This window comes from Gymnoscopelus microlampas (genome assembly GCF_963454915.1).
Source record: "Gymnoscopelus microlampas genome assembly, chromosome: 17".
Taxonomy (NCBI): domain Eukaryota; kingdom Metazoa; phylum Chordata; class Actinopteri; order Myctophiformes; family Myctophidae; genus Gymnoscopelus; species Gymnoscopelus microlampas.
This window is the reverse complement of record NC_139954.1, coordinates 37277609-37349697: the sequence shown is the minus strand read 5'-3', so window position 1 is coordinate 37349697 and position 72089 is coordinate 37277609. Positions and strand designations below refer to the sequence as shown.

Genomic DNA, 72089 nt, shown 5'->3' with positions numbered 1-72089 from the left:
TCACAACGTGTCGTAATGCATTGTGACCTTGTAGTTCGGCTGTTTTTGTCCCGTTTAGTCACCAACTTTGAATGAGAATAAATTAGCTACATTTTTTGGACAAAAGGACCAGTATTTGTAACTATAGTATGCGATTGAATTGTTTTATTCTCAGGGCACTATCTTCCTTCCATGTTGTCAGGGCCATCACTCACTCACTCACTCATTTGCAGTGGTGGAGTAGCTAAGTAACTAAGTACATTTACTTAAGTAAGTTTTACTTTACAGGAGTATTTCATTTTTTTATACTTTTACTTTTATTCCACTACATCTCTTCTCAGAGTCAAATAGTGTACTCTTTACTCCACTACAATTATTTAAAAAAAAACTTAATTTACTAGTTACTTTGTAGATTTGTATTATTATTACAAAACATACATTAACCACTTCAGCCCTATTTCAACTTTGGCTATTTGAAAATAGACGATCTACAAGCATATACAAGTATATTTTGTATATATTTTTTGTACCAATACTTTTCTACTTTTACTCGAGTAAATGATTATTTTCTGGACTTTTGCTTGTAACTACATTGCAGTATTGATACTTTTATTTAAGTAAAAAAGGTGAGTACTTTTACCACCACTGCTCACTCACATACATTATGAGCAACCGGAGCCCCTTCATTCATAATGTATGCTGATAATGTGAGTGGAAACCTGGATCTATGACAGGAAGAGATGGGTTGCACACGATGCCTCGTGGACAGCCTTGTCAGCTAGGCCCATCTTAAAACCCACCCTGACCCAGCCCTGCTTGGCACACAGGCAGAAGACATGTCATTTCATATTCATTTAACACTCGAAAAGTTCCACCGTACCGTGTGAATCATTAACTAGCCCAGCTCCATTTCACAAACTGGATTTAAATGAGATGGGACGTTCTAGGACAGGTGATCTTTTTTTCTTCCTTTGAAATGCAGTACAATTATTTGGGCATGGCAAGGAAAGGCAGGGCAAGTTTATTTGCAAACAGAAAAGCAAGAGAATAAAATTACAGTGCAGAAGAAATGATTAATGGGGGGGGGGGACTTAATAATTTCAGCGGCAAACTGAAATTTCTTCAGCTTTGATTTGTGGCAGACCTGCTGTTTGAGAGTTTGTTCCAGATACTGTACAATTATGCATACAAACTGAACTCTGCTTCTCCAGTAGTTTTGACTCTGGGTTCAGAAAGCAGACTTGTCCCAGACGACCTGAGAAGTGCGGATGGTTCATGACCCTCAGCTGCACCAGCTGCTCAATAGAGATGTTAGATTACAAAGACCTTGGGGAGGTTGTACACACAGAATCACTATCTTGCAATGGAGATAAAGAGTAGTTTGATACTTCATCTAGTATATAGAGTGCTCCAGTTTATTCCTGTATGCCTCACAAAATGGTACTTCCCATTATAGACACAATACACAGTACATCATGTCCATCACAAAGACAGACACCCTTCATCGCAGTTCCTCTGGAATGCTTTGTTTCTAACTCATAAATAAAATATCAAAGCCTTCTCTGGATGATTTGTAATAATGTCACATCACATTTCTTCCTGTGTGGAGGGAAGGCGGGTCGACTGCCTGCAGAACTGGGGACATGAGAAGCATTGTTTGTGGCATCACCCAAGCCAGCTTTCTTTACCTCCCACTCACTCTCCCATTCCGGAGGCTTCTGGCTGTCTGCCTCCATTTGAAATGCTAATAGACTAATCTTTACATCTCTGACAGAATGGTTCTCTCAACCTACTCTGCCCTTTTCTCATCTTCTCCCTTAATTAACCGCAAAACCAGCTCATTAGCAAGGTGCTGTAGTGGTGACATGTGAACACCATACAAATGTGATTTAAATTAATTCTGAAAGTGTAAGAATTGGCTATGAATCCCTCCTCATATCTGATGAGAGTCTGTCATTTTCCTGTGTAGTTGGCTCAAAAATGTCACACTGGGACATAAGGGATTCAGAATTGTTGACGGGAATCATGCTGGCTTACTGTGTTAAGCTCCTTACACACCGGGGCGATTTTTTTCATGCGAATAATACGTTTTTTTTTTTAAACTTCAACCTGTCAATGCCAGCTTACATGGAGCGAAAAAGCGAAGCGAAAAAGCGTCTTTTAATTATTCGGAACAAGTCCGAATTTTGCGTATATTCGCATATTCGCCGGTGTGTAATGACCTTTACCGTGTGAGAATAATGTAGAAATTATACTTATGAAAAAAACAGCCCTGACACTTTCTATGATGCCAATTCCTATAATGCATTATAAATATACTTATCTGTTTATGACATTGTAATAATTACAGTTATAGGCACTCATACGTAGTCATAATGCTTTATAACAATAATCATAACACATTACAAAGCCTTTTGTAATGAATTATCAGGTCAAGTCTCATAATATTTCATAATTTAACACAAAAATGCATTAAGTGAATATAATGCATTATAACATTATTATAATGTATTGCAACTATGAAAATCATAATACACTATGATCATTGCAAAATGTTTGTGAGTGTGCTGCAATTATGAAGCATTATGACATGCACATACACACATGCACATACACAAACGTACCTTGCCCTACAGTGATTTATTCTACTTTGACTAAAGGAAAATCCATTGACTTTTGGCATTTCAGAGGCAAAATGGGCTTTACTCACTTCCATTTATGACCTAGCTGTATTTTGTTACTGGGAGAAGGTCAAGTCCCATCTGGTTGACAAATGGCATGGGGATGAAATACAAAACTTTAACTACACTGGCAACTAAATTAACTTAAAATCTATTTAATTTGATTAGGAAAAAGAGGTCAAAACTAAATTATATGGTTGTCAATGTGTGTACCACACTGTGGAAATTACAGATCCCTCCCATACACTGTGTACACAAGACAAGCATACATAATTCTTTTTTTTGTTTTTTCATTTAAGGCCCAATATTTCTACAAATACTACAAATTGTTGCTAAACCTGTGTCATTTTGGGAATAAACAAGAAGTGTTGTTGAAGGGTAAATTTAGGTCTGATAATGATATACCGTGCATGGTAAAATGATGTATACTTAACATTATTTTCGACCATTTTCCAAAGCATACATTTTTTTTTCCCCATTTGATAAAATACAGCCAATTTAACGTTGAGGTGCCCACAAGATTTAGGTGCCCACTGGACCTGTATCCAACACAACCATTCACATGCATTCACACTCTCTCTGCACTTAAACCAGTGGTTCCCAAATGGTGTGCTGAGGCACACTGGTGAGACAAGTTCAGGTGTGAAATACGCATTTCAAATACTTTTGTATTTTATGTCATTTGTATTTGGTTGGGACGGAAAAAAATAGATGTAATTTTTATCACTTTCAGAATATTTGGCAAAAATTGCCGATCTACAAGCTCACAATACAGCATGTTGTTATGCGTTGTAAGCTTAGATCAGCAATTGTTTGCGTAGAGGTAAAAAAAAAAAAAAAAAAGGAGGAGGGCCAAGTATAGACCCCTGGAGGACCCAGTCAACCAAGTATATAGGGTTTAGGCTCCCATCACAGTAGACTGGTAACAATGGAATTTTCCATTTAATTTCCCACATAGCAATACACGATCCTGGCACAGATTGCCATGTTTCTACCATGCAATTTAGCAATTTATTAACATTTGATGATAAGCTGGTATCATAGAAAAGCCCATCACACGTGGGTCTCTCAATAATTCAAACAAATAACTGATTCAGAAATAAAAGGAGAGGGAACAAACAGACATTCATCTTTCACTCATCAAAGGTTATCCACCCTCAAAGATCCACCCTCTCCATCTGAAAACCCTGGAGCTGGCAAAGCTAAAGCAGCCATTTAATTGGAGTGGAAACAAAGAGCAGAAAATCCTCATAGATTATTATGTATAATTGTTTTTTCAATATCAATCTCCAATCTTCAATGTTTTCTTGTTTTTATTTCTTCAGGAGCCCAAACTGAAAGCCAAAAGAAGCTTATTGTGTGACAGAGGCAATAACCCTCCCTCTTTCAATCCATCCATCCCAGTCCATCCTCTCAGCACCGGTTGGACATGGAATTCCCAGAAGACCCTGAGCTTTCTCCATTGCCCCCGTCCCCTTTGCCATGCTGGGCCACTCAGGCGTTGTGCGACCTGGCCCGGGCAGAGACAGAGCTCCGTCGCCAGCGGGAGCGGCAGGTGGTTGAAACGGAGGTTGTGAAGAGGGGCGTGGATCGTGCCGTCCTTGGAGCGCACCGAGAGGAGTGCCGCCTGCTAGAGAGGGTGGAGCAGGATCATCGGGACGCCCAGCAGCAGCTGGAGCAGCTGCTGAAGGAGAATGCCGCGGCAGCACGGGTCAGTCAATCTCTGCTGAATCAGCGGCTCAGCAAACTGGCCCACCTGCGAGAGCAGATCCAGAGGAGTGGTCAGCACCTGGGTCAGGACCACGGCGGGCCCGAGCAAGATCTGTTGGTGAAGGGCGTGACAGATCTCCTGCAACCTTGGGAGATATCCCTCTCTTTGAAGAAGGTGAGCTTCAAGCCCAGCTCCCAACCCAATGCTGTTAATTTCGGGGATATCCGTGTGCAGGAACATAATCTGTCCCTGCCTGGTGGAGGCTGCGGGCCCCAGGGCCAGCTTTGTCCTCTCCATGCCGGAGAGATGCAATGTGGCGGGGGGGACGCAAGTCACGGAGGTCCCGGGGAAGGTAGGAGCACCCCAGACGGAGCCGGGCCAGGGCAGACGCTGACCTCGCCGACGGGCAGAGTAGTGAGGAAGATCCGGCTCTCTGCGCGGAGCGATGAGGAGTCAGGAGAGGAGCAGAAGCTGTCCTTGCCAAAGATGCAACAGTGGCCTCCCAGGCAGGAGCAGTTTGACCGGGAGTCATCCCAGGATGAAGAGGCGGAGTCGCCCACATCCGAACCACGAGGGGAGGATGTGTTTCTGTCTGTCCCTGCGGCATTTAACAACGCCGATTCTGAGGGCGAGGAGCACTTGTATAGGATGAATAGTGATGGCAGACACTACTCCCCTAGGAACCCCAGGAAACCACGTACTATGGCCCTAGTCTCTGACCGCGAGCCTTCCCCCTCACCTGAACGAGGAAGACAGCGCTGGAGCAGTCAGGATGGAGAAAGAGTGAGAGCAAGACAGGATTCAAACAGGGGTATTTCAAGGCACAGCTATGCTTCCATGACCTCCCCCAAGACGACCCACAGAGAACCTCTGGCCAGCCAAAGCTGCCTGGATCTGACCTCTAGGGCCCGGCCCCACTCTCGCTTGAGCCAGTCCTCCGATGACAACACGCACGGGACCTCTGGGGACTCTGGACGGGCGCCCTCCCCGGCGGATAGTCTCGATTCCTGCTACACGTTCATTGTCAGCTCCCCTCGCGACTGCAGCAGCAGCAGCAGAGGATCTCTGAACAACAACCCCCGTCTATCCAAGTCTACAGCTGACCTGACTCGCAGGATACGTCCATTAGTCAGCGGTGGGAGTAACGACTGTGTGGGTGTGTGGAAGGTCAACCGCAGCAACCACAAGTCCTCCTCCAGCTCCACTCTCACATCTCCGACTCTCTGCAAGAAGCCCGGGGTGTCGAACCCTTGCCCTGGACACAGAGGTGCCAGTGTTCAACACCATCAACAGAGGGGAAACACAGCGGGGGGACTCGTGCCAGTCGCTCGCTCTATCTCCATGTCCGTCATAGACGGCTCCTCTCCGGATCAAAACAGAGGGAGAAGAGACAGAGGAGAGCCAGCCTTAGTGGAGATGGAGGAGGAAGGAGACCTCTTCCAGCAGCTCCACACCGGCGGAAGCCATCAGGTCAGGCAGTTTGGGAAGCAGGGCTCTGGTCGCGCTGAGCTCACCCTCCCCAGTGGTGTCCATGTCACGCCACAGGGCCAACTCTTCATAGTGGACTGTGGAAATGCACGTGTGCAGGTGTGTACATTTAATATGCACACATTTCTTGCATTTGCAGACAGTTTTTAAACACTTAAACCCTTGTGTCTTGCTTCGGTGCATGTCGTGATAGGTGGAACATTCAGTGAAAATAGATGATAAATCTCAGAATGAGAGCTTATAGATTGAGGCTATTTTCGCAATTTGCCGTACAGGTCCCCTTACCGCTCCCCACACCCATTTAAACTTTATTTTTATTGTGTATTGCTTATATAATTTAGAAAACATCTCTCATTGATTTCCAAATATCAGATTTTACATTAAACTGGACTGTTAGCCTACTTCCCCCAGGGAGAGAAAAAAAAGGCCCGGTCACATCAGGCTCCTCTCACAGCACTGAATAACAGGGCTGTCATGGCAGGGCCTGACATGCCCTGTCATGCCCTGGCTGTCACAGCAACAGAAAAACTAGTTTAAGTTATTAATATTGGCATAATGAATTTTGTTGCATGCAGCAACATAGAAAAGCAATAACATATCTAAAAAAGAAAAACATATTTTTCATTCTTATTCCAGGTGACTGACCCTCAGGGGAACATCATGCAGCAAGTGACCTCACCAACTTCTGACAGCTCTGCGAGGCGCTGCCGAAACTACTTTGACATCGCTGTGAACGCAAAGGGCCTGATTGCACTGAGCTGCGCGGCAGAGCGTGCCCTGCTTGTATTCAACCGCCACGGTCGTCTGCTACAGACCTTCGGAGGGTCAGGGATGGGCTCTGCCAAAGATGATCTGGAGGCGCCGAGGGGTGTGACGGTAACCAGACTGGATGAGTTCTTGGTGGCTGATATCCGAAAAGGCACACTCGTTGCCCTTAAGCTGGACACTAAGACCGGCACTCGTCTGGAGCGCACAGTGGTGACAGGTTTCCACCGACCCTACTTGGTGGCAGCTTGCCTGAACACGGGCATGGTGGCTGTGTCAGAGAGGGGCAGCGAAACTGGCCGCGAGCCCTGCGTTAAAGTGCTGGAGCCAGGGTGGAACACTGTGAGGATCCTGGGCGTGTGCTCTGGCATGGGGCCCGTCCTGGCCTCTCCTTGGGGAATCTGCATAGATGGAGACGGTAACGTGCTGGTGGCAGACTGGGGGGAGCAGCATAAGATCGTTTTATACCCTGCCCAGGGGGTGGGCTGGCCCATAATCACCCAGGGTCTCAGCAGCCCACGTGGTCTCGCCCTGTTACCAGAGGGCCACCTGGTTGTATCTGACAGCATGCACCACTGCATCAAGATGTATCAGTACAAATGAACTAGACCGACAGGTCAGTTATTATGTACAGTACAGTTAGACACAAACCTATTTTGGATCTTGAGTAGGAGCCATAACCGTGTCTAAATCTGTACACTTCACTGACCCACTTCTACTAAGGAGACATACTGTACATAACACCATCCTATTCTTGTTCCCATGCTTACACTGCAACATGACACAGCTTACAGTATGTAAGACTAATAGAGAATAACAAAGGATGAGATAGTTTTCATGGTTTCCACATTTTCATGTTGTCAAATGTTTTAATTTAATCACAAGCCCTTTCGCCAGGCCATCGTCATATTGTGTTCTCATAATATGATTTTGCTGTCGGTTGGCCTGTTTGGATAAATTACAGTTTGCATGAATAATTGAACACTGTCTGACTCTGAAATAACAGTGAGTTCCCTTGCTGATTTATTTATTTATTTTCAAAACAGTACGTGTTGTACAAACAATGCTGTATCTCTACATAATATCATTATGAATCTCTCTGTGAAAAGAATGCACTGTATTGTATTCTTATATGTTTGTTTTTACCTTGGGCTGACAGCCTGCAAAGGTCAGCGTGTACCAGCTCTCAAAAAAGTGTCTGCAAAGTGTTTGGAATGTACTTATTATACAAGTTAGATCCAAGTTAGATCCAAGACACCAAAACATTTGTTCAGTACACATGCAGAAGCAAATGTTCGTCATGTTTGTGGCTCTGAGACAGTTCACTTGTGTAATATGAGTTTGAAAAAATAAAGCTCAAATCAACTGGAAACTTGTCTCCATTACCCACAGCAATTATTGGAATCTTAGAGACAGTTCTTGAATTTCCTTCACTGTCATAGTTCTGTGCAGACCTTTTCAGTGGAGTTGTGTTGCTGTCAGCTACTGGTATTCACAAATTCACTGCAACAGGAAATAAACTTGGTTTGTTGTCAAGCGTACAAAGGTCTATTGACAATGAGAGCTGATGACACGGGGAAACAGTGCTGAAAGGATGTACACAATAAGGGAATATTTGACAATTACAACGTACTGCTCTCCAGTTTGTCTTCATGTCTGCCATTTGTTGCAATGTGTCTTAACACAATTCATGGTTATGAATTGAAACCTAGAATAAACTGTGGTGCAGGCCCAGGGGCATGACATCCAGGGGTGGATGTCATCATGTGCAGCTGTATACCGTTCTTTCTGAGAAGGTGCTTGTGTTTACCTTTTTTTCCTTTCCTCTGGATGTCTGTTTTCAAGATTAGGATACCCTAGGGTTTAGCAAGGATGCAGTGTCTATGTTCTGACTGTAGTAGATTTCGCACCTGACTTTGCTTCCCCCTCTAAATGTCTGAGGGACAAACAGAAACAAATGGGACATGTACAGTAGGGGGAAACTCTATTAGTGTAGCATTATCATGAAATTCTGAATCAATGTCGTGATTCATGTCTCGCAATATTGAAATGAGATTAAAGGATTTACTCATAATGCCACCCAAAAAAACCAAAACATATTTACAAAAAAAGAAAACTCACCAAATACTTGCAGAAAATCATGTTGTTTTTGGTGGACTGTGCCTTTAAGGAAACTATATATCTGCAGGGTGACCTTTTCAGCCAAACAATGGGACCCAGCTGTCATGAGTCACCTTTCAGTTTTGGTGATGCAGGTTCGTTGAGTCCGAGGAGATTGGGGTGTTACGATGTGAGAGAGGGTAAAAAAACAACAATCGTCAAACATCATAGAGGTGTTGGCTTGGTGTTGCTAGGCAGACCAGGAAAGAAAAACCAGTTCCACCTGTCGCAACATGTATAGGCTTTTTTCATAAATGTACGCTTGAGAGGTTGTTCTGATAGACATTTATCTATTCATTGTGTGGATTATCTGGAATAACGTGTACTGTAGTATGCCCCACCTGCAGCTACTGTATATGGTAAATAAAATGTCTTCTCACTCAAACTGTCTAATTAGTGACTTTATAAATGGGCCTGTGGGATGAAAGAGATGTCAAACGGACAGTACTGTACCTACTTTATGAGATGTGTGGGATATAATTTTTTCACATACCCAGACTTTATTTGTCTTGGGTGAGAGGAATTATGAAAAGGACTGCGAGGGTGATAAGCTTGCAGTGATTGCCGTATAACCTCTAGGTAAGATACATAATCAGTGCAAGCTAAATTTCCTCCATTCTGAACTGCAGTGGTGGAAAAAGTACTCAAATGCTTTACTTAAGTAAAAGTATCGATACTGCAAGTAAGAGGACTTCTAAATGTACTTGAGTAAAAGTACAAAAGTATTGGTATCAAAATGTACTTAAAGTACTAAAAGTAAAAGTACTAAATGTTTGACAGTAGCAGATCTACAGGCTCACAATGCGTCGCGATGTGACGCGTTGTGAGCTTGTAGATCGGCTATTTTCAAATAGCCTAGGTATAAAACAGGTCTGAAGTGGATAATGTATGTTTTATAATGTAATGGTTTATATCTGCAAAGTAACAAGTAACTAAAGTTTTCAAATAATTGTATTGGAGTAAAAGTACAACATTTGCCTCTGAGATGTAGTGGAGTAGAAGTAAAAGTACTGAAAATTGGAAACACTCCAGTAAAGTAAAAAATACCTCAAAATTGTACAGTACTTGAGTAAATGTATTGAGTTACTTTACACCACTGCTGAACTGGCACTGCCAGCGACCTCACTGAACTCACCATGTCAAACATGCTTTGGATAGTGTGGTAGAATTCTTGGCAGAGGAGGCGGAAAAGAACCAAATCAGAGTGGCGAACATAAACGGTTTGCAGAACGGCTGCATACCAACAATGGGGAGGCATGCCAGCAACACACCTTGCATGCCAACTGTATGAGCCAACTCTCTCTCCACGCTGTTGGAAAATGCCAGCGGGACAATACCGTTTCATTCACTGGGGCAGTTACTCGTAAAGTATTGATTAAAGCTGCACTACGTAACTTTCCTCTTCTACCCCGGATTTGAACCTGGTTTCCTGCGCAAGTTTTCTGATATTAGACCCTGCCTGCTTGCTCAGGGGATAAATTGAATCTTGACCAGACCATCAGGTCAAAATTCGTGTCAGATCCTGTGTCTGGGTGAGACATGACCTTTGACACGATCTAAATGTCTCAATAGAAGAGCAGGGAGACAAAAATACAAGCACCCCAATTGTATAAGTTATATTATATTAACATACTGTACTCTATCATACATATTGTACAAAATTTAATTTTATTCATTACAAGAAAGTTACATAGTGCCGCTTTAAATGGCATTTTCTTGTTGTCTAGGTGAATAAATAAGGCTATGTGATAATTATTGTCGTTGCACTTGTATTCAACAGGGCAGGGGGTTGCATCAGCTTGAGCTATAAAAACAGCACATTTCCTATTAATATAAATGATGTTTTGACGTTAATCAAGTATCAATGATTGTCTATATACTCTAGTGTACTGTACTGTATGTTTGATGGATCACACACCCCACACAAGGTCACCTTAAATGCTACAGTTTGCATTTTGATCCGTCAATGATCCTGACATAATTTAACACTGACACAAAGATAATAAATGATCTTTCATCTATCTATCAACATCCACTTCTATCTGCTGCCCTCTGAAGTATATCACATGACCCCATCTGCAATGCTCTGAGCAAGGCTTCGGCACATCAGTGATTCACATGTGATTTTTGCGGGTTAAGAGTGATTCACCCTATAACCAGCCAGCTATAGATCAAACAACAGAGGCCTCCCACTTAGAAACCCCCTGCCGTAAACAGTTCAGCACTCCCTTCTCTATTCTGTCTTTATGGCCAAGAAGCTGGAGTGCAATGATTGCAGGCTTAGCAAACCGCAGCAATGATTCCCCATGCTGCATTTGTGCAGGGAAGGTAGAAATGGGTTTAAGGTAAATCTACCAGACATGATGTGGCCAATTAACCCAGTGGGGAGCTGCCGGTACATGTGAGAGGATTGTAAGGTGGCTGGGAGTCGCTGCAGGCTGCCTCATCAGCCAACCCACAGCCTTTGGGCTCCTGTGGGGCTTAACCACATAAACCCTATATATACTTAGTTGACCGGAGTCCCCCAGGGCTCTACGCTAGGCGCCCTCCTGTTTCTACTCTACACTAAATATCCTTGCCTCGCGTTGCGAGCTTGCAGATGTGCTAGTTTTGCTGAATGTTCACCCCCAGAATAGAGACGCTAGTCTTCATGTGGTTAAATAATGGTATTCACACAGGTAACACTTGCACCTTCACATTGAGGAAACAAGCCGTTGTCAAGATTTGAGGTAAAATGGCACACAATAAAATATGACAAATGAAAACACACCTAACAATATCCTCATTGTGAACATAATTAACCACTTTCAACCTGGCTTCCCTATTTTGTGTATGTCATTATAGGCGAAAAGGTTAAAGAATTTGTGATGCGTTCAAGCTATACGACAAAGTATATAGGGCATAAGTGATGGTTAAACCTAATTGGCACACTGGCGTTTGTTCGCAAATCTCACAAAGAGCATGTTTGCTTGTGTTTGCATTATGTACAGTGTGTGTGGGGGTGGCATTTCTGAGCAGATACCACATCCATAAACATGGCAGGGAACTGCTGCCAGACTCTCTGGGTTGTGTTAATAAAGGCAGGAGGAACACAAAGAACTGTGACTGTAGGGCCCCAAACGGCTGGACTTGTTCACGTGTACACAAATAGAACAGGCTCGTTCGTTCTCTGCCACCTCAGCGTGATGCCACCCTGGGCACTGTGCACACAGTGGCTTGATGCAAGGTAGTGAAATGGAAGCCAACATCAAGGTTAAAATAAAATGTTCCACTTTGATTTGACATTTACTCTTTCCAGTGTTGCTTTTTTCCTTTTTTTTTAGCTTCTCAAGCAGTCACTCAGCATTGCAAAATTAGCTGCTTTGGTAATTCTAATTAATTGCTAACTTTTGTTGTACACTGTTTGTTTTGTTCTTATTTTGGTTTTACAATCCTTATGTCATATGGATGTGCATTTATATCTTTACTCAACTGTACAGAAGGTTTTGCTCTAGTCCTAGTCTATCAGAAGGAGATCCCTTATCTAGTAATTGAAAAATGATGCCCATTTGTACTGCATCATATACCTTAATAACATACAGATTCTAAAAATGTATAAAAAGCTTCAGAATTGCTATTCTTTTCTATGGGTGTTTATATTAAGTTTAGTTCATATGTGGATGGTCTATTCAAGAAGGAGATGGCATATCTATTCAGCTATTATACAAATAATGTGGTTGATCATAACTAATCTGCATGGTGCTGTAACAGACAGTGAGCTACTGCCTGGCTGAGGTAGAGTATAGTGTAACAGACAGTGTATAGTACACTGTAGCACAGCTGGTCTCTGCAAAGCACCATCCCTCTTTTATCTCTGCCTGCATGACGCAGACACAGCAGCATCTATCTATGGCATACTGTATCACCCTTCTTACACAGGTGCAGGCAGCAGAAAACACACACACACACACACACACACACACACACACACACACACACACAGTTTTGCAAACATTTGGGGACATTGCATTGACTTATTCATGCCATATCTCCTTACCCTAACTCTATCCTTACCCATGAAAATGTTGTCCCCAATTCCACAGGATTCCTGATATACGGTGCACATTTGTGTCTCCAAATGTGTTAGGAAGAGGAACTTGCACATGCAGTATACAAAAATGAGCCAACATTGCATCTCACAGTGTCTGACATTAATTATGGCACAGCCTGTAATTTTTAATTAAAGAAGGTCATTAAATATTAAACAAATAAAAAATGATAACGAAACACAATTTGGGCCAGACATGACGATGTGAATTAGTGGTAGTGTTCCCACATCTATCTTCAGTTTTTATGGTCCAAAGGTTCCAAAGACTAGTTTTCCTGTCCAGTACAGTCACACTGTTAGTGAGCAGAGCTGGTGAAATAAGCTTGGTTGTCCTTTATATTTTGTTACCAAAAGCTGAAAACATATAAGCTGACAGTTAGTCAGGCTTTGACAGGCAGACTTTTCCCGCTGACAGTTTTTGGTTAGCAGCCCCCATAGGTCCATGTTGACTGACAGTTAATGCAGCAGACTGCTATGTTCAGGCTTTACAAGGTAAACATCGAGACCACTAAACGAAACAAAAAACAAGGCTGATAATTGCTTCTTTTTTTTTTTAAAGAGAGAGCAACAACTTATAACTTCAAAAAGAGCTTCACTGATAAAGAAAACAACTTGAAGTATCATGGTCGCATTCAAGTGAGCTTGATTCAGTCTGATTCCAATTCGGTCTGCGTGTTGAGAGCCCTTAAAGTACTGTAGACTCCATCATAAGAAAAAATAATGGTTCTACGCTTCTAGAGAATTGATCAGCGTAGCATCAAACTCAATGTGAAGGCCGGCTGAGGCGCGGTAGTAGACTCCCTTTTCTTCTCAATGCAAAACCCTTTTTTCCTCGAAAAGAAAAACAATGAAAAACGCAAACAACAGAGATGACACCACAATGGCTCTCTATAACAGGAGACAACGGAGTATCTAAGGGCTATTGTTACTCTGTCTGGCCAAACACTGTTCTGAGACCAGCAGGAAAGGAGATGGGGGAGGGGGGGGGGGGTTGAGGTACAACACAATCATGTCATTTTTCAGCACAAGATGTGCATAAACTGTCTTGTTGAAAAATAACAAATGTGCATTAGCCCCAAAGTACATGCATGGATGTAATTGAGCGTAATGTTGATTCTGTGATGTACTGTATGGGTGTTCGCAAACTTAGCATTTGAGGAGAGAATGACTGACAGCGATACAAACAGATAGAGGTAGAGTGCGTGTGTCTCTGTGTGCGTGGATGGACCAAGTCACTGAACTCCAGTTGCCGCACAGAACAGGCAATGGGAAGGCTGGAATGTTAACAGCTTTCATGTCTTTCAACTCTGTCTTCCTCTGGTCCTCTGAAGGGGGACGCGGAGTGGGTGTGGGTCACACAAAGGGTGGAGAGCGATCCCTTCCTCTCTCTCTCTCTCATCTGACCCCAAAACAGCCATTATCAACGCCGCAAATTCCACCTTGTACTGCACAGAAGTCCACCTCCTAAACCTAAAACAGAAGAAATGCTGTTATTAAAATTCCAGGAATTCCTCCAGATGAACAGCTCCCAAAAAAAGAAAAAAAAAGACAATTGGTAGTTTACGGCTTACGGCATGCAGTCCTCTGGAAGTTCAAACTGTCACGGTCTGATGCCATTATGTGTCAACTGAGAGTCAACACTAATATGCAGTACTTGTTAACTTTAAAGCGATGACTACAATGCAGTAATGTTGACTTAACCTGCTTGCCCTCACATAGCACACAACTGTGTTTGAAAAAAAACAGTAGACGTTTGAACTAAGGCTGTTAGATTATGGCAAAAATCATAATCACGATTATCTGGGTCAATACTGAAATCATTATTATATTATTTAACACGCTTGCTCACTGAGTTTGGAAACATCATGCATTTATTGATCTTAAAAGAATTAACATTTGTGTCATGGAGAAACAGCATACTGTATGTCCCCTTTTTTCTTTTTACCTCGTATTAGTACCTTTCATAGCGATATTAAACTTGCTTTGAAGCTTTTACAGAGGCATGGCTTTCATCCATTAGAGATTAAAAAGATTAATGGAAGTCAGTGCAGACTAAAACAAAAATAACTGGCACAGAGGGAACATATGACTAATCTTGTTTTGATCTGCTGTTCAGACAAGACTCCTTTCAGTAGGTGAAATTATTATTTCATATTGTATACTCGCTCGTCGTTGTTGGGGTGAGTGCTCTCTCCCTCCCACTTGCATTTTAAAGCTAGGAAATTCAGCTTATTATGCGAATGCATTAAAATCATAGCTTAACAAAAAGCCTCAAAATCATAGCTTAACAAAAAGCCTCAAGTGCCAATTCTCATGTTTTGTGTCATATCATGACATGACATCTTATGCATTGAAAATAAAATAAAAACATCTAATCATGCATATCTTCTTCAGTTACTGTACTACTTCAAGACAGGTGTCCTTTATGTTCCTTCAGTAAAGACTAGATGACTAGATGATGATTATCCATGGTATAATCGTAATCTCTGTATTCCAAGAAGTCCAGGACATGGACATGTGAAAACACAGAAAACTAAACTATTTGAGGGGTGAATGACATCAGGTCAGGACAGTCTTACTGAAATGAATGCCTTTTAAATCAGTTTTTCTCACTCGTGTGTCGCTGTATGCCCCATGTCAGGAACGGAGTGAGTGAGTTTGGACTTTGAGGGAGGGGCGAAAGTGCACAGCTGTGGAAGGGGTGTGCTGGATCGAGTGCCATTGCGCTGTGGCAGCAGCACAATAATAAATTATACTGTATATATTTTTAAAATCAATAATAATTTCCCCATCTACACCAAATTGCCTCATGTAAAATAGCTCATCCACAAGCTCATAGTCATACTTGAGCATGTACATCTGCTATTTTCACCATGTTCACCTCTTTTCCCCATGAAATAAATGAATCACTTACTATGGCACCGATCACAGGGGTGTTTCTCTCTTGTATAAGGCTGCACTGGTCGGACCTTCAAACTGCAATTTGATGGCCTGTTTTAGGTTGAGCTGGGGGTCTGCGGTTGTCATAGCAACCACGGAGCCCTCTGGCAAGGCACTAGAAGGAGAAACTGGGTTGTAGCACGGAACGGGCAGAATGTTCTTTTTGTGTCCAGGATCCCAGCTCTCTCCCTGCGCTGGGTTTTGGAGTTGATAAGGATAACCTAAAGGTGGACTCTCCCTGTTCTTAGGGACTCTCGAGGGCCCATCGTGCCCAGGCATCACCCCAAGGGAAGCCATGACGGAATTCCATTTACCTCCTCCGTACGGAGGGCGGTCCGCTTTGATCAGGTTTGCATTGTGGGCCTTCAGGTTGCTGGGATAGTCAAAGCCAGGGGAGAAGCCTTTCTGTGGCAGTTCACAGTTGTGCACCATGGCTGTGACGGTGCAAATGATCGGGGGAGGGCTGCCCTTGGGGTACCTCCGAATGCTTCCATGGAGGCTGCCCGCCGCCGAGCTCCCTGGCGGAGGAAGAGTGGAATGTCGGCTCCGGCTGCGGGGCAGCGAGTGCTGCTGGATCTGCTGGGTGAAGCTCAGGCTATCGGCTGGCACCGTCTGAACGGTGGCCAGGGAGTGGCAGGTGGACGAGTTCTGAGAGCTCTGCATAGAGTGGAAGCGCTCCGCCGTGGAGCCCGGGGACGAGGTGGAGGAGGTGGGGGTGCCAGCTACCCCTGTAGACAGAGATACTGCTGTGGTGCCACCTTCACCTCTATTACTCCCTGAGCTGGCAGAAGAGGGGCTCTTCATGCCGGTCCTCATAGGAGACAGGGGGTTGGAGGGGGGCAGCAGCCCAGGGTATGGCTTGGCTCCATAGCTCTCTAAGAGCCTGACAATGGTAAAGTGCCTACGCTTTGCAGCTACTTTGACTGGGCTGCGCCCGTATTTGTCCATGTGGTCAGGGTTTGCGCCTCTTTCTAGCAGCATGGCAACTATGTTAGCATGGCCCTCCTGAGCGGCGATGCTCAGGGCTGTGGCCCCCTGCTGACGGCAGGCTTGGTCTACATCGATACCCTGGGTCTCTAGGAGCAGCCGTCCAACCTCAATATGACCCCTCCATGCGACCGAGTGTAAAGGTGGCCTCCCCTCTGCGTCCTTTGCGTTGGGGTCAGACCCTTGCCTTAGAAGCAGCTCCACTGCCTCCACATTCCCCTGCCAGGATGCCACATGAAGTGCTGTGCGCCCCTCACAGTCCCGCGACTCCAGGGGCACCCCGCCTTTCTCCACGAGGAGAACAGCCATTTCCATGTGACTCTCCAGCACCAGGAGGTAAAGCAAAGGCCGTCCTTCTGCGTCACGGACATCAGTGTCTGTGCCTCTCCTCATCAGCAGCTCTGCCACTTCTTTATGACCCTCCAGGAGGGCAGCGCTCAGGGCAGAGTGTCCGTCATAGGCCCGGTGATCAATCGGAGAGCGTCTGTCCAGCAGTAGCCTGGCTGTGCTGCAGTGGCCCTCCTGGGCGGACAGAATAAGAGGAGTCCGTCCTTCAATGTCCATCTCTCCCACTCGAGCCATGCTTCCCCGCTCCGTCAAGGCACCACACACAGCCTTGTGGCCCTCACAGGCGGCAGCATGCAGTGGCGTCCAGCCGAGGTCGTCTTTATGGTTCTCATCCAGGCCTCTGTCCAGCAGCGCACGCACCACCTCCACGCTGCCTCTGGCAGCTGCCAGGCTCAGTGCTGTCCTGCCTTCGGCGTCAATGGCGTCCACGGCTGCTCCCCAGAACAGCACGCGCCCTACCGTCCCAATGTGACCCATAGCTGCAGCGGCCAGTAATGGAGTGACGGCCGCTGCAGCAGGGGCATCAGCGTCTGGGCCAGCAGTCTCGTCTACATCGGCCCCAGCTTCCAACAGCAGCTCCACGACATCCTCGTGGCCCTCATAGGCTGCCAGAAGCAGGGGGGTCATCCCATCACAGTCTCTGTGCCCTGGATCGGCACCGCGCTCCAGTAGCAGGCTGACCACCTCCCCGTATCCTTTGAAGCCAGCTGCAGTAGGCACACAGAGCGCAGCCACTGACAGAGCGGTGCGTCCGTCTCCGTCCGCGAGGTCTGCCTCTGCGCTGTGGTCCAGCAGGATCTCAACGGCCTCGCGGTGCCCCATGTAGGCGGCTGCAATCAGCGGTGTGCGGCCCTCGCGGTCGGCCTTATCAACCTGCGCCCCGTAGTCCAGCAGCGTCAAGAGGATCTCCTCATGGCCCCCCCAGGCTGCGGCCCTCAGAGCAGTCCGGCCGTCACCATCGCATCCGTCCACGTCCGCTCCGGCATCCAACAGGAGATGCACTGCTTCGCTGTGCCCCCCCCACGCCGCTGAGCGCAACGCGGTCCAGCCCTCACTGTCCGCATGCTCTATCAGCTTCACTGCCAGTTCAGGTTCCTGGCACTTGGCCCAGTCCAGGAGCACCGACAGAACCTTGATGTGACCCTGCCTAGAAGCAAGAGTCAACGGTGTTTGACCCTGATGGTCGCTAACCAGTGGATCGGCTCCACGGCTCAGGAGGAAGCTGGCGACGTCTGCCGAACCCACGTGGGCAGCACTGGCCAGCAATGTCCGTCCATCTGTGGAGTCAATTCGATTTACGGAAACCCCGCTGTCTAGGAGCATCCTTATAGAGTCCTGCCTCTCCAAGGCCCGTCGCATGATGGTTCCTCCACCGCTGATGCAATGCACCCCCACACTGGGGCCTCCGTCTGGGCAGCAGGTTGGAGGAAAGACCCCACTCCTCATCAGCAGCTGAAGGACATCCTGACTGACCAGAACAGGAGGCTGAGCAGAGGGGGCGTGGACACTAGAAGTGAGCCTGGGCACCCTGTTATTGAAGCTGGGTGTAAGAGTTGGCACCCCTGTCCACAGCATCCACAGGGCCAATAGCGACGGATTGTCCTTGTGTAGGCCAGAGGAGATCAGATGAGTGGCTAGCTGGCACGTTTCCTCTGTGTCCAAGTGAGAGCCCTGCAGAGTTAGAGCCATGGCCAGCATGCCGTGACCCTCCGCCATGCTACACAGGTACTTCTGCGTGCAATACTTGACGTCCATCAGCCACTCTGCAAAACTGGCGTGGAAAAGCAGCTTGCTACCCCCGGGGCCATCGATGAGGAGGGGGTTGAGGGTTTGGAGCTTACTCTGGAAGTCCTGGGGTCTCAGAGAGGTGTCCTGGGTCCACATGGCCGTGAAGAGCTGATGGGGGGTGAGGGGCTTGGGCGCGGCCAGAAGGGCGTTGAGGAGGGGCCTGACGTGGAGGAAGAGCCCCCGGGGAAAGAGTCTCTGGCACAGCCACAGGTAGAGGCCGTTGAGGGTCCCGGGGATGTCGCGGATCTCCCGAAGGCCCACCAGGGCGGCGGCCACGCCGTCCAGCACGCGCTCCAGGAACAGGAAGCAGCCGCCGCTTTTGATGTGCAGCAGGTTGAGCATGTCGGCCGTCTCGGGCGTCAGCTGGCGCCGGAGACCGCCCTCCTCGTCCAGGCGGCGGAGGATGTACTGCTGCACGTCACGGACCGGAGCGGGCTTCCGCAGGTCATCCAAACACAGCTTACGAAAACCTACAACCAAGAAAGAGAGGTGGAGAAAGTTATCACACTTTTAACCCATATAGTTTGCAATATTAACTGCCTGTTATGGGGTATTCAGTCCAAAGTCCTGTTGATGTCAAGTTCTCTACCGAGGTTCCAGAGGTAAGGAGACAAAAGATAACCCATAAAATATGGAAACTGGGAAAATAGATTGTCAGGTGAGACGTTAGAAGTCTCTCTGCACAACACTACAGAAGCTTTCAGATGTCACACTGTGATAATGAAAATGTATTCTTACTAGCAAAAGATTTACACAGCAGACAGACACACATAATTGAGTATCATTATACATTTTAATTGTTGGCTGATTATTAAAATGTTATTAACTACTTAAACTCTACATACTTCCTCCCCCACTGGGGTCTATACTAAGCTCCCTTCTGTCCCTCTACACCAAATCTCTTCATCAATCTCTTCACCAAAAATAACCAACCTACAAGCTCACAATGCATCGCAAGCTTGTAGATCTGTAATTTTTGCCGAATGTTTGGCCCATAAAAGGGAAGCCAGAGTTCATGTAGTTAACACTTTAAACAATGTTCTAGTCAGACTAGGAAGAGAAATTATGATTAAGAAATGATGCACTACACTTCACATTATTGCCTGTAGCTTCCAAGAACAAAGTGCTACCATAGTCTTATACCTTCCTGCTCATTGTGAGGTGACATTTCAAGCGCTGACATGCCATTCTTACATTATAATCAGATCAGAAAATGGCATGGTGCCTGACAACATTTGACACTCCATCTGGTTTGAATGTTTCAAGATGGGTGACTGACTACAGGTTTTCAACCCCTTAGTTTTTGTACACTATATCGCCTAATATTATACAGTATGTTATTGCTGTCGGGTGAAAACCTTGTATGTGCAAAACCTTTTTATCATAATTCTTTGGTGAAAATAGCTGATATTTTCAATAATTTTATGTGACACTCTTGTGTGATGAAGTAGAGCATTCATTTACCAAAAAACACAAAGTTGAAATATGGAGATACAAGGTGTCTGTCCGACAGCCATGAATTATTGTCTGTCTTGTAATGCCTTATTATGCATGATGAGCAATTAGCGTCTCTCATCACTGTCAGACAACAGAAAAGAATGCCACTAGTGTGCAAATGAGTCTGCTGAGCATCATGAGACACCATTAAGCTAAATCAAAAGAATTAACCATGCTCAGCACGTTCCCTCTGGACATTTTATACAATGCTGCATGCGTTCACATTTACAGTGTACAATAAAGCAGTGTTTCCTAAATAATATTACCAGTTTTTAAAGGCTGCATGTTTATGTATTCTTATTTTTACTTTTCCTGCAATTGTATTCTCCAAAACGCTTCTCTGAATACATTTTTTAAAAACGGGGGAGAATTATAATAATTATATATACAGAAATGAATTATAATAATGAAAGAAAACGTTTAAAAAAAAATGTGAAAAACACGCATTGAGAGCTTGTCCGGCCGGCGGATATATTGGTCGGATCGGCGGTGCAACATACTGTAGGTGTGAAGGCTGTGTAGCGGCCCGACCTCTAGCCCTTAAAAGGGGTGGGAGTAACTGATAGCATTATGTATACATTGAAAGGGTGGAAAAAACTACTAACATTTGAGTATACATTAAATTAAAGGGTGGTTTTAACTAATAGCATTTGAGTATACATTTAATTAAAGGGTAGTATTAACTAATATCATTGGAGTATACATTAAAGGGTGGTATTAACGAATAACATTTAAGTATACATTAAAGAGTGGAAGGAACTATAGCATTTGAGTATACATTAAAGGGCGGCAGTAACTAATAACATTTGATTATACATTAAAGGGTGGTAGTAACTAATAACATTTAAGTTTACATTAAAGAGTGGAAGTAACCATAGCATTTGAGTATACACTAAAGGGCTGCAGTAACTAATAACATTTGATTATACATTAAAGAGTGGAAGTAACTAATAGCATCTTGAAACTGCAGCTTATATCCCTCAATGCGAGTGACAACTTTGAAGTGTTCAATATCAAAAATCTGCACAAACCTTACAATATGCTAAGTACATTTTCAGAACAAAATATTATAGAAATATTTATTATGAGAATGCGTCCTGACATAATTTCCGATGTTACTTGTTCTTGCCTAATTAAAGGATTAATTTAGATCCCCTCTCTGAATTTAAAACGTTGTAAATGTCAATCATTGTGCTTATCATAGGCCTCAACACATATAATATAATATTGTATACATGTAACATGTGTGCTTTAAGGTTATGATGAATCAATTAAAGTGCATTTAACTGATATGGATAGACATGCATTGTTCAAATGTAAAAGAAAAAAAAGTAAAATGATTATGTCATTGGGTATAATCTTTGAAAAGAAAGTTTTAGTGAGTTATTTGGCAAGTAACTTAGATATTCATATTTATTCATATTAATCATTTAAATATGGCACTCTCTACACTTGTGCTGGAAGCTGGCAGCGGCCACTCATGATCCTCAAGCCCCCAGAACCGGGGGGAATAAATGAAGCGGCTATCGTGGTGGCCTACTCTGGTACTGCAACTTGACAACAGCTGGGGCCCTCTACATCAGTGGTTCTCAACCTGTGGGTCGGGACCCAGGGGGGTCCCCAAATGATTTTGGGGATGTTCTTAATGTGCAAATTGTTTTCTCACTCAACAGTAAACAAACCAACATACAGTACAAGTATACAGGGTATCTGCACATTTCTAAAGTTACAATTTAATGACTTTTAAGATCTTTTTAAAACCAATTTAGCCAAATTGTCAAATATCATGCAAGAAAGAGGCAAACATTGTGAAAATAGCCGATCTACAAGCTCACAACGCCTCGCACTGCTTGTAGTTCGGCTATTTTCACAATATTGATCTGTGGAACCGAGTCAAACTAAATGGAATGCCTATAATTCCAAGTGCTTGTCAGGGTGGGGGGTCCCAAGTTCAAATATTATTTTGGGGGGTCGCGGCCTGAAAAGGTTGAGAAGAACTGCTCTACATGAACGAGCAAAATTGCGTTGCAGCGCATTGTGAGCTTGTAGATCGTCTATACTTCGTTTTTTAAAGACTGAATCATTCTGATATCACCAAGACCTTTGTGTTATGCCATCTTTGCTGTACCACTGTCTATAGACTGTTACGCGTTTCTTCTTTATGATTAACTTTATATTTTGGCTTTTCTATCTTCTTTATGATTAACTTTATATTTTTAGTAAATAATGTGGATCTCAGACGTCATGTTGATGTTGTCATATTGACACTGACGCCATATCATTGTGATGTCATATTGATTTCTTAAGGAGTTATTTGCCTCACCATTGACTTGACCAGTATAAAATGTACTTTTTAAAGTTGTAATTTTCTAAAAGTGTATTATTTGACTTTTTCCGGATTTGGCAATTATGCAGCTGATGTGTCCCGATTTTTCATTCAACCTGGCATCCATATTTTGGACATATATACATGTATCATCATTATAAGCAAAATATTTCAAAAAAATCTCACAACACATCACATTGCAACAGGCAGACAACATTTGGTAATTGAGAGTCAGGACTCTCCAAAATCTCCAAAATCTGGATTGGCAGACCCAAGAATCTGGCTTTGTTTGGATTCTAGCATACAGTACCTGAGAACATCCTGCACACTGCCTTGTTCTGCCGTCGCACAGAGCAGAGGAGCAGGAGCCAGCTGGGCAGAAGGTGCTGGTGGTTGGCCAAGAGCTCAGCGATGGAACTGCTCCTCTTTGCGGATCCTTCCGCCCCAGCGGCCCCATCCCCTGCCCCGAAACCACAGCCTGTGTCCAAGGAGTCCACCACCAGCATCAGACTCTGGCCAGGAGGGGGGAGATCCAGCAAGGGCAACAACACAGCCCTGGTGGTGAGAGAGAGAGCGAGAGAGAGAGACAGACAGACAGAGAGAACAGGGCGTGTGGATTAGTGTCATCAATATGTTCTTATCTTTATTTGTTTATGATGACTTCCCATTGCATCAAGAGGCTTTGGCAAATATTGCTCATATAACATTCATGCCAATAAAGCCCACTGAAATGAAACAGGGGTGTGGCGTGGAGAGAGAGAGAGAGAGAGAGGGGGAGAGAGAGAGAGAGAGAGAGAGAGAGAGAGAGAGAGAGAGATGTAGTTACAGTATTATTTAGGCACAAGGTCTTTCATTGGTTAAATATGTATAAACCCCACAGACAGTCTTAAAGGACAACTTTAGTTTTTTACAACCAAGCTGGTTTATGTTTTAGATTGTAATTAAAGTAAATAAAATATGAGTGTTAAAATGTTTAAATGTACTGCTTTCTATAGTTTTAGCAATTTTCGCGATCTTTTTTTACAGTGGGCGGGGGCATTCTGTCCGGTGGCTAAATATGTCTTTTTTTACACAATAACCCGGTGTTTTCTTTGTTATTATTTACAGTAGCTCTTCTAGCCCCCAATAACTCATATCTGGCCATCAAAGACCACAGGACCTTTTTTATTGTGTAAAAAAAAGACATATTTAGCCACCGGACAGAATGCCCCCGCCCACTGTAAAAAATATCGCAAAAATTGCCAAAACTGTAGAAAGCAGTAAATTAAAAAAAAATAACACTCATCATTTATTTACTTTAATTACAAGCTAAAATATAAACCTTGGTTGTAAAAAACACTTTCTGGAGTCTCTATATTGGGCATGTCGGGCAGCTCAGAAATGTTTCAAACTTTTTCAAAAGTAGCTAAAATAGCTGATCTATAGGCTCACAACAAGTCAAGATGTGTCTTTAAGATCTGCTATGTAAGCTACTTTTGTGCTGCATTGTCATTCATAGTCAGTATAAATAGGCAGGGCATTCATTTATGGAAAAACATGAAATATGAAGATACAAGGTTTCTCCCTGACAGCGACGCTATATTACAGAAAGGCAGCTGGGTGCCAAGACAGAATACCAAAAGAAAGTGCAATGAGAATTAAAGAAAAAGTGCAGGAGTCATTTTAAGTCGAGTGGGAAGATGTTATTGCATCACATTATAAAGTAGGCAGCAGAGCAGATTCTAACAACTCCACCGAGAGGCAGTGAGACTAAATGAAAGCCATTCCATCATTGGGTTGGCAGTACAGACTGACAGGGCAGTGATAAAAACAGCAGAGCAATGAAAGCAGTGCCATTTATGCAGCACAAAATGTGTCAGAATTTGGAGAAATGCTTGAGCGACAATGGTGATTTCTTCTTCCAGCGGCACATGAGGTGATGTTTCGGGAGCCAGATCGCTCCTGTTCAGGCAGGCCTTTCATTCAACTTCCCATGGCCTTCTTCCTAATAATCCCTGACCCAACCTGCCTGTCTGCCTCCCTCCCTCCCTCTGCCTCAGCGCTCTCTCCTTCACTCCCCAGGAGCCTCTGTCTCCTGAGGCTTGGTACTGGAGCGCAGCGATCCGCTGATGACTCAGGCCGATGGAACCTCTGGGATGCGATTCTCCGCCCTGGGCACACACTCATGGGTGTACGTATGCTGGCATTTGCGATGGATTTTTCATACAGAAAGTCTCCCACACACACAGTACACAGCTTTTTTTCTCACATGGCAGAGTGTGAGTCTGCCCCCTGTTCTGTCCACTGACTCTGACCGGCAGAAGGTTCCTCCTGCTGCAGTCTGATGACTTCCACTCTTATCACGTGCCAGTAGGCACAGTTTGCAGAGCTCATGCACTTTAAGTTCTCTCGCATGGCTTATGGGCACCCAAAAATAGGTAGTCCACTTCTGCAGCCCCTCAAAGATTTATGCTTCATGGAGAACGTATGGCTTTTAACTTTGTGTTATGTTTTTCATCTTTCACTTATCCATCTATCTATATCGACCGTATACACATATATCTATATACTGTACACACACACACACACACACACAAATTATTAATAACATTTCTCAACATAAAAAGGCTCCTCAGTCTTTTCTCCTATGCTAGAAATTGTGCAAGTAACTTCGAAATTCAATAAATCATATAATACTGTAGCTTATATGGAACAGAGCAGCCATTATCTGCGGATATGAACTCTCTCACACAACCGGAAAGTGAGGTGTAAAGTCTGGAACTGTGCCAAAAAGAATGACTTGAGGAAAACGGTCAAGGTTACTGCGATAGCAGTGTTGCAGCACCAAGGGGGATACTGTGGGTGAGGGTATTCTGGTTTATAACTAATAAGACCACCATAGAATATGTCTGATTGATTGTTATGTAAAATCTCAAACATTTTGTCCAGGTTGTACAGTTACTCTTCCAGTTTCTGTCTGAGTTTTCCATAATGATCAGTATTTGCTGGTCCTGCATGATATTACACTAGTATTATACTAACTTATGAATTAGTAAACTGAGTGATATTTCTCTTGAATTGAAACTACCACTACTGTACAACAACCCCATGCCCGTCTCTCTGATACATATTTATGTTTGTAGGCATCATAGCTTTATCATCATAGCATGATTGAACAAGGTTTTACTGCATCTGCTAAAAATATGTGTGGAATGTGTGTGTCTTTCTCAGTCTGAGGAAGAGCTAGACACTCGAAACATCACCTTGGTGGTAATACATTATCCATGGGAGCATGATCCAGTGTGCACTGTGCAGAGTCTATTTTTGTATGATAACAGCTTGCTTTAATACCTTGGAAAACCGAAAAGAAAGGAAAGCATGCTGCTCCCTAGAAACAGCTCTGCAGATATAGTAAAGACTGCAAAGTACCTGATTGTGGCATGTTTAATTATATTGGCTAACCTTAAAGCTGCCGGACAGACTTAATCAGGTGGTTGTTCATTGTATTCATACAACAGAATGCCACTCAGTTTTAGCTTATCTTATCTGTCTTTCCCTGGGATTGTTTTGAGAATGGGGAAGAGAATGCACACATAGTACAAAACAAAACAAAACGTGGAATGCAAAATGGCTTATGTTGCTCAGTTGGTGCAATTCTCATCAATATTCTTGGTTCAAAAACAAGATTTATCGAACAACTGTTAAAACACTGAAGACCATTTAAGCACTGTGCGCTAAATGACACAGTAGCGCCGTTTCCAGAGCAGATTTAAAACCTGCCCTGGGCAGCCGTCCAAACACAGCTAGATTACAGGCTTATCACACTTAGGTGCGCGTTAGTAATTTGATAAAAGGAGACACTCCCTTCCTGACCACACGCTTAGCACTGCAGGGGAGGAGGTTAATGTGCTTTTAATTGCCCCACCGGGTTTTCCGCTCCAGACGGTCCTCGTGGTCCTACGACAGGGAGACTGTGGGTGGCCTTTGACCCTTCACTGTAATTGGGTGCGGTGTGGAGAGGTGTGTGTCATAAGCACTTACAGTAAGCCATATACAGTATACTTAAATTAGCCGATCTACAAGCTGACAACGTGTCACATCACGACACGTTGTGAGCTTGTAGATCGGCTATTTTTTTACCATTTTCTGTCTATAATGATATGCCCAACATAGGGGACACCAGGTTCAAAGTGGACAACCAGCATTTCCAGGATCGTAACTGGGTGGATTTGAAAGAGACGAGTTGAAAACAACCGATCCTTTCTGATCAGAGTCAAGCTGGGAGAAGGAACAGCGAGAGGAAGGCAGGCAGCGTTGTCGGACGGTCTTTGCCTTTCCTAAAACTGTCGTTGACAGACAGCCTGTCTGTCAACAGTCTATAACAGTATAACATCTTGTATAACAGCCGGTGGTAAAGCACATATTAGGGCCATTCATGAGAGCGCTCTTGTGGTTCCTGTTGTGTTGACTGTGTCCGTTACACTGTTGAAGCAGCGTTAATGACTCAGCGGCCACAGCAATCTACCAGCTGTTTCAAAGCAAAGAGCCTGTGTGTGCACTCACTCCCACTCAAAGCTCATGTTTCATCTGTTTGTCAACGGCTGTTCACATGACGATGCGGTGCCCGCAGCCACTTTCTCTCACTGCCTCACAAAACACACACACATGCGCGCACACACAGCTCCTAGCCATGGGCCAGTCAGAGGTAAATGTGGAATCTAGCTCTGTAGTTCACACCAGACAATAACAAACAGAGGAGCAGAGTGCTAGAGGCCTGGACACATGGCAGTGTAAACACACAGCATAGAGTTAAATGCTCCTCGTGAGAAGGGCGACCTCACGGAACGGTACTGAGATGGTCACTGGAGTGCTGGAAGCATTTTTTCACCTCTTTGTCCATTTTGCTCCTCTGAAAGGACGTTGTGTCGTAAATAGCATTGTAGCATTCATTCGGACTGGAGGCCCATTGTGACTGCTGTGAATGGGCTGCATTATAAGTGGAGAAAATAAATAAATATAGAAGCCAGAGAAGGGGGGGACAATTACGTTCTTTTTCCTGTGACTATCTCGGCTTGTCTTTGTTTGACTCATGGACACGAGGCTTTGAGGTGACATGCACGGAGAATAGAGTACACATAAAACTGAAACTGAGTCTTAAAGTAAATTCAGACTCCACTCTCAGTCTCCGCACCTAACTGACAGGCAACTCCCAGGGTTGAATGGGCTGGGTGGCAGATCGGGGTTTACATGGCTCTTTCTGCCTTTTGAAAACTTTTTTAATCCATTACCTCAGAAGGGAGGGGCGGATAGTCAATTTGACAACCCTGAAATTGGCATTATTCTAAATCAGTCTCAAAGAAGTGCTGTCCTTTACAGACAAAGCTCATTGTTGTCAAATCAACACAAAGAAAAACAAGAACATAAATAAAAAAAGGTATTGAAGTAGAGACATGACAATTAAACACAAACCTTTTGAAGGTGTCATCGGGGTCCTTTTGGCAGTGAAGAGGCTCCAGGGCAGAGGACACTGCAGGGCTCTCCAGGGCCTCCTTGTAGCCATGCGAGAGGAGAGGGGAGCTCTTTAGCTGTTCCACTAGACCCAGCACAAACCTCCACAGAACCATGCTCCTCAGGTCTTCCCTCTGGCAAAAGTGGAAGGCAAGGCAGCGTGATGCCAGCCCAGCCCCAAGCCCAGGTTCCGAGGTGGGGCACACTGCCTCTGTACATAGTGCCGTCTTTCCGGCACCGGGGCCCCCTGTCACCAACAGTCCTGGAGGCCGCCCGGGTACGGGCCGTGCCTCCAGGCAGCGCCACAGCTTCTCCAAGGCCCATTCCCGGCAATAGAAGCGTCGGCCCTGGAGCAGGCTGGGGGTGCTGCCGAACTCGCGGTTGCTCATTGAGCCCCCGGGATCTGATATCCAGGGAACAACAACACGCTGCTGGCCTCTCCACGTCCCATGCTCCACTTCCTCACCAACTTCAGTCTTGGTGTTGGTTTTGAGCTGTAGTTGTCTGACAGCTCAGGGCAATGACAAGTACACCCCACCACCACAGGCCGTTCCTGGGAGTGATGCGTCAGGTGTCTCGATTGTTATCAGCAGTTTCCCCAGCTAGCCCTGTCAGTCCTCAGCCCAGGGTCTTTTTGTGAGGTGAAGGGTTGACAACAGCACGAGAGGTTAAGTCCACTAGAAGTTCATGGAGTATGGGAAAAGGCGCTCAGCTCTGCGTTTCTCTCCCACCTTGTGATCAATCAAAGCTCCGCAGCCACTGCCAACTTCATCCTGTGTTCAGAAACGAAGGTCTGCTGTTTGCGCCAGGCTTCCACCTAGATTCTGGTGCTGCTCTGTCAGGAATGAATAAAAATGACAGAAAGAGAGAGGGAGAAAGACGAAAATATGAGACTGACAAAATTTCTCTCATAGATATAATAATCATCTCATCCCTCTAAGCTCACCTCCCAGTGGGCTTGAGGTCTTCCAATTACCACTGCTCTCTGTTCTTAACGTCTGCCTTACACTTTCTGTCCCATTTCTCTCCAAGTTTTCAAGCTGCTTCATTCCGGAGCCTCGGATGGAATTCCCTCCTCTTTTTCTCACACACACACACACACCCTTCCTCACCTCCCTCCCTCCCTCCCTCCCTCTCTCTCGCTCCCCCTCCCTCCGCCACTCTCCGCTCCGTCCTCACCAGTTTTTCTCGTCTGTGTTTTCTCTCCACCTCTAGTGTTTCTCAGCATGTCAGGACATGCACTGAAGAGCAGAGTGCCCTTTAAACACACACACACACACACACACACACACACACACACACACACACACACACACACACACACACACACACACACACACACACACACACACACACACACACACACACACACACACACACACACACACACACACACAGAAAGAGAGATAGACAGTCAGAAAGGGTGAAACGGAATGAGAGGGAAAGAGAGACCAAGACATAAATAGAAAGAGCAAGAGAGCAAGTGAATGGCAGGGAAAGGGAGATCGACAGAGAGAGAGTGCAAGACATAAATAGAAAAGCAAAACAGCAAGTGAATGACAGGGAAAGAGAGAGAGAGAGAGAGGGAGGGAGAGGGAGAGAGAGAGAGAGAGAGAGAGAGAGCGCTCATACACATGTGAAGGTTTCCAAAAGGTGGGGAGAGGTTGCTTGGGGGTCAAAGTTCAACCACAGGACCATGCTACAGCTCAAATATTCGCACCGAGCCTGAGTCTTTGGGATTTCAGAGGAAGGTGTGGTAATACCTATAGGGAAGCAGCCGAAGCATCAATGTCAAAACTAGTATCAGATTTGTATAAACGTCCATGTGAATAGGGTATGTATGGTATCATTATTTCTGATACTTAATATGCTGTACCTCCATCAAGAGTATTGAAGAACTCTAGAACTCTAAAAATGACTGTAACTGATGAGCAATGACAAGCATCTCACACTGTGCTTCGGTATTTTAGAGAGCTCGTCTTGAGTCCAACCAAAAGCAAACTGTTGATGAGTTTGAATACAAAACTCTTGCAAGGATCAAGTTTGTGCTTTGGAACTGGAAAAGCCGGATTATGGTCAGTGTCACCTGAGTCCTGAGTGGGAGTTTTCAGGAAGAGGAAGAGATGCTTGAGAAAACCATTAAATCCAGGCAGTTACAGTAGCTGGTATAGAGCCAGATGCTACATGTTTGCGTCCGATATGCCGATCTTGATTTTGGAGAGTCCTAGACCACCGCTTTACCCAAATGTTGTCATAAAGTGCAAAATGTTTTCATCAATTTGAAAAACTTTTATTAAATTACAGTATTAACTCCTCCTATCATTATCTTGAGAAGTTGAGAACTAAAGGTAAGAAAATAACTAACTAAAAACAACTTGGAGATCAGTGACAGGAGTAAAGTTGCAGTTTAACAAAGTGTCTCATAATAGCAGCTACTAGCTGGCTTTTTGGCCATTGAGGACACAGTTACAGTTAGGCTGCTACATTTATGGATCTCACAAGTTAGAATGAGTCTGTATTTATCCAACATCCCATCTGTGAGCAAGGTCATATGTGCACCTATTCTTAACATCATATTGGCTGTTGTGTGAATTGAACCTGTGTGATGGATGGGTTATAAAAGTCTCTCTAAACCAACACAAGTACTAATTCCCCGTCAGAGACATCTAAAATCCTGTGTGAAAAAGGCAGATTTGCTTTGTTTTCTGACATGTTAATCCATCTTTATACCATGCTGCCATTCCAGGGACGCCGTTTCTGAGCTTTGTGCCCTCGGGTTGGGTAGGATTACATCACTGACAATAAAACATTCACACGAAAAATAAGAATCTGAAAGCCCCACTAGTAGCTATGTGAGTGCGCTGCTCCTTACACCCAACCAGACTGAAATGGTTTGAAACAACAGATATTGCCATCCTTGGAGACCCAAACATTTTAAGTGAAATAAATAAATTACAACAGCTAGGAAAGGCCATGGGGGTCAAAAAGGAAAAAGCAGTATAGGTCTATCCTGCAACCTGGCTGTTGGTTTATGAGATACATATTTTGGGGCAGCTGTTGCTTAGTGGGTAGAGAGGTGTCTGGCAATCAGATGGATAAGTGGTCACTCAGATGATTGGTCAAGTGGTCACTCAGTTGATGATTAGTGACGTGTTTCAGCATAAATAAACTCAGAAGTGCCATGGCAATCCGCCCCTTACATTTTGAGATAACTTGCGTGCAAATTTTGGCACAAGGGTGGTGCTAGAGAAAAGGCAATGGGGTCAACAAAATCAGTATGGTAAGATTCATCCTCTGAAGAGCATGATGGTCACAGCACAATGTTGTTTGGGGGGAAATTGGTGGATGGACAAAAAAGAGTAGTAACTATCCCCACAAAAATGAATGTAAATGCTCCAAACATCTGTTTTGTCATTGTAATCATGACCCCAAACCATGGTCATATTATTTAGTCGGTAATGATAATGAACTGAATCAGTAGCCTACTCTGGGTAACCGGAAGACTCGCCCCGAAACATGCTCTACCCCATTTTTTTCGCGGACCAGCGGTTCTTGTATTTGTTTTACTGAGGATAAGGTTAGAAATAAGTTTAGGTTTAGGCATAGTTTACTGAAGTTACGTTTAGGAATAAGGTTAGGTTTTGGCACCGTTTTACGTTTAGGAATAAGGTTAGGTTTAGGCATAGTTTACTGAGGTTACGTTTAGGTATTTCAGGTGAATACCGCCGGATTTGCCCTGGGGCGACTGCGTTTTGGTATTCCTACTCTGTACTAGCCTAAATTGACCACAACTGTAGGTACTGAATAGGCATTGGCTTAGCAGTAAAAGGGTATCCTGGATCTGTAGTGGAAATGGTTCAGGACCAAAGAGCTCTCCTGCCTCACATGGTTTTAATTAAGATGCTATAAAAAGTGAACTCTGCTGCTCCGCCGTGATGGAACAAGAGCAGAATACACACCTCTTTGCCCACCTTCGCTGACAAATGCACTTTGTAGGTTCACTTAGTGGAAAGAAGAAAAGCTGACTGCGCTAGAAAGGAAAATCCAGAAGCAAGCACTGAAAAGGCCAAAGCCAGAAGATGCATTAGGAGGGATTTTGTGTAGTGGTCGAGGTTCAAATGGATACGAGTACCTTATAGGCTCCTCATCTGATAAGAGAAAAAACTCTGAAATCACTGTAAAATTCAATGACAAATTCGGTCAAGGAATGTCATGTCATTGGTCTCTGTGAAAAGGTTAGCACGTTGCTGATGGAATGAATGCACAGTGGTAGCATCAGCAGCAGCCACTTCGATCACCATCATCATCATGAAAAATCTGATCAGTTTGAGCGCAACCTCCCTGTATTTTTGTCTACGTTGTGGCTAGTCTACTTTGTAACTGCATGCGGCAGAAGCATCACTTTTGTTAAAGAAAAACAACAACAAAAAACGCCAATGATGTGTAGGATATATTTTTGTATATCATTGTACGTCTTTAAATGTCTCTATGAATTGAATACACAAGACCACAATGGAAATAGCACCATTGTATAATCGTACCACTGTACTATTTGCAAACTGTTAATTTTACTGTACATATTTTTATTTTTTGTCTTTTTCTTCTTTTCTAAACTGTTTTTATGATGTTCTGCATAGTAGTGTACATCTGTCTGTCGTTTAATGTCACTATGAATTGAGTACAAAAGGACCCCAATTGAAAACAAGCCAGTGGCTTTCTTGGGCTTTTTAATCCAATTTAGTTTACCTTGTATTTAAACTGTACTTTCACGTGCTTTTTTTCTGCAAACTAAATAAAGTAATCAATCAATTAATAAAGTAGGCCAGTGGTTCTCAACCAGTTATTTGTCCATTTGTACACTCTCAGAGTTAAATGAACACTAATGATGATGATTACAGTGTAGATTAAGACCCCCAAGAAATCAAAACGGTTGAGTCCCTGGCATATCTTTTCAAATGGGGGTCCGTGGGCTAATATGTGTCAATTTGGGGTGGGGGTCCTTCACGCGAAAAAGGTTGAAACCCACTGCAGTAGGCCTATTCAATCAATCAACAGCAGGCTTCTGATTATTAATCTCAACATGTTCTGGAAGGGAGTGAAGGAGCCTTGATAACTGACACCTGCCATTCCATCCACTGAAAATGGCAACATTCCTGTCATGATGATGACCCCACTTTGTCCTGCCCGCCCGCACGTCACTTTTCTCAGCGTGAAACGAGACACAACCACACACCCTCCTGTTCAAACGAGGGAACTGGTCTAGCGAAAATAAATACATAATAGTTTTCGTGTGAAACCCAGTGGTAACTACAGTAACTAAGTACATTTACTCAAGTACTGTACTTAAGTACAATATTGAGTTATTTGTTAAATACTTGTTAAATGTGACATTCTGGATAATGAGTACTTTCTACTTTTAGTACTTTATTTTTTACATGTTGATACCAGCACCTTTGTACTTTTTTTTTTAAATTCCGGACTTTTACTTGAAACAAAGTATTTCTATATTGCAGTATTGATACTTTTACTTAAGTGAAACATTTGCGTACCCCTGGTGAAACCGAAAGCATGTCGAATCTCTGTTGTTTTGGTAAACAATTGGTAGTGTAAACGAGCAGCAGCTGAGAACAATAATAATTACATTGAGGTTTATGTTTTATAATTTCTCAGAGGCAACGATGAATTAAGTAGACTATGCCTGTAGGCTACCGTTCCAGAAGAACAGGTTACATTACTTTCTAATCTAAACAGAGCGTTAAACAAGACACAAAGTGTCATGAATCCTTCGAGCATTTTACGTGCTGAACAAGGAAAATGCTCGAAGGGTTGACACTGTATCGGGACTGCTCAACACTTCCCCACGACATCAAAGCTCATCAACTGGCTACATTTCAATTGACCGTAATATAGGCTCTATTCACAGCAGCCATATTATGAAGACATTCACAGGTGTTACCAATGATACTAATGAAGGCTCTGTTCCATTCTGGTCAAGCAGAGTCAGGGTGCTGATATTGTGCATGTTGGCCCACTGCCACTGGAAACACTCTGTTACACCAGTGGGTCTACAGTTGGGGTCCAGGGACCCTCATGGGCTTCCAAATGGCCCCTTACAGGTGTGTAACTCTGATAGTGTACAAATACGGGTCCGTTTGGTTCCATTTGTACACTCTCAGAGTTGTGGGGGTCCCACTTGTGTACACTCTCAGAGTTGTGGGGGTCCCACTGGAAACCACTGTGCTAGACTAAATGGAACCGAGCCTTCATTAGTATCATTGGTAACACCTGTGAAAGTGATAATATGGCTGCTGTGAGCCTATTCTACCGGTGGAAAAAGTACTCAATTTTTATATAAAATACTCAACAAGTAAAGCAAACAATACCTCAAAAATGTTACTTAAGTACTAGTACTTGAGTAAATGTACTTAGTTACTTTCCACCACTGCATTGACCGTCATTCTACAGGTGCTGCTGGTCCCCCCAGAGAGAAGAAGCACTACAAAGCCTACACCACCACCACCACAACAACAACACTGTCGCTGCATGTCGTCCAGCCCACGCGTCAAAACAAGCTTTAGATTTTCATTTAACTGACATTAATAAACATGCAGGTGGAGTCTACGCGACATGAAACGGAGCAGGCACCAGACGCTCTCTGGATTGACACTTTGTATCGAGTATAACGCTCGCGTTATATACTCGATACAAAGTGTCAATCCAGAGAGCATTTCCCCGTATAACACGCTCCCCAAAATTCTGAATTCGTGTCCAAACGAGGAGCGCATGATTCGTGGGAAGACGAAATTGATTCGATCATGTCAAATCTAAGCAGCTGGTTTCTTACCTGGAAGGTGCGCTGAGCTCGGATCTCCCCTGAGCTTTTAGTGTCGGGCATCAACATCAACACAGCCGACATTCAGTAGTACTGTGTGGTTATTATCACGTGTCCATACGTAGAGCTCCCACCATCCCATACATAACATGTTAAGCCTATTCAAGACTGTAGTGAAAACTACAGATTGATGCTTGACTCAAAACTGTCAAAAACTCTCTCTCTCTCTCTCTCTCTCTCTCTCTCTCTCTCTCTCTCTCTCTCTCTCTCTCTCACACACACTAGCTCTCTCTTCCCCTCTCTCTCTCTCTCTCTCTCTCTCTCTCTCTCTCTCTCTCTCTCTCTTTGTCTCTCTCTCCCTTCCTCTCTCTCTCTTCCTCTCCCTCTCTCTATCTCTCCCTCTCTCTCTCTTCCTGTCTCTCGCCCACTGCCAAAAAGGATGTTGAGGGGGGGAAAGCAGGCTTGTGTGTCTTAAGGAAATCCTCTGGCTCTCTCTCCTCCTGTCTGTTCTGTAGTTTGAACAGGAACTCTACCAAGAATAGAGGGAAGAGACTAATGGAAAGAGCTCTCTTTCAACACCTGTATGGTGATAGTTTTCAAAGTATTATGTCAACTGCAGCTGCTTCCAGCCTTGCTGCTTCCAGCCTTGCTGTGAACCTTTCAACTAACAGTTACAGAACCCACTGACTTGGGTCATTTTAGTCCAAATGTCATACATGATACGTGTTGTTACAGTATGCTCAAAACTATATGTATGTAAATGTGAAGGTTCACCTTGTGTAGGTCACGTTTTAATATTCTTGGTCTTGGTAACGCAGTCTTGGTCATGCTCTACTCTAGAGCAGTGGTTCCCAACCTGGGAGGTAGTCAAAAATGCTATACATTGTCATCCTTTTTATTATTATTTTTATTGTTCATACATTATTCATCGTATGAGAATTATATAGGGCTTTGTGTGGGTGCATGCGTGCATGTGTTTGTGTGCCTTGTTTTATTTTTTTGCAATATATTTGTGCTTATGCTCAAGTATTAGTTTAAAGTGGGCTATTTATTATAATACATAGTATTGCTAATACATCTGCAGCAAAACAAAAGAGAGAAAAGCTGCAATGGTCTTACCCACGACTCTCCAGAGGATTCCACAAGTTCTTCAGACTCTGTGGGAACCAAAGTAAAGTACGCATTGCAGCTGGGCTTATAGCATACTGGCAGCGTGTGAGACCATCAGTGTTAATTTAACTTCCAAGAGAGTAAAGATTTAACTTACAGGTCCATAATTGGGTCATTTTTTACATTCTCAGGTTTGAAATTAACACGGGATGTATGTAGGGGGCGGGGCTTTCAGGCTGCTACGCAGCCTTCAAACCTAGTCCTACTGTATGTAGCGCTGATAAGAGCAATGGTCACCGAAGTATGGCCATTTGAAGTGTTAAACACTGCTATAACACTGTTGCCGAGCAGCGATGCACTTGCAGCACCCATGTCCACTGTCATACAGTACCTGTGCGACCTTGTGTTCGAGAGGTGGGAGTCTACGACCACTTCCTGTTAAAACTGGAAGTGAGCAGATCCACGTCCGGGTTGCACCATTGAACTCCACACCCATCAGAGAGTGGTGTGGGTGAAGTTTGAAGGCAATCCGACAAACCGGAAGTAGGAAGGAAAAAACAGAAGTGGTCATTTTTGATGAAATTGGAAGTCTGTGGAAGCACCCACCAAGTTTGGTGCGGATCGGAGCAACGGTGTGCCTCGCAGGTCCGCATGTTATGTTTGTGACATTTGTTTTGGGCTAAATGCCAACAAGACAACCTAGGTTGCACCTACATCCTCCTCCTGGACCATCCACCTCTAACAACAATAAGGCATTGCGCTGACAGAAAGTCAGTGACTTATACCTGGCCTCATGGGTCAACTCGCCAGAGCAAGACATTAAAGTGAGGAAGGCACTCACATGGAGGGCTCTGAGTGGCATGGCCAGTGTGTGGAAGTACAACCTTCCCCGACATGCGATTCTAGAGTCCATTCCACACCAGAATGCTACTGTACATGCAGTACTAAAAATGAACCAGAACAAGTATCTGTAGTGGGGCTACCAGGGGTGATTGAGAAGATAGCATGCAGGATTCACTGCCAAAGACACCAAGAGCTCCCAGCCAGCAAACTTGTGCTGTGGGAGCCAACACACTGGCATCGATCACAAGGGCGTCCCACTGCAACATACTAAAGAACAAGGCAAGGGCGGAAAGTACTGGTGAACATGCCAGATAGATTTGTTTTGGGATGTAACACATGACATGTTTGCACACAATGCTTGTCTTTTGAGTTCTGATTGGTGAAAATAATAATAATAATTTAGGAAAACTATTTAAGAAACAAATGGTTAAATATTTTCCTAAAGATATCAGTTTCAAAGAAAATAAAATTTTCATCCATTTGGAGGTCCACCACTTAACTTTCATATATACTGTATGTAGCCTAATGGACAATAATAAGCTGTTTACAGAATGAGCCCTGTGATCCTATATGGTTTGATTGTTGATAGAATCATTGTCAAAAAATCTATTAGAAAACAAAAATATCACAACTTGACAAAGCCTCCAGTAAACATTGTGTAACCCCAGAAATAATGCAGTGCCCCCTTTTGGCCAAACAGTAACAGCAATTGAAAATGTATGTACTGATGTGTGAATGGCTGAATGTGTGAGCTGCCCAGTACAACCACAGCCAGGAGCAGCTCCACTGGAGCAGTTGGGGGTTCAGTGCCTTGCTCAAGGACACTTCAGCGGTGTGGACGCAGGGGAGTATTGGTCATTCACTTCCCCATGAAGATTTTTCCCGCCAGTCCAGAGGATCAAACCGGGAACCATTCGGCCACAAGCTCGCTTCTCTAACCTTTAGGCCACTGCTGTCCCAATAGCATGTAATAATATACCTAATCATCCTTAAAAAAAAGGCTTGTTCAGAGTTCTACAGCCTCAAAATCATCACAATCTGCCCAGCAGTCAAGCTGTGCTCACCAACCTATTCAAATCTCATCTTTTTAAAAGTTCAAGATGAGCTGGCTCATCTTTAATTCATTTCAACAACTTGATATCGGAAGAAAAACGAAAAACTTCCCATCAAATGCTGCCTGGCTGCTCTCTTAATGCTACCAGTTTCCAACATTGGCAGGAAACCAGCTTGTGCTCAATCTGGCGTGTATTAACTCAAACCATATTTTGTCTGCTGGGAAATTAAATACGCAGGTGAATTTCTGGGTCTGTTTACCACTGTCAATTAAACTAATAGTAATTGACCAAGGTCAGCTCTGTACTAGATCCTTTCTTTTCTCCCCTCTACAGTACACCAAATCTCTTTGCCGAAAATAACCAATCCACAAGCTCACAACACTTCACAACACAGTGCATTGTGAGCTTGTAGATCTGCTATTTTCACTAATTGTTCTTACCAGGTGGAGGACCTTGAGGCCTTGTTGTTCAGGACCCAAAGGCAAGCTACAGTAGATGGCTTTTCAAAGGGATAACGTTTCAAGGGGAATCTGAAGATGTTACAGTCTTTCATCCTAGCCTGATTTTGTCAAATGAGACATGAATTGTGTGATTTCGGCACACCTCCACCTCCATTATAACGCCTCCAGACACAACAGATCCACTCTCCTGCAACCTTTTGCAGCAGTGGCTCAAGAGGTAGAGCGTCTTGCAATCGGAAGGTTACTGGTTCGATCCACGGCTGGTCTTGGCTGTGTATCAGAGTGTCCTTGAGCAAGCCACTGAACCCCTAATTGCTCCCGATGAGCAAGTTGGTGCCTTGCATGGTTTCCTCTGCCGTCTGTGTGTGAATATGTGTGAATGGGTGATTGTACTGTACTGCCCGTTGTAAAGCGATTTGGAGAACGTTTTATAAATGCACTATTTACCATTTTGTTTACATTTTAACCCAGACTGTTGATTCTGCCCACTAGACTATGTATATATTTGTCACTGTCTTATTGCATACACTTTCGGTTGTATATAGTACACACTACACAGTATGTATTTAGATCCAGCACATACAGTATGCAGTATGCAAAGGTGGTTATAATGAATGCACTATTCTGTACATGGCTACCACTCTGTAATTGTTTTTGATAATGGTGACTGTTGTACATATATAAGTACATATTGTGCTATTCTGAGCTCTTATGCCCTATGAATATATTCTACATCCCTGTGTAGTTGAGACTGAGCAGGAATTGAGTTGGAATCTCTTGAATAATTGATACTTAATAATTGATTTGGAGGCATATGGTTCTCTCTCTCTCTCTCTCTCTCTCTCTCTCTCTATATATATATATATATATATATATATATATATATATATATATATATACTGTATATAAATCCTGAATTATTGCCACCCTTGATAAAGAGTTCAGAGGTACAGAACGTCATTAAATATTCAGTTTAATCACCCACATATTGCCCATATCATTAAATTAAATATATGATATAGATTACACTACTAAATTAAAACAATTTCTTAAAATCAATGTTGTGAACGGTAATGACAAACATGACGGCTTGTTTGTGTTTCAAAGTGCAGAATTAAGTGCATTGAAATTAGAGTACACTCTACGTAACGCTTATTGAATCCACTGTCTTAACCATAGGGTCTCTTAAGCCTGATGTATTCTTTGTTGCACGACAGTGTTGCACGTTGAAAATAATGACATGCTCAAAATTAGGGACGCCAGTTTTACAATAAAGTGGTTAATGTTTGTCTGGGAGGCTGATTGGATGCTTATGCATGGCTTTCAGGAAACAACCTGAAAGGCCATGCCGTGCTTGTTCTGGTTCCAGCATCAGCTTGCATCACCGCAGAACTTTGAAAGGAGGAAAGGAGGTGTACTGCAGAGTGCAACAAAGACTGAAATATTACAGTACCAGCAAGCATGTGTGAGCAGGTCAGATCATGTCTATTCTTATATGCAATATCTCCTGCTACAACTGGATGATACTTACTAGCTTTCATGTAGACTTTCTGCCCAAAGGCTGTATCCATATAGCTTCTCTATCTAACAGTAAAACTACAGCATGACTTTTGTGGGTAGTCCATTGGAACTCACTAAGTTCTTACACAGTATAAAATCCACTGTGGTAATTAACTCTTAGAGTCACAAATGGATACATTAGCCCTATGCACTCCTGATGGTACTGCCCTTTCTTTAACTCAAGGAAATTAAATCACCCAAACTCTCTTCTTGTAGTTACTTTTGTGTCTATGTGTATATTGTCATTTGCATATTTCCACAACATATTGTTTATTTTATTTGAATCATTATTTTGATCCACATCCTTAATTCAATTTGAATTGAAATAAGGATTTTAAACAGTTATCGTATTCTGTGAATTGCTATTGGTGCTGCAACAATGAAATCCTCCATCCCCGGGGATTAATAAAATACCTACCTACTGTACCTATACCAGTCACTTGAGTTTTATTTATTTTGTGGGAGGACATAAAATACTGTTTGTTTTGTCTTGTTTTGTACACGCACCAATTAAATTCCTAACAATGTCTCATTGAAATGGTAATACACGTACTGGATCCTGAATCATATCCAATTGCTCCCTTGTGCTTACCTACAGTATTTCTAACTTGCACACAGGTTTTGTTTTCATCTTCTCACTGTCAGTGAAATAGGCTCCATGGTTTCAATTTTCAAGGAAAGTGAAAATTTTCCAAGCGTCAGAATGCTTTTTGTTTCCTAACAAACCAGTAGGAGTTCCATCCCACTCACAGACACAGTGACTACTCGCTTACACCTGGTGCTTAGTTTCCCTAAGATTAAAGGTACAATCCGTAAGTCTTATGTCCTCTCAGTACCAACAGAGAGTGGTAATTTCAGTAACACCTGGGATTCAAACCCAAGGGGTCCCAAACAACAGCTCTTCAACAGGTAATCTCCAATTAGATAGTGGACTTGTGAGCTTCAGGCTGGGCTGCTTGTTAACCAGTGGGTGTCCTATCCGACACCAGGGTATGCATTTCTCAGTGGAAGAGTAGAGAGACCACCTCCGACCGCCGCAGTTGTGCTAGTTATATTGTATTAACATACTCCACCATACAGATATAGATTCATTAATATTGAGAGGCAGACAAGATAATGTAACACCTACTGTACATAGCACTACAATGATTCCACAGGTAATGATGTGCTGGGATGACAATGCAGCGTGGGTTACTTAACATGTCCTCTAGGTCGAGTAAATACAGAGAGATAGGGATCACGTTTTCTGGCATGTCACATGTGTCAGTTATGAATGCGTGTGTGTGTGTGTGTGTGTGTGTGTGTGTGTGTGTGTGTGTGTGTGTGTGTGTGTGTGTGTGTGTGTGTGTGTGTTCCAAAAGGTGAATGCAAAGGGTCATTTAAGGACAAACATGAACTTTAACTCTGTATTGTTAATTACATAATTGTGAGCTTGTAGATCTGCTATTTTTGTCAAATGTTCACTCCAGAATAGGGATGCTAGGGTTCAAATGGTTAAAGGTTGACCAGGTCACTAAGTGTGCAGAGCACCAATTATATTGTTAGCCCTGATCCCCAAGGGCTCTATACTATACTACAGTATACCAAAACGTTTCCCCTTCAACACCAAATCTCTTTGTGAAAATAGCTGATCTACATTCTCACAACATGTTGTGAGCTTGTAGATCGGCTCTTTTTCCTCCAAATGTTCGCCCAAGAGGAACGCCAGGGTTTAAGCGGTTTATATGATTAGTAATAAGTACAGAACCCAGTCCTAAGATGGCGCCATGCAAGCTATTACACTAATAATGATGAAATATTTAATGACTACATTATTTCTATTGAATTGAAGTGCATTATTCATCATGCACCAAAATTCATTTCCCAAGTTGTTTCTGCTTTCAGTTTTAAAGTTGTAGAACTCAATAACTTTTCTCGCCCTTAGGCCTATGTTTAACTCTAAAAAACCTTTCAATCCACATCATGTCTTAGAGAAGAAGTTTCTTTCCCGTAGATGCATGCTGTACTTTACTTGTATACAAAATGTTGTGTGCTGTGTCATTGTGTTGTGACTATCGCTCTTCCATGGTATGGTCGAATCCGGTACAACTGGTTTTTGACCTTCACAATTGAGCCAATGGCAAAGTATTAACAAGGGACACCCTGTTTCTGATGGCATTTGAACAACAGATGGTTGGTTACATGATTCAGCTCTATAGAAAATAAGGGACTGTTGTGTGCTTACCAAAAAACCCAAATATAGGCCAGGTGCTGGATAAAATAATTAGTCCATGAAAAGATGAGAAAATGTATCTCACGCTGGAATTAAAGCTCTCTTATTTTATTTTAGGTTTCAACCAAACTGGTCTCCCTCAGGCAAAACCATTTTTTGCACACTTCTTTCCCTTTTTGTCTGTAATAAAAAAGGCTTCAATTCCCATGTGCAGATATTATTTTCTCATCCAACCATGATTCAGCTCAACACTTTTTGTAAGACATAAGGGCAAACAATATATATTTTTAAATATTTTTAGTTCAATGAACTTAAAATGAACTTTCACAACATTTTATTATCTGTTGTGGCCTACATAGCATTGTGAGACCCAGGCCAGGTTGTGTCATGCTTATTTAACATGGAGAGAAAAAACAAACCTCTTGTGAAATGCTTCACGAGTCAGTGGGTAGCCCCCTGTTCAAAGGCTTAAGATAAGAAACATCTGCCCCCCTCCCCGTCGCATCCCCCATCATTGTAAAGTTACCCTGTCATCACCACCGCCACCCGCTGACCTCCCCTGTCAGTCACACAAAGCTCCACCCATCCCCTAACATTTTAAAGACCCATTCCGATGTTAACAAAACGATCACCCTGCCACCTATTTAAAAAAAATAATTGACAAACTAATACTTAGTTGACCGGGGTCAGCTCTGTACTTGGTCCACTCTTTTTGGCCCTATTCACCAATTCACCAAAAATAGCCAATCTACAAGCTCACAATGCGTCACAATGCGACACGTCTTGAGCTTGTAGATCTGCTATTTTTTTGGCGAATGTTCCCGCCAGAACGTGGATGCTAGGGTTCAAGTGGTTAAATTGCTGAATGGGGCTTTAACATCCCAAATCCCAAATGCTTTTCATGGTGCTTTGGCTGGGGTATAAAAGGCCCACTAGCTAGGGTACCTTTCACCCAGAACTGGTCTCTTTATTTGTGGACCATCTCTCCCTCTCTCTCCAGTGTCTCCTGGACCTCAGAGGACTGACCAGCATGATGCTGCTCCCCCAGGCTGTGTGCGTGTGCCTGGCTGTGGCCCTCTGCTCTGCTGCCCCGCCGTAAGTGCACTGCCATATTCTATTTCAGCTTATTTTGTATTTTCTTAACTTTTTTAATAGACATTTTTTATAGTATTCAAATATCCTTTTATGAGGGGGTTCGAGGGGGTCTCCAGCTGAATGAGTGATAGTTAATCTTCACCATTATTATGAATGTACAAGTAATAAATACTAAAGAATCTAGAAGAATTGATATTTTACCTACTGTTCATAAACTGAGGTAATTCTGGACCAAACGATAGATCATCAGCCCACATCATGTCTAACAATACAAATGTAAAAAAAAAAGAAAGATGTGGCTTAATTCATATTAAATTGGGTGTCCGTCTGGGCTCTATAGGTCTGCTAATATTTCCCTCTACACCAAACCAAAATGATGATATAGATGATCTATATAAGCTTAAGGTTTAGGCACACCCAGGTTATGTTTTAGCAATTCCTGAAAAGTCACGGTTTTGGACATCTGCCCGACAGTGACAGTATGCAGAGAATAGATAAGCCGTGAATTCTGCTCTTGTGTTTGTTCATGTCAATAGTTCTCAGGGCCCCCGTGACCTATGGTCGGCTGAGCATGATGTTTAACAGCAGTGATTATTTTGTGGAGTATTACCTATAAAGCAGAGTTTTTCAAATATTTTTATGACAAGGACCCCCAGATGACAGTGAAGTGACAAACAAGGACTTTTAAGACCTTTTTAATAGCCTACCTCAAAAAGAAAAAGAAAGAAAAGAAAAAAAACATTACTGCAAAAGTGACTAACAAACTACACTATAAAAACTGGTCAAACATTGGCCAAATTTTCAAATGATATAAGAAAGAGGCAAAAGTTGTGAAAATAGCCGATCAAGAGCTTGTTGATCTGCTATTTTCACAACATTAATTTCCCAAGTTGTTTCTGCTTTCAGTTTCAAAGTTATAGAACTCAATAACTTTTCTCGCCCTTAGGCCTATGTTTAACTCTAAAAAACCTTTCAATCCACATCATGTCTCAGCTAGAATATCAATACTGTATGTATCTGTGGAACCGAGTCAAACAAAATAGTAATGCCTCAACTCCTACAATTCCAGGTGCTTATCAAGTTATCAGGGTGGGGGGTCCCCAGTTTAAATATGATTATTTTGGGGGGTCACGGCACGGCCTGAAAAGGTTGAGAACTACTGCCGTAGGGTACACACACAGCTCATCATGTTTATCAATACTGAATATCTGGTGACTGTTTGCTAACATGATGTATTTTTAATTGCATTTTAGGAATCTGGATGTCATGATGGCAGGTAAACACTCTATTACGCTGCCCACACAAAACATCACAAGAGGAGAGCCCATTAAGATAGGACACATGTTTTTCTGATTATGGATTTTAATAGGTACTTCTACTTGTAGCAGAGTATCTACATTGCAGTATTGATACTTTAACTTGAGTAAAACATTGTTGTACTTTTCCCACCACTGAGCCTATACGCTACTTAGATAGAATCACTTAGAGCTTCTCTCCCTCCTGCTTTAAACTAGAAACTTTTTTATTCTTTAGAGCAGTGATAATGTTGATATCAAGCATGTTGCCATCAAGAAATTATCTCTGATTAATCTCCAATTATCTCTGATCACAAGGCCTACTACAATTATAATGTGTAGACCTTATTCTAAAGTTACATTTACCACATTCATGACGTGGCAATCTTTGCTTTACATCATATGGGTGGAAGATCCATGATATAGGCTTGGGTTTAGCCTTGAATTCCTCCATGGCTGTTTATTTATTGTATTGTATTTTTATGAGCTAAACTTCACCAGCTGTCAGCAATTTCATTAAAAACAAGGACATCTCAAATTAAACAGCTCATATCACTCATATTATTTTGCAATAGAATCATAATATAATATGTGAGAATGCAAAGAGTAATTACCACACAGCAAAACTGAAATTAATTCACGTTCATACCCACAAGAGGGCGACATTGCCATGCATGTGTTATAGCTTTGGAGAGGTATTGAGTTATACAGCATATTATTGGGGGATACAAGAAGAGTGGGCACTAAGGAAGAGTGGGCACCTCGATGTACAATTGCCTATTTTTTTGTCCAACATGTTAAAGAACTAAATATTCGAAAAATGGTTTATTACAGACAAGTAATGTAAAGTATACAATATGTGAACATGCACGGGTCGGTATATCATTATCAGACTTGTATCCTTCAACTTCTTGTTTATGCCCAAAATGATTGGATATACAGGTTTTGTAGCAATTTGTAGCAATTGCAGTAATATTAGACCTTAACTGTCAAATGTTCAATCGTGTTCTAATCATGTAGCCTATAGTCTACATTGCCAACAATTTTACATTTTTGAAAAAATGGCCAATTTTACATCAAGGTACCCACTCCTCCTTAGTGCCCCCTCTTCCTGTTACCTTATCGGGTTACCAACAATCCGAGACTGGCTCGTGAGGCTCGCATGGCAATATGCCATTGGGTAAACTGAATACGTTTGAAGGCTTCTTTTGAAGGCTCTTCAATATAGACGAGGGTCAACAGACTGCAGTATCTTCAAATACCTTTAATCTGCAGAATTGTAGATAAGAACGCTTTTAAGCATATATTTTGACACGCAAGACATAAAATGGACTCTTTGACAATTAATTTGGCAACAATCAACCTTCTTCCTTTGTCATAAAGTTATTCTTTGGACATGAAAATGAACCATGAAGTTTTGTTTTTGTTTTAGTTTGTTTATAGATGACTGTCTTTGTCAAGTTCCTATGACACTGATGTTAAAAAATGATTGGTGGAAAAGTATTGTAGAAGGGCAAATTCCCACAACAGCTAAATGTGTCCCCTCACTTACTGCACATTTCAAAACCAAACTGATTGTTATTAGACCAGACACTATACCGCTGCTTGTGTAAGCCTCTCTGACTGTGATGGCTGTTTGACGCAGATCACCATGAGGGGGGTCACGACCACGCCCATGGAGATCATCACCACGATGGAGGTCATGACCACGCCCATGAAGGTCATGTTCATCACCATGACGACCATCAACATGTGGCTCATATCGATCGCTGTGAGGGCATTGAGTTTGATGCCATTGCCCCAGATGCCCAAGGAATCACCTACTTCTTCAAAGGTAAAAAACCCAAAAACCTTTCCATAACCTTTTCAAAACATTTCCGGAAATGTTCCAAACAATGTTGAAAAATTGTGAATATTGCTGATCTACACAATTTCTTTAAATATGGCTTAAGCTGTTCATTCATAATGTAGTTTGGATTCCACGGAGAGACCAAATTTCTGTTTGGTTTTGTGTCGAAAAAGTTTGGGATACCCTGATCTATATTTGAAGATGAGTCACGGTCAGTTCAACTTGTCTTCTAAAGGTGACTTCATGTGGAGGGGCTTCAATGGACCTTCTGAGTGGATCAATGCCTCCTACAAGGAGCTAGAGGAACATCATGCTCATCTGGGTCTCATTGACGCTGCCATTAACCTGCACCACGCAGATGACAAGGAACACAAACACGTCTACTTCTTCCTGGTAGGACAATCTCCTAACACTAGGGATGGGATGATAATCTTATCTATAAATGTATTTTCTTTTATCGTGTTAAAAAACGCTCACAATAATCGTATCGCAGAGATTTAAATTTATCGTGAAATTGTCCTCTGTCATACACTAGGATGAATTAGCTTTTGTTAAGCAGCAAATTCAGTACCACTTAAACCCTCTATACTTATAATAATAATAATAATAATAATAATACATTTTATTTGTAACGCACTTTATATTTGAAACAAATCTCAAAGTGCTACAGGTTTAAAAACAAAAAAGAAAGAAGAAAAAATACTTGATAAAAACGGACATGTAAAGAGTGCATTTGGTACACTCTTATTTCACTCTAGTCTACACAAATCGATTTGCCAAAAATAGCCGATCTATAAGCTCACAACGCGTTGCAACGTTAATATTTTGCCAAAATAATCGTGACATGCAATTTTCATATTGTCCCATCCCAACCTAACACCCTGTTTGGTGTTTCTATTTACCCAAGGAAGGCTGACTGGGCAAAATGTATGCTTTTCCAAATAATGTCCTTATCTACATATTAACCTATTCTGGGACCCTGTAGGGTTCTGTAATAATAGGCGAACACTCTGCAAAAATAAGTGAACATTTGGCAATAATAGCCGATGTACAATCTCACGACACATCACAACACAACGTGTCGTGAGCTTGTACATCGGCTATTTCTGCTATACATCCAACAAAGTAAATAGGGTTTAAGTGGTTAAATGAACATAACCAGGCATATGTATTTATACTAATTCTCTGGTGATCAGGCTGGTATTTATAGCTTATAAACTTGTTTTTGGTTTGTTTTGGTAAAAGACAATACATTAAGGGTAATGTCTGAAAGCTCAAGCACAACTTATACATTTTTCTCATTTATTGTTATTATTCTGTTTTCTTTTCTTTATTTGCGTATGAACAACTTTGTGTATTTATTTATTAGAGCCACACAGAGCCATCATTGAATCTATCACTAACACTATGAAATACATTTTACTGCAGTAGTTACCTGTATGCGGAAATGGCTTGTCCGTGATTGATTTGTTTTTGTTCGTTCCATGAAGCGATGTATCGGTCAAGACATTTCTCAGTCATCGCAATAGTATTTAAAGTACCTGCGATTGTTAGATAGCATAACAGATAAAGTTTGTTGCAGTACCTCCTCCTGTCTGTGCCGCTCTAGAATGACAAGGTGTTCAGCTACCATGACCATACACTGGAGGAGGGATTCCCCAAGGACATCTCTGAGGTCTTCCCTGGAATCCCCAACAACATCGATGCTGCTGTGGAGTGCCCCAAGGGAGAATGTGTTCGTGACTCTGTTATCTTCTTCAAGGGTAAATGCCAGGGAACCGACACGGATAGAACAGACTTTCTATCCATACACAGTTTGAAAAAGTTTAGAAGCATTGCAGTGCATATTACTCAGCCAGATCCTTTTTTAAAGCTGCAACCCGTAACTTTTGGTGTAGCAGACCCCTGAGAGACCCCGGTCAACTGAAGTACATGGTGTTTAAGTGGTTAAAAAGGCCTTTGCAATCTGACAGAAACAGCAGCTCAGGCAGAGCACAGTTACCGTTCAAGTAAAACGAATAGAGTACTCAAAGTACTGTTAATCAACTTAAACCTGTTGGTGCGCATGTCTTCCAGGCTGTCATGTGTCCCACTTTGACACAAAGACAAAGAAGGTCAAGAGCACCCACTGGATGCACTTATCCAACTGCTCCTCTGCCCTGCGGTGGCAGAGCCACTACTACTGCTTCCACGGAAACCAGTTCACAAAGTTCCATCCTGTCACTGGCTCTGTGACTGGCGTCTACCCTAAAGACGCACGCGACTACTTCATGAAGTGCCCCAACTTTGGTGAGTGTGATGTTGCACACACAGGGAAAAGAGGCACTCTCCAGGAGATGAGACATCGGTGAGGTGTCGGCTAAACCATGCAGGTCAAATCCCACGTGTTAAGACAACACTGTTTTTTTGTTTTTGTTATATCCATCGTCAATCAAAACAAGGAGAAAAATTGCAAAACATTTCAGAAATGTTCAGAAAAGATTCATTTAAAACGCTAAAATATCCAATATACAAGCTTGTGAAATTGTACTGTAGATAACCTATTTTAGAAGACATATAGGCGACAATTTCCAAGTATGTGCATGCTTGGAGAATCCCATACAATAACTAAAGGGTACATGTTCATTCATATTATTATTATTGTTGTTGTATAATCACTCCAGTCTGTTTGTCTGTGAACAAAATATCCCTAGAATGCAAGGGTGGATTTCATAGTAGGTGACCCCGAAGTGACGATTACATTTTGTCTCAAAAAGGTCAAAGTTTTAAAAAAGGTCAAAGGTCAAGGTCAAGGTCACAATCCAGGCCACGGTCAACATTACATATCAATGGAGTTAAATAAACATTACATTTACAGGTATGTGACATTGAAGGACAATTCTGAGAACTAGCATCTTGCCTAGCTCTGTAGGCTATATGAATGCTGTTGACTAATTAAAGTATATTAGTAGTATATAAGGGTCACGTGACTCCGGTGGGTTAACCCTAGCCCTGGTCCAGAGCGTTAGTGAGTTCTCACTCACTAACGCTCCGGAGGGCTATAGGATAACCCTGACTAAACAGGCATTTCCATTACAGCTGAAAGTATATCTGGAGGAGAATACATCATTGTATATTATGTTTGTGCCATCTATTTCTCCAGTTATTAATTTGCACCCAATTGTTTTGCTGTGCAGGTCGTCTGAGCAACCACACAGAGAGAGAACGCTGCAGTCATGTTCCTCTGGATGCCATTGCCACAGATGGCCTGGAGAGGGCAGTAGCTTTCAGAGGTGAGTGACTGCACTGTCAAATTGTGTTCATTTAATTTTACAGCTCCATTTGGTTCCATTACACTCTCATAGTTAAATGAACACTCAGTATTTTATTGCGTGTGGGGGATGCATGACATTTTAAATAGTTTTACTCTCAGAATCAAATGAACACTGAGGATTTCTCTGTCTTTCTCTGTCCATATTCTGCCCTCAAACCCTCTGTCTGTCTCTCTCTCTGACCAGGTGACTACTTCCTTCGTGAAAATGAGGGGCAGACAGACGGTTGGCATGCCAGACCCATCGTAGAGTCCTTCAAGGAGGTAAAGAGTGATGCGCATGCGGCCTTCTCTGATGCTGGCCTGCTCTACATCATCAAGGTGAGTGACATCCAATGCTTTAACTGGTGCTGAGTTGTAACTATCTATTCATATTTATTTGAGGGTTTATTTTGTCCATGTGTAGTGTTTAATACACATTATACTCATTTTGATTTGATGTTTTTAATTTTGGTAAAAGATATGTGAGCAAAATCACAATACAACTTAAACCCAGGATAACACATCAAAGCGTAATGAAATACTTGTTTCCAATGTGGTCCTGCCTTCCTTCCATTCTTCCTCTTAAGTGTGTCCCTCTCCTCTTAAAGATTTCAAGATCAAGATTGCTTTTTTTGTCATTTGTTTTCCATCTGCGAGCAGCTTTTGAAAAAATATATATATATATGTTTCTCCTAGTTAAAGAAAGAAATTCATGAAATTTAGATCTAGATTTAGAAACTTAGATCTCAAAGTTATAAGACTTCACAATGATTTAAAATCCTGGAATGATGTTTTGTATTCTGTTCTCCTATGCACCTCTCCGTGACAGGGCGACCAGGTGTTTGCGTATAAGTCTGGCGAGCAGTACGACCTTGTCGCGGGCTACCCCAAAGCCCTGACAGAGGAGCTGGGTGTCCAGGGACCAGTGGATGCTACATTTGTCTGTGGAGAACACCCTGTCCTGCATGTTGTGAAAGGTATGATGGTATATTGTAGAAGCACTCTAACAAAAATGTGACTGTATTTTGGCAAAGGATAGGATGAAAGAGGATGAAGGATGAAGTCGTCAATAGTTGCTGAAAATCATACTTTTCTATATTTTAAATTCACGGAAATATAATTAGTACTGAATTGCAATATTAATACAAAAAGATTATGTATGGCTGCATTTTATGACCCAGAGCTGCAGAGTCCCATAAGAAGAGTAAAGACTACTCTTTCACTTAGAATAGAATAGAATAGTCCCCACTCCTTGGGGTGTTTTCTTTTGTCACTGTATATTTGTACATATGTGAAATTTGTCCTCTGCATTTACCCATCCTATAACTACAGTACTAGGAGCAGACTTAAAGGGTCCCTCAGGGCTACTTTTTCCCTTCTATACCAAAACTCTTCGAGACGATCTACAAGCTCATGTTGTGTCACAACACAACACAACACATTGTGAGCTTGTAGGCCAGCTATTTTCTGTGAATGCTCCCTCCAGAATAGGACTACTAGGGTTCAAATGTTTATGACTGTTGATAAAATGACAAAAAGCTAACCAAAACAGTTATTTTTCAATTTCATATTAATATGATTATAGTCCTATGCAAATACTGAAATGAAGTATTCTCTATGTATGCCACAACAATAATTAGCATAAAGCTATAATGTTTGTCACTATGTGCTTTCCAACAGGCAATCAGATGTTCGATGTTGACTTGAGCACCACCCCAAGGGCTGTGGTCAAAGAGGCCAGGCTGCCCTTCCCTAAGGTGGACGCAGCCATGTGTGGCCCTAGTGGCATCAAGGTCTTTGTAGGAGCAGATTACTTTGAGTATGAGACTCCAATGCTGCTGGCCTACAGCAGGATCCGACCAGAGCCGCACAAGGTGGCACTGGAGATGTTTGGCTGTGACCACCACTAGGTGGCAATGTGCTCACTGTATGGACCATCACATGAGTGTTGCTGAGATTAGATTAGACAAAAAGTACCATATTATTAGTGTTAGATTGTTTTCTGGCTGTGACTTAGTGATGCAGCTCACCATTGCTGGGTTCCAGTTGTTCACTTTGTTCTGAAAGTATATATCCTCTCTGCAACTGAACAATAGTGTCAGGGTTTAGTCACACTGTGGAATGTCCTTTGTTATGGGATAGTTACCTCTGCTCACTCAACAATAACATTGTGTTTCTGAGCTAACTAAAACTATTGTGAGATTAAAGCAAAGCATTTGTATCCCATTGATTTGAGTTTATAATAAACTTGTCTTTCATACTAAACATGGCTCCTTTTCTCTTTTCCAACTTGGACACAACAATCACAATATATAAAATATAGCTGCAAGCAGTGATAATACGGGGCCAGCGATTGCAGAGAGAAGAAAGAAAGAAGCAATGATAAGTAATATGCACAATAAGCCATAAAAACATAGAAGACTGAACTTGAGAGATAGAAGACCATGCAATTAACAAATGAGGATTTTAAACCCTCACTAACCCTAACCTCAGTAAAACTATGCCTACCCTTAACCTCAAGAAATACTATGCGTAAGCCTACGAATGCCAAATCATGATCACCTCAACACATCATCTGGGACGGGGATCGAACCGGTGACCTCCGGAGTCACAGGCTGCCTTTCTTCTCATTGAGCTAGACATATGGTAGCCCTGTCAGCGTCTGTTGATATATATAACTCTTTCCGACAATGATGAACCAAGCCTCTGTTTTGCTAACTACTCTAGATCACTGGTTCCCTAACCATCTACCGATAGAGAAATTGTAAGTTAGCTGGCCCCGTAAATATTTTGAAAACAGCTGGCTAAAATGGTGATGTTAGTCGGGTCGGCTCAAACAATTACCTCAAAAGCTACTGGCTGGATTGCCAAGGCATTTTCTGTGCTACACCATGCCTTTCCTGTAGTGCCCATTAAACTAACTTCTCCACATGCACACAAGGCCTCTCAAAATCAAAAAAGAATCCATGAAACTCTCATGACCCAATGGCCTTTCCTTTAGCGTGACCCTTAGGCCAAATTTTATTTCACTTCAAGGTTTTGCTCTTGTTCACACTGTGTTATCCCTTCATGAAAGGATTAACACCAAACCACATAAGGTCCAGTTGGGTGTAACAAAAGTTCAGTCAGGTTTCTTTCAAATTCCTGGTGCAAGCTGATTAATGCATTGTGGGTAGGCACCTTTGCTCGAACATTTCAGCAAAACAAACAAAGTAGTGAGAGAGCCTCCTCTCCACAACCAATCCACCAGCAGATCAGTGTGTGTGTGTGTGTGTGTGTGTGTGTGTGTGTGTGTGTGTGTGTGTGTGTGTGTGTGTGTGTGTGTGTGTGTGTGTGTGTGTGTGTGTGTGTGTGTGTGTTTCAATATTTGTTGGAGTCAATATTTATTATCCATTTCTTGGGAGTATCTACAGTGTAGATTCCGGTATACAGGGCAGACAGTGTAGATTCTACACTGTCTGCCCTGTATACCGGAATCTGTTGCTCTGTGGGAGGATATACAATTGAATCTTTGAATAACCTTGGAAACATGTAGCAAGAGGAGGGGAGCAGCCAGACGGTCAGTGACTTGATCATTTCAGGGACTTACACAACCATTCATCAATGCTTTAAATTGATGCAGATCACACTGTTAAGCAATAGCCAATAGCATCAGCTCTGACGTTTCTGAATGAGGTTTAGACACAGTTATTAAAGAGCTGTTAAACTGTGTGAATTGCTAGTTACTGAAACAAACATAACAATTTCATATGTACAATATATATATAGATGTAAAACTTTAATATTCCATTAAACAAAAAAGCATATAAGCAGAGATGTTCTATGCTTTTATTAAAAGCATAGAACATCTCATTAGGCCTGCGCAAATTACATAAATGGATAAATGCACAAAATAGAGTTCAAGAATAACATACAGTACGAATATGCTAATATAATTTCACCCTACTTGCCCTTGCCAGAGATGTTTTTCTCACCCATGACCTCCATACATAATAAGTACCAGTAACCAGACACAGATACAGAAAGTCAATATTTTCATCACACTAGAGCCTATGCATTGGACGCACACGACAACAACCCTTCTGTTTAATTGTCTTTGATGCCCATAGAAGGGTTAAAAAATCACCTTATTTTCTGAACACTTTTCTCAACAATATGAGCCATTATTACAATATGAGCGGGATGTAACACATTATTACATTGTGCAAAAATCCGTTATTACGTAATGCGGTCATGATTTCATGACATTATGAGCTTATCATTAGTATTACATTATGCATTTTTATTATATTTCATTTAGTTTATTACATTATGAGCCGTTATTACATTATGAGTTGCTACATGGTCTTCCATCCATACAACCCTGCATTTGTGGGATGGAAAGGACACAATGCCAAATGGCATAGAAAATGACAGCATTAGAACCAAACCAATGAACCCAACATGCTCTGTTAATGTTCAAATTAATGAAATACAATGGTCCGCAGTCTATATTTATTTTAGTTGCACTGAGTTTATTTTAGAGTGAGATAAGGTCATCACAGTCAGAGTCTCTCTCTCTTTCTCGCTCTCTCGCTCGCTCGCACTCTCACACACACACACACACACACACACACACACACACACACACACACACACACACACACACACACACACACACACACACACACACACAGGTCTGTGCTGTGCTGTCTTTTTGCACACCGTGGGCGTGTTTGAGGCAAAATGTGCATACACTGTGGTCATACTCTCTGCCCTAATGTCCTAGCCTGACGATGAGGTGACATATCCTGAGTATAAATAGTAGCTGCAGCATTAACCAGCGTACCTCTTACCCAGTGTCTGATCTCTTTCTGGACCCCTCCAGCCACCCCTGATCACCATGCAGCTGCTCTCCTGGACACTGTGTCTGTGCCTGGCTGCAGCCCTCTGCCATGCTGCCCCGTAAGTAGGATGGAAATCCATAGCCCTTTTCATCAAGGAAAGTATTCCATATGAGTTACCTGTCATTCATTTTTCTACTCAGAGGATTTAAAGGAGCAACCCTACAACATTTGTCTGAGGACAGATTAAATGCAGTGTTAATGCAGTCCTCACAGGGCATGATTAACCACATTAAACCATGGCATCCCTATCTCCTGCAATTTTTCAAAAACAATTTAATACATTCAATTGTTCTTCAAGCATTAAAAAACAAATACGAAAATAGATCTACACGCTTTCAACACGTCACGTCACATCACAACACGTTGTTAGCATGTACAGTAGATCTATTTTCACTACTTGTCAAATATAGAGCTAAGGGGTTCAAATTAAAATGTTTAGGAGTGTACGTCTTGTACAATGTTATACTATAATGCAACATGAAATACCTTTTTTTTTGTCTTTCTCTCCACTCATCCAGGCACCACGAAGGGGGTGGAGGTGAGTTGCAAAAAAAAGTGTCACACACTGAGTAACAATGGCCTTACATTGGAATTCCAGTTCTCCATAATATTTCCCATCATTGACTGTTTCTGTGCGTTTGTAGATCATCATCATACCGCCGATGATGGACATCATCATGTTGCTGGACATGATGAGCATCAACATGACCGGTGTCATGACATAGAGATGGAGGCTGTAGCTGTGAACTATGAGGGAATCCCATTATTCTTCAAGAGTAAGTCCCCAAACACTGAAAAACTAAAAGAACAATATTGTGAACTTGTACTGTAGATTGGCTATTTTTTTACATTTTGAATCGGGCTCTAGTGTTAAACCTCTGCCAGCTCCCTTTCCTTGATTATTTTCACAATGGGTGCTTGATATATATCATAATGGTTGTGTCTTTGTGAGCACTACATAAAATATACACTTCAAATATCCTATTGGCTAGTCATTGTAAAGCAAGAGAGAGGTTCGTCAACCACACCGTTTGGATTAATGAAATACAATGGTCAGCAGTCATTATTTATTTTAGTTGGTGTACTGCGTAACCCTTTTAGAGTGAGATAAGGTCACGGTGCAGATGATGCCACAATCACAGTCAGACATCTCTCTCTCTCTCTCTCTCTCTCTCTCTCTCTCTCTCTCTCTCTCTCTCTCTCTTTGTCATTGTCATTGTAAAGCAAGAGAGAGGTTCGTCAATTCAACCACACCGTTTGGAATTCTTCTCTCTTCCAATTAAATGTTTCAGTAGTACACTCCAGTAGTGGGAAATTAGATTGTCTTCTGTTGTGGTATTGCTATATGAAATTTGCATGCCCTTTTTCCGGCTAGATGAGCATCTCTGGACGGGTTTCCATGGCAAGGTTGAGGCAGCCAACGAGACCTTCCATGAGCTGGATGAACATCACCACCTGGACCACGTGGATGCTGCCGTCAGTTTGTCCCACAAGAGCGACAGCTTGGGTGACCATCACCACACATTCTTGTTCCTGGTACAGTGCTTCCATCAGCTCACCTTCTTCCCCCTTCAGTAATTCCCCCTCCTAATATCATCTCTTACTGGAACAGCCCCGTGATTTGGTTAGGAAAAGCTGTGAGATTCTTCTCTAGAGTAAGCCATTAACTAATCCTAACCGATCTTCTTTGCACACTGCAACCTGTCTAATGCTATATAATGTGTCATGTTAGTGAATCTTCTAATGTCTGCTCGTATGAAGCTAATTGCAATGAAAACTTTAAAAAGAAATCAGTAACATGGCAAAGTATCATTGCTCATCTAACGACTATCAATCTCATAAATGGAATGTCAAATTTGATATAGGGTACAATACAGATAGAGGAGTATATATTGTATATACTTTACTTGTTTACTACGGTATATACTTAGTAGACTTCTCTTAACTCTTTTACTATGCACAAACAAGTCATGGTAAATATGCAGAGAATGATCAGCTGATAGTGATTCTGATCTCTTGTTGCAGCATGACCAAGTATTCGAATACTGTGGACAAGAGCTTGAAAAGGGCTACCCCAAGAACATCTCTGAGGTCTTCCCTGGAATCCCTGAAGAGCTGGACGCTGCTGTGGAGTGCCCCAAGCCAGAGTGTGAAGAAGACTCTGTCCTCTTCTTCAAGGGTTGGTAGCATGCCCCATGGGTTTCCACCTTATGTGTAAAACATGCTCAAGTATATTTAACTCTACGATGGACAACAGGCTCATATTTCTTTCATATTAAACAGTTAAAGGAATTAAGTAGTTTGTTGTTTTGTTTTTGTAGTGCAGGAAATGCTTTCCCTAAAAACACTAAATCCTCTCAATCATTCAGATGTAGTGTGTGGCGTTGTGTTTTGATGTAGGCTACTCAAATTCCATAAGGCTACTGTAATAATGATTTGATAGGGTCAGTGCAGCTGTCAAAACACATCATCTTCTGTCAATGAAGGTGACCATATCTGGGACTTCCACCTCGAGACAAAGGAGGTCCATGAGGAGAATTGGACAGGCCTGCCAAAATGCACCTCTGCTTTCCGCTTCAATGAGCACTATTACTGCTTCCACGGACACCAGTTCACCAAGTTCGACCCTAAGACCGGTGAGGTGGACAGCAAATACAAGAGCAAAGAGATCCATGACTACTTTGCGGAGTGCCCCACGTATGGTAAGTGTTGACAAGAGGATTTTTTTGTGTGTTTTTTTGAGTGTCAAAGCAGTTTCTAACATTTCAAATGGCCATAACTCGGTGACCATTGCTCTAATAAGCGCAAATAGGGTAGTACTGCCTGAATACCAGCACCCACACATCAAATAGAGTAGTACCGTCTGAATACCAGCGCCCACACATCAAATAGGGTAGCACTGTCTGAATACCAGCACCCACACATCAAACAGAATAGGCGCTTACTCAATATGTCAATATGCTAGTCTTTGTGATGGTTAAACAAAAACAAACCTCAAGTGCCGCCTATTTTTAATGTGCACACACGCACGCACGCATGCACACACACACACACACACACACACACACAGTATTTTTTACTGAACAATCTGTGATTAAAGTGTACAGTAGGCTATGTAACATTGACCTCAGAAGCTGGTGCATATATTCTCCAGGAAATGACACTGACCATGTGGAGAGAGAGCGTTGCAGTCGTGTGCACCTGGAAGGCATCGTGTCGGACAATGCTGGGAACCTGTATGCCTTCAGAGGTAAGACAAGACCAGACTAGACAGCAGCCCGTCTAAAAAGTCAAAGTCAACAAGCAAGAATGCACAACCCATAATATTTCTCCATCTAAGCCGTTGCATCTTCGTGGCCATCATTTGTACAGGTCTCATGATCCCACAGATGAGAAACCAAACCATGCCTAACAGTAGCTATTATACTGTATGCTCTGAGGTCCACAAGTCAGTCTAAAGCAACTAGTCAGCTACAGAAGAGACTAGTCTATCTTCACAAAAAGGTTCCTTCTTGTTGAGGTGTGGATGTTTTACACATTCAAGGCAGGAATATGTTATGCTTTGTTAAAGGCAACAACAGCATACTAACTTCCTACTATACAGGCCATGGTGGTTGGTGATTCCCAGGACTGTGAATTGGGAATCACCAACCTGTCACTGTTTCCCACTGACTTGTCTCGTGCCACAGTGGCTGACAGAGTACTACATACACTATCTATGCAGTCGCATTTTAAATGTACCATCTTTTCACCGATAAGTGGAGTTCATATTATACTCTTTCCTATAAGACGGACCATACTGTATATGTGTCTCTCAGGCCACCACTATCTACACAAGGACAATCAGTCGAATTTTGAGGCTGACACCATTGAGCATGCCTTCAAGGAGGTGCACAGTGACGTTGATACTGTCTTCTCCTATGACCACCACCTGTACTTGATCAAGGTAAGCTAATGAAGCGCACATGCACATAATGTAGATAGTATGTATGCATGCATCGGTGGTGTTCACATGCAAATACCCCCAAAGAAAAAAGGGAATAAGGGTGTGCAGGAATTCACGTTTCTTCTTTGAAAATGTGATCTTTGGGGGATTGATTTTACAACAGCATGGAAGACAAAAAGCAAGCTGTGTGTGTGTGTGTGTTGCCTTATAATACTTGGCTTTTTCAATGCTTGCATGTACACTCACGCACGCACGCACTCACGCACGCACACACGCACACACACACAAATGTGCTGTTGACAGACAAACGCTGCTTCCAGGCTAAACTCCAAGTTTGCTCCTTAGGATGATAAGGTGTTTGCCTACACATTTGAGGAGCCCCACACTCTCCTGGAGGGTTACCCCAAAGCAGTGAAGGAGTACCTGGGTGTTGAGGGCCATATTGATGCAGCTTTCCACTGCGAGGGTGACGACATCATTCACGTCATCAAAGGTAAACCCATGGTCTAATCCTAAAATGAACAGTGCCTGTTGAGGAGAATAGGAAGTAGGACCATGAAGACAGAGCTGCATCCCCTTGCTTAACGCCCGAGAGATAATACATTTTGATAAGCTATGCAATTAGAAACATTTGAATGGCAAATTATGATAGTCTTTGTTACAGAATCTCGCATCCTTCCATGTGATAATTTGCTTTGCCCCTTTCGCTTATTTGACACTTCATGTCATCTAATTACTATGTACTACTATGATATGCAATTGCAAATACAAAAACCAAGCACTATCAAACAAAAAGTTGATTAATAGACTCTGTACAAAATGTCATGGCATCCCTTTTCCTATATGACCATCAGATCTCTGCCTACTTTCTTTGCTCTAGGTAATCACATCTATGACGTAGACATGAAGGCCAGCCCCCGTGCCGAAACAAACGAGCGCTCTCTGCCACCTCTGCCACTCTTCAAGAAGGTGGACGATGCCATGTGTGGTCCCGATGGCGTGACAGTGATTCGGGGAAACCACTACTACCAGTTTGCAAGCCCCATGCTCATGATCGCTTCCCGGGCCATGCCCGAGCAGCACAGGGTTTCCCGGGATCTCTTGGGCTGTGACCACTAAACGCTCCGGCATATAAAACACAGAAAGGCCCTGCTTATTTTTTTTTTATAGGAAAAATACTGAAAGAATTACACATTTTGAAAAATTGTGATATCAAACAAATATAAAAAATATCAGTCCACAATTAAATGCATGTATTTAATTCAGTCTGAGCAGTAGCAGGGATAAGACATATCCCCACCAGCTGAAAAAAATAATGCCCAGAGAAAGGAGTATACTGTATCAAAAGTCAAAAGAGGCATGAATCCCCCTGTCCCCTCAGCAAATCCAACCCTTCCTACCTCCATTTGTCTTTGTTTATTTTCTGCTTGTTTCATTCCCTTCTTTGTAGAAGGTTCCCTGTTCTCAGGGCTTCAGCTCTGTGATTCATGATGCAGTGTTGTTGAGAATAAAGATTGACAGCAACATGGAACAAACATGGTCCTCTGATTCTTTATTGAATTGTCTGAGAAGAATGATGTTTAGCTCAAAAATAGGGTTTGATGAATCATACAAGTAGCCTACCAGCAGTGAAATGTTCTGCAGAGGCTGTGCAGACACAACAATACATTATGACAGATAATTAAACAATAATAATAATAATACCGGATGTAATGAAGTAAAAGGTGATGTTGTTCAGACATGTTTTTACAGAGCCAAGTTGTGCACATCTTAGGAAAAATAAAGCATGGGACAACAAGAGAAGTGAAGCAATTGCATGCTTTTGTCAGTAGAGGGCACACAAGCTCCACTTCATACACCAGCAAAACTGGGCTGAATGCATAACTTAGACTCTCCAACCCCCCCCCCCCCCCCCCCATGGTGAAGTCTGGTGTGTTCACCATTAATCCCCTGAGACATCAACAGTTGAGGTTAGATTTCCCTGCAAACTTCGCAAAAGACAATCAAATGGGGGTGATTAAATGTGGAACAACATCAGATATTTACATGCTACTCCATAGCAACACAACAATTTCAGTAGATTTTTTAAATATATAATTATATGGAAATGACTGAAAATGAAAAGTTCTGACAAGGTGACTGCACAGGAAGCAGAATGGAACTGGACAGTAATGACATCACGAATGGAGGAAGTTTCTAGTTGTACTGTATGTATTGACTGTGCTTGGCATACTACTACTAGAACTACTACTACTACTACTACCACTACTACTACTACTACTACTACTACTGTTACTACTACTACTAGTCACAGCCTCGAGAATGGGAAATGTGGGGCCGGGTTGGATTTAGCTGTTCAAACACGGCTTTCCAGAATGTATACAAAATGCCAAATTATAATAGGTACTGTTTTTGCCACATTATTTGAATTTCCAGCGTTTAAAATTATTGAATTGTCCTGCCAAAAAAGAAAAGAAAAAAGAAAACACCAGCCACCTCCAAATGCCAAAAAAAAACTTGTAAATGGTAGCACAATAACTAGACACATGGGATAATGACAAAAATGGACAGATGTAATGTCACACTAGGTGTGCATGCTAGCCTGCTAAACCACCTTTATATAGTAGTGTAGTTATTAACCACATGAACCCTAGCGTCCCTTTTCTGGGCAGGTCACAATAGGTCTGCATGCATTGAGTACGTGGGGATCTCATTTGAAACAAGCCATTGCGGCTTCCATGAGCGATCCATTTTAGTTGACCGTGTATTGTAAACTGTACTTCCATGTGCTTTTTCTCTGCAACCTTCTAAATAGAGTAATCAATCAATCAATCGATCTGGTGAACATTCAATGAAAATAACTATTTTTTTGGGGCAAAGAGACTTGGTATAGAGGGGGAAGATACTTGGTATAAGGGAGCCAAGTGTAGTCCTAGGGTATCCCGATCAACAAAGTATACAGGGTTTAAGTCAGGGGTCTTCAACAGGGGGTCCGGGACCCCTAGGGGGTTCTCAGAGTTACTACAGGGGGTCCGCCAAATCTATGTGTGATATGATTTTTTTTTTTACCTTAACCACTGGAACCCTAGTATCCCTTTTCTGAGGAGAACTTTTAGCCAAAAATAGCAGATCTACAAGCTTGTAGATCGGCTATTTTTGGCAAAGAGGCTATAGGTGTAGAGGGGAAAAAGAGCAGACTAAGTAAAAAAAAAACTTTAATCTTTAATCTAATTTTATACAATATAGAGTAGGGGGTCCCTGCTTCATCTCTCTCTCAGCTAGGGGGTCCTTGGCCTGAAAACGTTGAAGACCCCTGGTTTAAGTGGTTAACCTCTTGGTGTAAAAAAAAAGAAGAAAAAAAAAGTGACTTTTCACATCATAAAAGTTGGAGGGCCTCATAGTGGGGTTTTCACCACTGTCCTTGGTGACCCTGTGTGCAGCATGCAGCTCTGGTGCTGAGGCAATGGGCTGACGTCAGCTTCATCATCAGGGGCCTGTCTCTCTGATAACCACATGCTTCATTAGATCACACGGTCCCTCACTTTACCCCCCCCCCCCCACTACCACCACCCGGCCCGCTGCAGAGACAATGGAAAAGAGAACAACCCAGTCCCTTCAGCAAGCCTGACATGATGCCACAGCCTCCGTTTAACACCCCCCCCCCTCCCCCCCAACACACTCCCATACACCACTGGTTCTCAAACTTTTTTTGTCCCAAGGACCCCCAATTTGATACGTAATTGGCCGCAGACCCCCATCTGAAAAAAAAGTTGTGCTAGGGACCTCCGTGACCAGAAGCAAAGATTTGAGTTAAAAATGTTTGCTTTAAAACATATGTAGGCCTATATATATATATATATATAGGCCAAAGTATAACCTGGAACCCCCCCCCCCCAATTCTTTAAGTAAAAATATCAATACCGCAATGTAGAAATACCCTGACAAATGTAGGACTGCAACATAACACTATCTAGTTTGCAATTATGCTATTGATTACGTTTTTGATTAACCGAATAATCGAGAAGCAGGTTTGTTGTTGTTTGTAAATATATCAATGAATGAACACATCTTTTTTTATCAGTTAACAATTAGTCTGGTAACCACTTACAGTACAGTATGCCCTATTTTGTACTTTGCTGTAAAATGGAGTTGCACACATACATTGACCAACAGTTTTATCGCTACCAACGTGTTGTGAGAGTGTAGATCTGCTATCTTTGGAAAATCTATTATTTTTTTTGTTTTTTAATTGATTACATAGATTAGTTAGATTAACTGTAGCTCCCCTACTCACATACACAACACATACATGCTCATCTCAATTATATCTACAGTATATAACGTCCCACCTGTGGACAATTCCTCTGACAAGTAAGAGGCCTATTGAGGCCTATAGCATTTCTTTTTCCAAGGCAAATGTCCTTATTTTTTTGACATTCTACAATTATTCCAATCAATGAGACTCTCCATAACAATGTTCCTTTTTCAATTTAACACATTTTTGCTGCAAATTATGTTGAAATCCATGTCGGCCAAAAGAGAGTTATCTGGCTAATCCACCCACTGGCTCGGCAGGAAGTGTTAGCCGCACTGCAGGCTGACTTTTTGCTTGGATAAATTAACCCTCTCAGTTATTCTTCTGTCCAGCCCCCTGGTGTAAGAGCCATCCCTGAGGCAGTGGTGGGCCTCTTGTCTTCCCTATGCTGTGTTAACTAGATAATGAGACAGGCCCCAAGACTGCAGGCCAGAGAATAGAGACCCCCGCCCCTGCCCCCCAGCGACAGTGTTGTTCCAACGCCCTCTGTTTCTCTTTTCTTTCATCTCCGTGTCTTTCTGTCTCTCTCTCTGCCTGTCTTTCTGACTCTTCTCCATCTTTCTCTGTGCTGTCATCCATCTCGCCTCCTGTGCTTCCCTGTCTCCGAGATGTTAAGTGCCACGCAGCTGTAACCCTGAGGAGTTTTCGGCCAACCTGTTTTACCGCTGACAAACTGCTCTGCCAATGCAGTAACTCCTGCTAGTTTCTGGCCACTTGTGTAACAAAATGTCCCATGCACTAAGGTTGTGATCTTGTGTCAGAACCACTACCCCCCACCAACAACAAGCACACACAGAGATTCATGTATACAGTATTACACACTCACACAGACGCGCACACACACGCACGCACTCACACACACCAACTGCCCTTTTGACCACCCCGCCCCCCTTTCTTTCACTGTCCAGTCTGCTGGACAAATACTCGTTGGACCGTGTGTGGTTGTGGCTATGTACAGTGTGTGTGTGTATGTGTGTGTGTGTGTGTGTGTGTGTGTGTGTGTGTGTGTGTGTGTGTGTGTGTGTGTGTGTGTGTGTGTGTGTGTGTGTGTGTGTGTGTGTGTGTGTGTGTGTGTGTGTGTGTGTGTGTGTGTGTGTGTGTGTGTGCGCGAGTGTGCGTGAGGCTAGCTGTCTCTTTCCTGTTTGTGATGTTTAATTAACAGGACTGGGAGGTTTGAGAGACATCTGCTCTCAGCCTGCCGCTCTGGGTAGCTTGACCCCCAGGAAGTATGTGTGTGTGTGTGTGTGTGTGTGTATGTGTTCATGGAGAGTGGCCAAGACCGTGCCAGATAAACGGTGGAGCCCGGGGCCAGATGGTGCCAGCTATAGCGTCCCCTCTGTAGGCACGCTTGTGACCGCTAAAAATATACCCGTCGGATGCAACCCCTGTGCCCTGCATCAAACTGTCAGAGAGAGCAGTGAACCAGCCTGGTTAACATGCACAAACAGGCGCAAACACACACACACACACACACACACACACACACACACATTGCTGCCTGAGAAAAGGCTGTGATTTTGAAAAAAATATATTGTTCACACACAGAATTTTTTTGTGCAAATTACTTTAGGAAAGTTTGGTCTACTGCTGTCATATGTCCTTAGACCTTCACCTCCATTGCAGGAAGCCAGTTCAGTGTGTCAAGGTCAATTAAGCCACGATCACCATTCGGTGGTTGGTATTTAGGGCAGCTGGTCATCACATGTTCCACAGTCTATAATGGATCCCCACATTCGCAGTGGGCACTGTCTGTGAGAACCCACTTCTGCATTGCTGCACCGAAACGTCCCACACCTGTCCTCAGGCGATTGAAGGTTGTCCACTCCTTACGGGGGAGGTGCTGGCCAGGAACATCTGTGGGATCCTCGATGTAGTGGTGAAGCCTGGATGGTTCTGCTGCCTTTCACTGGTCCCTCCATCTAGCCTTCAGCCAGGAAGCCTTGGAGGTGTCAGCTGGTGTTGTGTGGAGCAGTTCCTGGGCCTGTGTGCCAAAGGGGCGCCGGGACTTGAGGTGCGTGTGCTGTGGTGACTCCGTGACGACCTTGTGGAGGAGGTGGAATTCACTCATCTGGATTGGTGGTGCTGTTTCATCGTGTAGAAAGTGCGTGGCTTCTTTGGGTCTTATAGGAGTGTTGCATCGACAGTCGAGGCCCAGTTTACCAGGAAGTCACCATCAGTGTTGGAGCTGCTGTAATCCCAGTCTGTATGGTGGCTATTGAAGTCACCAGCGTACATGGCAGGGGCTGGGACATCTGGTAGGGACGATGGGACCAGTCTGCAGGGTGGTGGTTTGTAGATGTTGACGATGGCAGGGTCTTGAACTTTGGTTGGTCCATTCTATCTCTGCCCCCTCTTTGCGGACAAATATGACAATGCCATGGTGTTTATTGGCGATGTGACCGGCCAAATTGTACCCAGGGACCCTCAGGACGTTCTTGTTTTCCATGTGGGTCTCCTGTAGAGCGATCACTACCACATTGTTTTTGCTGGCTATTTGCTCAAGGATGTTGATCTTGGCAATGGTGAGACCTTCGATGATGAGCTGGAGAACCACTAGCGCTGGGACTGTGGTCGGTGGATTTTGTGAAGAAATTTGTTTTGCTTAAAGGGCATGCAACCTTGCAATTACTCTTCAGCTGCCACTTGGAGGCTGTCTTCTTCTCCCCCGGAAAGTTTGGTAAAAAGCATTTGATTTGGACAAGACATGGCACATTATTCTATAATAAAGACCCAGACCCCTCCAGTGGCTGTTTAAATGGACTGCCTGTTTTTGTTCAGTTTGGGAACTAAGCTGGATAAAATGTCTTCACTTCTATACTGTAGGCTGCTATGGAAATGTTACAGTACTTAATAGTAGCTTTAGCGTCTTCCATGCCCCTTCCACTTCTCCCAGTGGCTCAGAAGTTTGAGTGGGTCTTCGAATCTAAAGGTTCCCGGTGTCACTGAGCAAGACACTGAGCTCCACTGAGCCGATGAGCACATTAAACAGCCACGTTTGCCTCTACCGTCAGTATGTGAATGGGTGAATAGTGCTTTGGATAAAGGCACTATAAAAACGCAGGCCATTTACCATCTCTGCCTCTCCATTCCTCCACCGCTTTCTCACCTTGTTGTCATCCCTCTCTCTCTCTTAAACTATTTACTTTGTTGACTGGTGTCTCCCAGGGCTCTATCTTTGGCTCACACCTTTTTCCCCTCTACACCAAATCTCTGCTGAAAATAGACAATCTAGGGGCGGGGGTACCTATTGTTAATATGTATTTTCAGCGTATTTCTGCTTTTATTTTCGGTGAATGTTCCACTGTTTTCACAGAAGGTTTGCCTATTATGACATGCCCACAATAGGGATGCCATGGGTCCATGTGTGGTTTATCCACTAAAACCCTATATACCTAATTGTACAATGAATAGTGAAAATAGCCAATAGCCAATCTCCAAGCTCACAACACATCGCAATGCAACGTGTTGTGAGCTTGCAGATCAGCTTTTTGTACTATTTTGGGTAAAAAAAAAGATTGAAAACTTTTGGAAAATTATACATTTTTAAAAACATTTAGAAAATTCTCGCCTATAATGACAAGCCCAAAATCGTCCTGCAGCCATCCCTGCCTCGCACTACCTCACTCAACCTATACTTCTTCCATATTCCTCTTCGTCCGTCCTCATCCTACCTTCCTCTGCAGTACAGAATAGCTGGCAGTGTGCCTGGAACTTGCTTCTAGTATTGCTGCCTGCTGTCAGCCACTTGCCACCGGCGTAGTCATCCCCCCACCACCACCACCCGCCTACCCCCATGCTTCCTCTCACTCCTCCACTCTCCGCTACTGTCTCCTCCACCCTGGGCTCTCCTCTCTCCACCTCCCCTGTGCAGTCCCATGTCGTGGGGGTTGTGTTGAGCTGTCAGCCCCTGGCTGGGCCCTGCCAAGCGGCACGTCCGGGCCAGAGGGGCAGCGGGGGCAAACGGTCAGGGCAGCGTAGTGGGCATGGCCGGGCTCCCACCGCCGAGCGGCGGACCCCCACGACAGATTGAGCCTCCAGCTGGCCCGGCACGGGGCCCGCCACGGCCCCACGCTGAGGCCGCACATGCCACGAAATGCACACGTGCACAAACACGCGTGTGCACAGATGCGAACACATGCAATGTGTATGCACACACACAGGCAGATACATACACACGCATGCAAAACACCAATTTGAAACTGTGTACAAATAAGCGTGCGCACATGCACACACACGAGCACACAAATCACGTTGTAGACATTTACTTGGCAGCACTTAAATATTTCAAGCCCTGACAGCACAATGAGACAATAAGTATATTTTTTTATACTGTAACTTACAGGATATCAGATTTAGACTATTTAGTCACAGCATTTTAAAAGTTGCATTGTCGTTTCCCTTATCCAAGGCCAGTTTCTCAGCTCAACCTTGTTAGCTATCCCAAATTGTTTGTTTATCATTATGTGTCGCTATAATCCTCGCTCGTTAGGCCACCGTTCTCAATCTACCTGGAGCTTCTTCGTATTTAAATTAAATTCCCAGTATGGCCTTATTAACTGCACCCCATCTCCATCTCACTCTCTGTCTCTTTCTCTCACTTGTTCTCTTCCATTCTCTCATCCACCCAGCCAGCTTAAATTCCCAGTCCAACTTCGTTAGCTACACTAGCAAAGGGTTGTTTCCTTCCTGCCGTCCCCTGTGCTAGCGGGTTCCCCCAGGACCACCACCGGAGCAAGGGCTGCTGGGGGGCCCCAGGGGCCACGGCAGCCAGGCGGTGCACTGTCGGTCCACGGTCTGTTCTCCAGTTGTGACAGGGAACGTGGCCTTATGATGACAATTAGAGGCTGTTAGAGAGCACAGATGAGCATGGTGAATGGGAGGAGGAGGACGAGAAGAAGAAGAGAGAGACAGAGAGGAGGAGGAGAGACATGCATGGAGGGAGGGAGGGAGGAGAGGGGCAGGTGGTGAAAAAAGCAGGACACAATTAGCAAACATGGAGAAAATACCCACTAATGAGGATGGGCTATAAGCTCAAGGGGACCCAGTGGAGGGGAGGGGTGAGGGGTGAGGGAGAGGGGAGGGAGGGGCTACTGCTGTTACTCTGTAAATCAGGAGGGCGGGGAGAGAGCACTGAGTCACTTTGTGGCAACAGCACAGGTGTGTGTGTGTGTGTGTGTGTGCGCACAAGGATGAGGAAACTTAACGGAAGGACAGATACTGTGCATCAGAAATCAAGTTGACAAGTTGTACTCTCTCTTCCTTTACATTACAGTCATGCGGTTAAAATAACTAGTCCTTACTATTAGTTTGGGATTTAGCTGATGTATTATGAACCCTCTAGGTCCCTCCGGACAACTGAGACTGGCCTGGTTGTGTCCCAAGAGTTAGAACAAAACACGATGAAGCAGCATTTTGTTATGGGGTAATGTCTGCATTCCGACATCTCGCTACTCCGACTAGTGGCTTCCGCATGCGGTTAGGGTTAGGTATAGGGTTAGTTAACGTCGGAATTCGGAAAGGCTACATGTAACCTTTTGTTATCATGAGCCACAGATCTGGAATGACCTCCCAGTCCCAGGTGATATTAAACAAGCCCCAACTTTGGCCATTATTAAGTTAAAGTTAAAAACATGTATTTTACACTGACTTCTCTACCCAGTAATGACTAAAATCAACTAGGTCTTGTTTGGACTAAAACTCTCACTTAGCTTTTAATAGATTCCATTTTAATGTTTTTACGGTACTCATTTGTTTCATCATTTTTGTTGCCTCAAAAAGGTAGGAGTAATAATTAATGATCATCACAGTCAGAGAGACCAATACCTATGATTCAGATATCTTTGGAATATCTTCTCTCTCGCAACCTTGAGACTTTTGTGAGACTTTCTAGAGTACATGAACGGACAAGAATTGCAGTCAGAGGCTTAAGAGTACATGCAATATATTCCTCTGTTGCAGGCCTCTTTAACACATACTTGTCTCAATCCAAACATCACTCATCATTTGGTATTAAACACATTGTTGGGGCCATCAACTATTCTATAGTTGTAGGCAACAGAGGACAGAGATATGACAAAGCTTTTGCCTATTTACACCAAATTGCCGTACATTGCTGTGTTCTTTTATCTTTTATATTTTGTATTTTTGTTCAGCTGTTCTGTTGCACTTCTTAATGTGCTTGTATTCTTCGCCTATAATGAAATGATCAAAATAGGAACACCAGGGTTAATATGGTTAAGAAAGTTAAATAAGTCTTATTAGACTTATAATAAGACTTAGATTTATAGCAGAAGGCACATCATAAAAACTCCTAAATGCATGATTTACTGTATAGTAGAGCCATGCCTAGTCTCTCAAGCCAGACAACTATTCCACAATATTCGAATGCTACATAGACTTTGAATGCTATACACAACTACGCCCCCTGAAAGTGGTGCAAAGGAAGTTTCCGTTTCCGTTCATGAAAATATCTTTAAAATATCTTTAAAATACAAAAAAAACATTGGTAATCGGTGGTTGAAAATCGGTTGAACTGTTATTAATTGACTCCCAGTATCAACAATTTAGAAAGTGAAAGCAAAGGTGAGTGAGTTCAGCGTCTACAAGTGCCAGTGTCTCCAGTGTCTGCCGCTACTCTGACCTGCTTTGGTGTGTCTGAGGGCTACCAGTAGATTTTGAGCTGCTATCCCACGACCAACACGCGTACCCCATCCTCTTCCCATGACCTACATCCTCTCTGGGGTTTTATTGTGGCATGTTCATGAACTGCGCATCACAACGCATTGCTCTTTTGTTTCCCATCCAACAAGGCAGGGGGATAAGACACAGCTAACCCAGAGAGCTAGCCGGCTAAACAACAATAACAATAATAACAACAACAACAATAACAATAACTACACAGAAGACCCAGACACAGAAGGAAAAAAAGCAAAGCTGTGACAATGATGGCATCTAGCGAACACAAAGTCCTCCATTGTGGCTGAGCTGACATACCGTATTGTGCCTGGCGGACACCATTGCCTCATAGCAGCTGGGGGGCTGTTGTCGGGGGAAACTGGCCTGCCTGTCAGCTGCAAGGGGTAGTGGTGGGGGGAGGGGGAGGGGGGGGTGTAACAGTATGATGCAAGAAGCATTACATCACAGACAATCCCACCATATCACATCAGCATCTCAGTGGCGGTTCTGTGACCTCTACAATTAGAGCCCGACCAATGGGATCCGATGCCAATCCTGATTTTGGAGAGACCCAAAAATCTGGCATTGGTCGGGCTTTAATGCACACACAAATACACCAGACAACTGCACACACCCATGCTGAAATGCATGCACAAATACATATGGAGACGCACACACACATACTCACACGCACGTGTTACACACTTGGATAGGAATGATCATTTTCCAGTGTGCAGGGATTTAAAGGTGATTTATTTCTCTCTGTAAACATGCAGACAAAGGCACATTAGAGCAACACTTCCACTCGTTGCAAACTCTGGTCCTAATCTGAACACCATCATATCACAATATCAATAATATCAAATATCACATTACAAAAATAATACTTGTTTTCCCCAAAACGAAATATATCAGCTGCATTACATTACTCTGGTTGCTTGAACCATAATGAAAACGTTTTACACAATACACCATTCACATCTCATTCATTCCAGGCTACAGATGAGCTTCTTAGCCCAACTACCGGTCACAGTAGGTATATCAACAGGTAAGCATTTCTAATGACATCTAATGTGCATTCCACACACACATTTGCTTCACAGATACTCTTCTCTGTCTATACCTTCATTTAACATGTTCACTATCACTTTTATACACTTTATCTCATCATTTCTCACCTGTGTAAACATACAGACAAAGGCACATTATAGCAACACTTCCACTCGTTGCCAACTCTGGTCCTAATCTGAACACAGGACCCCTGCTGTCCAACATGTGCCTTGCACAATGAGTGTTTAGCTGCCCAAAGATTGCCTGTCCCAAATGCAATACCCAGAGAATGATAGACTGCTTCACAGCTTTAGTAAATGTATCTTATGTGCCACGCTTTAACCACAGTTCACAGAATAATGTAAACAACATCCTAATGAAATGAGATACAATAATGTATCAAATGGAATAATAAATAATATATGGGGGTATACCTGTTTTAGCAAATAATATAATCATGCATCTCAATTCCCAATATAATCATGTATCTCACACACGCGCACGCGCACACACACACACACACACACACACACACACACACACTTTCTCACCCAGGGCCTAATTGCCTATATAAATGTCAGTGCGAGTCAGTGTGTGATTGTCTTCTGGTAAATTAACTCTTGGTGTGACTGCGGGCTCCTCATTAGTGTAGGTAACAGAGACATTAGGCACTATGAACAGAACACACTAGTCAACATTTAGTCTGCAGCCACCAGCTACATCCCTCCCCTCCCAGGAGGACCTACAGTACAGAATAAGGAAACAATCCATGTATGCGCATGCCACAGATTTTCTGTTGCTGTGATATTGTGTAGCTCATATATAGATGGCGGTGTACATTTGGTGTTTGTTTATGAGTGAGTCTGCATGCGTACCCGTGTGTGTGTGTGTGTGTGTGTGTGTGTGTGTGTGTGTGTGTGTGTGTCTCTCGGACTCCTCCTGAGGGAAATTAGACGTTTGTGCACGATCCTGTCTCCTGGTCCACCCCTGATGTTTTTGCCTCCTGGCCAGCCCCTCCCATTCCCATCGGAACACACTGCAGCCCATGGAGCCACTAATTGCTAAATCCACTGGCTGTTGTTTGAGATACAGTCTCAGAAAATATGACTGGCAATGCAGTTAATTGGGAAATAATATACAGACAAGATGTACTGTAGAGTGAGGTGGATGTATTGTCCTAAGCTTAGCTTAGATGTTGTTCACAGGTCAGTCTTACTCTTATTCTAATACACAAACACACAAGCACACCCACCCACGCACACACACACACACACACACACACAGTCCATTATAAGATAAATGTGGAGTGATGTGTCTGATGTGTTGCCTTTACCGCTGTTTCTTTGAAAGATTGTGGAGCTCTGTGCAA

The 72089-nt window shown here is 43.0% G+C and overlaps 3 protein-coding genes across 6 annotated transcripts; 2 read left to right on the top strand and 1 right to left on the bottom strand.

The window, feature by feature from the left end:
- Positions 1-12969: 12969 nt before the first annotated feature.
- On the bottom strand, positions 12970-35320 carry ankrd50l (ankyrin repeat domain 50-like). Of its 4 annotated transcripts, none has more exons than XM_084085278.1 (5): positions 35089-35320; positions 28206-29079; positions 23068-23312; positions 15786-19404; positions 12970-14341 (listed from the first exon to the last, which is right to left on the bottom strand). In XM_084085278.1, exons 2-4 carry the CDS (start codon positions 28631-28633, stop codon positions 15797-15799), a joined length of 4281 nt encoding a protein of 1426 aa, XP_083941404.1. In that variant the 5' UTR covers positions 28634-29079; positions 35089-35320; the 3' UTR covers positions 12970-14341; positions 15786-15796. The 4 variants fall into 4 exon arrangements, with proteins under 4 accessions (XP_083941404.1, XP_083941406.1, XP_083941405.1 ...); XM_084085280.1 differs by lacking the exon at positions 35089-35320 and adding an exon at positions 29424-29651; XM_084085279.1 differs by lacking the exon at positions 35089-35320 and adding an exon at positions 29191-29328 and having other exon boundaries at positions 28206-29074.
- Positions 35321-40006: 4686 nt separating this feature from the next.
- Positions 40007-51758, top strand: LOC311064431 (hemopexin-like; the record flags this gene model as incomplete). Its single annotated transcript, XM_084084261.1, has 12 exons — positions 40007-40018; positions 43318-43412; positions 43949-43972; positions 44666-44688; positions 46353-46541; positions 46792-46949; positions 48166-48319; positions 48633-48845; positions 49733-49828; positions 50054-50187; positions 50678-50825; positions 51529-51758. 12 exons carry the CDS (start codon positions 40007-40009, stop codon positions 51756-51758), a joined length of 1476 nt encoding a protein of 491 aa, XP_083940387.1.
- Positions 51759-52392: 634 nt separating this feature from the next.
- Positions 52393-59799, top strand: LOC311064430 (hemopexin-like; the record flags this gene model as incomplete). Its single annotated transcript, XM_084084260.1, has 11 exons — positions 52393-52443; positions 54716-54792; positions 55253-55272; positions 55379-55510; positions 56110-56270; positions 56760-56913; positions 57221-57436; positions 57889-57984; positions 58553-58680; positions 59026-59173; positions 59561-59799. 11 exons carry the CDS (start codon positions 52393-52395, stop codon positions 59797-59799), a joined length of 1422 nt encoding a protein of 473 aa, XP_083940386.1.
- Positions 59800-72089: the final 12290 nt, after the last annotated feature.

Excerpts from the sequence above, each read along its gene's own strand:
- ankrd50l (XM_084085278.1), bottom strand. The coding sequence starts at position 28,633 with ATGAGCAACCGCGAGTTCGGCAGCACCCCCAGCCTGCTCCAGGGCCGA. Across the intron at positions 23,313-28,205 it reads CCCGATGACACCTTCAAAAG|GGCTGTGTTGTTGCCCTTGC; the intron begins GTTTGTGTTTAA and ends TCTCACCACCAG. Across the intron at positions 19,405-23,067 it reads AGTGTGCAGGATGTTCTCAG|GTTTTCGTAAGCTGTGTTTG; the intron begins GTACTGTATGCT and ends TCTTGGTTGTAG.